Genomic DNA, 72089 nt, shown 5'->3' with positions numbered 1-72089 from the left:
CTGGGCAGGAGGCTCCGTGTCCACGTCCTCCTCCAGGCGGTGACCCTGCACACACCCCTCAGCAGGAGCAGTAAATGACAGCTTGATTTGCTGCCAAATTTTCCAAAGTTGAGTTTCCAAGCTCCAAAGTTTGCTCAAGTTGTCCAAAACCCACCAGATAACTAAGGAAGATGGATTATGATGACTGAATGTTTCACTTGGCCTAAGATGAAATATTTATCGTCAAATCGAATTATATTTTTGATTTAGGAGATCTGATGGGAAATATCTGTTCAAGTCAAATGAACAAACAAACAATAACTTGGTATTTCTTTTCAAAACATCCTTGGATTTAGTGAGAAGCTAGTTTTCATTTAAATAACACAACTTTGTGATGTATGTTTTAGCAAAATACTCGCCAAATAAGAAAAAATACATAGAAAATTCACCTAACTTTCCTCACCAGGCTAGCTCTGGGAAACATATAGTGCTTTGTTCCTGGGAGCTTTTCATCTAAAGCTTTCTTTAAAACAACTTTTTTTGTTGCCACAACCTGAGTAGAACCGTGAGGAAATTTCCAAATTAGTTATACCTTAATTCTTAATTATACATTCAACAGAAGTTAATAAATGCTCATTTCTTATGGTCTGTGCTGATCTAGATCTGCTGAGAATTCTACCCCATTTCCCAGAAACAGGTGAGCCAGGAGCAACACAACCCAAGGATATGTCCTTCCAGCTTCCTGCAGGTGCTCACCCCGTCCTTGGGACCAGCTGCAAAATCTCCTGTGGAATAAAACCTGGGACACCTCAGGCTCTCACCTCAGCCCTGAGCAGGATGCAAACCCAGGGAATGCTGGCCAGAGCTGGGCCCCTGGCACTGCACCCTCCAAGGAGTCATCCATCCTCTTCCACCACCACCTTTGCACTTCATGCACAGAGCTCCTGCTCACCTGGACAGTCCTGCAAGGATTTCCTCTGGCCCCACCAAGTATTAACAACAATCTCTTCTCTTACATAAAAAATTCCTACATAAAAAATTCATCTTCCTCTTCCCATCCATAAAAAATTCATCCTTTTCATTTTTTTTCCCTCATCATTCATATTTCACGCATTCCTTTATCCCATTTCCTGCTTTGCAAAGCTCAGTTAACAATGCCTGGCCCTCCTTCCCTGCAGATGAGCAGAGTTCCAAGGGGTTGACATCAATCTTGGAATCACAGAATCATAGGTTTGGAAAAGACCCTTGAGCCCAGCACTGCCAAATCCATCACTTAGATCATGTCCCTAAGTGCCACCTCTTCCTGTCTTTTCAATGTCTCCAGAGGATTTATACCCCAGGGCATGTTTGTTCCACAGAACAGCTGCAGCACATCTGGCAGAGTTATTTGCCTAGAGGTTAAGATTTGGGTTTTCCCCAGTAGTTTTCAGTGTGAGGTCTGTATCTTGTATCCTCATTTATTTGTGTCTTGCCCCTCTCCTCATTCTGGTCAAGGACATGTCCCTTCCTCTTCTCTCTGGTGACATTCCCTCCTTCTCCCCCTCTTCTCTTCAGTTCCAACAGCCAAAACACCATCCACCAAATCTCTGTTTGCCCCAACTGATCTGTCTTAAAATCTGGGGACTCTCCAGCTGTCTTGGCCAACTCCTGCCAGCAGTTTTAAGCTTACTTGAATAAAACACTCAAATCTAAAGTGAAACACATTCTTTGGACAGACAAAATATTTTCCATCCAGTTTTTCTTTGCCTGTTTCCCTTTCTTTTTCAAAATAATAAAAACTTTCACTTATCAGAGCTTCTGAGGTTTTCTACAGAGCTGTAACAAAGTAAAGCCTGACCCTAAAAGCAGATCAGGAGCAAGCAGTAGGTGAGTAAAGGAACAAACAGGAAGAGCTGGATTTCATTCAGCAAACACCAGCACTCACATCCAACCTCCCCCGAGGGCAGACCTGACCCACCTGAGATCACCAGCAGGAGAAAGAGGATTTGACAGGAAATCTGAAGAGCCCTAACAAGGTCCTTTGGTTTTGTTTTTGAAAGGATCTATTTGAGGGAACAGCATTACCTGAAACTCTCAGGATTTTCCTTCTCCTCATAGCATCATAACAAACACAAGGCAATAAATAACTCCAGTGTTTGCCAAGAGAAGGATGAAATTCAGTCTCCAATGCAATAACATCACTTTCAGCAGAGCAAAAGTTCTCTCTCAAAGTTAAAATCTGATGACCTGGAATACTCTGAGCCATGTTTCCTCCTACTCCAGCACAAATTAGACCAGGTCACTGCCTCTCCAGTGTGTCCTCAGGCTTTCTGCCTCTGGCACAGTTCAGTGGGGACCCCCAAAGTGACCAAAGCAGAATGCCCACAACATCCCCAGGAGCCAGCAGAGCAGAGCTGCTGCCCCAGGGTTCACATGTTTGACATCCCCTGACAGGGTTGACATCCCCTCTCCAAACAGCCATTAAGCACCTTCATGGGCACACAAAATCCAGTGCTGTTCTCCAGCTGTAAACACTGCATTTTCTCACCCCTCTTCCAGCCACATCCCCTGGGCTCTACAGCTTTAGGAGCAATTTAGTCTATGGGTTTTATGCTCAGAACCAGCTTGGTAGAACAAGACAGCATAATTTCTAAAATATTTATGTGGCACCCTAAGGGTCCTGTGGGGAAGGCTTAAGTTGCAGGCAGCCTGGAGAAAACAGTACTATTAAAGGAAGTAAGGAGCAACAGAATAAAACTCAAGGAACTTCAGAAGATCCTACAGATTTTATTCTCTACTCTAAGTTGTTTCCCAGAAAAGGAGAAGTGTTTACATAAGAGAATTTTGGTATCACTTTCCTTATCACATTTCCCTTACCAGTCTGTCATATCCACTATCAACAAGCCTTTGCAATAAAGACAAAGAAACAAGACAATACAAAATCATGTGAGGAGATAAAGCAGCTCTTTCCTGAGTGAGTGTATGATTGCAGTTTGTAACCACAGCTCCAACAAGCCATTGCAGAGAGAGCAACCAGCAGGACATTGTGGTTGAGCTGAGAAATCTCTGCCAAAAATATTAAGTCTAAAGCACACTTTGGCTTTCCTCTGCCTGCTCTGAAAAAAATTTTCCACAGCATTATAAAACATTGGTAACTTTTTTTTTACTGCCTGCAGTACATTAAGTAGAATGAAGTGTTTCACTGGTTTAACTTCTTCTATTTTAAAACCACTAATGCTTTGCATTTTGGTTCTGTCTTGTTTCATTCTGAATCCCGAGCTGCCAGGCTGGATTGTTCATTAGTCAGGCTGGTTGTGGAAATGCACAGTCAGCTCCTTGAAAATAAGAGCTTCAGGGATTTCTCCTGCAACCCTTCTGACAAATTCTCCCTTATTTGCAAACATGACAGGATGGAACTTTTGGAAGAGAAGATATTAGCAAGACATGCTAAGGAGCTATGAGGAAAAAAAAGAAGGTTAATGGACATGGGAAAAACTATTCAGAAATTACATGAACGGGAAAATGTTGTTAATACATTTATTCTATTATTTCTGAGGTCACTCACAATTTTATATAAATGCACCAAGAGGAAGCTGTTGGGTTTCTGCATTCCCACAATCAGTGTGAGTTCACACAGAGCTCTCTGGAAGTTGCCAATCTGGATTACAGGTGTGGTATTATTTAGTCAAAAAGATCACCAGCAACACATGTTCTTCCCTATGCAGAAAATGTGCAGCACACTGAGAATTTCCCTCCTGCCACAGACATTTCAGTGCCTGTTTCTGAATGTCTACTTCAAAACAAGAAAGCAAGAATTTGTAAGAGAATAGGGTGGAAGACAGGACCCTCTAAAGGAGAAGACAGTACCTCAGAAGATGTTTGTGTCCAAGGGAGCCTTCATGCCTCTTCCCTTCTCCCAGTGCCTGTGCAGCCTTTCCAGATCTCTATTCATTCAGCTCCTTTTCCAGAGGAAAGCAGAAGTCAACAGGATCCCAGAGAAAAGGCCACTCTCCTGGCTCCTCCCATCTTTAAATGCAACTCACATTGTAATAAACTGCATTTTCACTTTCGGTTCCGAAATGCAGTTAGCAGCATCACAGAGCAATGCAAACCAGGTAAGTCCACACTGCTGTGAGTGCAGGACTTGCTGGAACTTCTAGGAATTGCTGGAATGTGCAGGAACGGGTGGAATTTGCAGGAATTGCTATAACTGCAGGAACTTAGCTGAATCAAATAATACCAATGCTTTCTCTCCAGGCCACAGTTCACTCTTTCATGCCACTCCCCTTGTACTTTGTCCCTATTTTTATCTCATGATGTACAACCCAGAAAGTCCAGACAAGGAGTTTTTGCTTGTAAATTTTACTCCTCAGAAAAGGAGAGTTTCTGGAAGGATTCACGTGCTTGGTTTATGCTGAGCACTGCAGCACCTGTGCCCTTGTAGTGGAAGATGTGGAGGCTGACCCTTAGGGAAACTCAGTTTCAGGGGTTTATTTAGCAGACATCATACAGAACTGATCAGCCTTCCATTTAATCACTGTGCTGCACACCCACACTGCCCCTGCAGTGAATTTGGGCTTTGCTCTCACAGTTCCAGCTCAGGGCAGCAGCTGTGTGTTAAAAAATGCTCCAAAAGTGGGACATTTTGTCTATCATTCATATCTATCGATCATTTTACTTTCATGTTTCAGGTTCAGGACATTAAACTGGAGCATTTCCTCGAAGAGAAATCCAAACTACCACTACAACATACACAGCCAAAACCAAACAAGCCAACAACAAAACCCACAACAAATCCCTTGGTTTCCCTATTACCTGTGCCCTTGTTACCCTGCCCTGGCCCAGAAGGAACACCAGCATACAGATGAGGTTTCTAAATCTCTAAGAAATGGAATATTGGCAAAGGTAGCTCCTGAGGTGGGTGACCATCACCCAGGAGTGACCCCCACAAGGTGATGTGGTCACTCTTGCACTAACCCCAGGGCTGCAGTATTTTCCCCTGCCCTGGCACCCAGCACAGTCTGGCAGTGACTTCACAGCAGGGTCACGCTCCAAACAAACACAGTGTGCAAATCCCAACCAGCCCCCAGTGCCCCCTGGCACCAAATCCTCACCCGAAAACAACCCCTGCCCCAGAGTCTCCCTGGGTGCCACAGGCTGGGCTGGGCTGGGCTGCTCAGCCAGGACTGCCACAGTGTGTTGTAACATGAGATGTGCATTACCACAAGGAAACGAGCTGCAGTTATGAAATGTAGCAGTTAACCCACAGTTTGGGGGGTTTTGAGGCTCCCAGAAGATTGCTTGGTTTGAGGAATTGCTAAAAGGACTGAAGCCTTCATTAAAACCCAGCCAAGCTAAATAGCAGCTGCTCTAGTGCAAGCTGGCACCACTGAAGAGAGCAATATTCTGGGAATATGACTCAAAACTTTCATTTTTCTTTTGTCTTGATTCATTTTCACAGAAAGGGTTGGTTTCCAAGAGCAGGATTTGGTAATCTGAAACAAGAATTGTTTCAGATTCACCTCTTCCTCAGAGATACAACATTGAGTTCCTCTGGCCATAATGTGATTTTTCCATTTTCACTGTTCCCTCTGAGTGATACCAAGTTCCTCAACCATCTGCTTTCTGCAAGCATAGGGCAGAAATTCAGGGGTGATATATGCTGGCTAATTTAGAATGATCAGGAACAGGCAAAAATCACATGTACCCAAAAACTTTTTGGAGAAGTTTTACATTGTATGGAGTTGCCACTGCATCCTTTGACTATAAACTGTGTGATAAATAGAAAAAAATATTAATAATTCATGTCTTCAGTAAGGAGCTTTGCCTTCTTGTTAATTAAATTGTATTTATATTGCAATAATCCCACAAACTCCACTCCTGAACAAGGCTTCATTTCAACTTCCAAAAGAGAGAACCCCCAACAAGAACTTTATCCTATGGCCAAGGAATTTTATATTTTGATCCATCCTGACAGCACAAAATCCCTTCTAGCTGAATCCAGAATTATCAGCCCAGAATACCAGTGTTAACTTTAACCAGAATTTTACCAGAAACTCAAACATGACAAATGAACCAGAAGATATGAAAGTCTGGAGACACAGCAAGTGTGAATAAAGCACCTCTCTTCCTTCCATAGCTGAGTATTATTTTTGTTTTTCCAAACTCCAATACCAGAGTTTGGAAAATTATTGTATAGAATGCAACCAACAATTGTTTTGCAAGAAATACACATTGACAGCTCCAGGGGCTGTGGCAATGCTCCAAAGTCTCAGCAAAAGCTGGAAATTAGCTTCCTCTAAAAGGCAAGCAGTTACTAGAACTAGAAACGCTTCCAAGAGTGCCAAACCAGAATTGCATCTGCTGTTGTGACCCTCTGACCTCAAAATGCTTTGATGCCTTTTTAGGAGAAGCAGCCCCCTTTGCCAAGCATTTGGGCACCCACTGTGCATGCCCAAAGGAGCTGCTTTTGATTGCTATGGCACAGTCAGTAGCCAGCAGCATCCCAGAGATCAGAATAGACAGAAGCAAAGATCCAAAATCCCCCTGGTTTTGCAGAGACACAACCTGAGTTGTCAGAGCAGGTGACAATAATGCCAAGGTTTTGGGTTTGATCCCAAATGGGCTATTCACCTAAGAGACCCTTCCAGCTCTGACTATTCTGTGATTCTGTGAACCAACAGTGTTTTGGACAAAGCAGTCCCATCACAGTTCAAAACAAGATTCAAAGCCCTCTGTGATAGGAAACTAAAACAACTTATCAGAATAAATTGTTTACTTACTACATAATACCAAAGCCAGCTGTTACATCTGTTCCTTTAATAAAAGAGAAGAAGGATCATCAAAGAGAAAGCTGTAAATTAAATCCAGGCTGGGACCCACATTTTCTTTGATCATCCCTGGAAAAAAAATCCCCGTGATGACCTTAACAAATCTTCGTTACCCTACAGCTAAAGAGGACATAAGGGAATTTCTGTTCTCCTGAAATACCAGGTGTTTGAGCCCATGAGACAAAGCAAACAAGTTATGTGGTATTTGCTTTCCAAATCTCACTTACCTTCAGAACCTCCACTATCACGTTTGCAAGGGATTGCTTTGCTAATCATGTGCATGGAGTAATTTGTGGTTGAAATATAACTAGGGCCATTATGGCAATGAAGGCAGGATCACGAAAGTGATTTTTATAATTCAACTGATCAAATAATTCCCCAGTCAAGTACCTGTTTGCCACCCAATAGTGCTCACACAAGGAAGCTGTTGTCAGGCATGGTTTTCCCAGATGCACCAGTGCAGTTCCCTGAGGGTTCTGCATCACCAGAGCAGCAATTTGGCCTCAGAGAGCCTCTGAGAGAAGCTCCAGCCAACATCAGGACATTTGGCTGCCATTACACTCATGTGCCAGGCTCAGGGCATCAAAAACAGATTGGTTGAGACCCCAGGTAATATTCACCTTCAGAGTTGAATTAACATCCCTCCCCAGTACAGTCTCACATCGACTTCCCCCCACCTTCCCTGAGCTTTACTCCAGGTGCTGCCTCCTTTCCAACATTCCTAAAGGTTTTGGCTCAGGCTTTTCTACTTTCTACCCCATCCTCTCTCCCTTCAGATCAAAAAGCAGCCAAGCACAACCCAAGGACAAGTGGAGGAAACTGCCTTCTGCAAATGGATGCTGGATAATTATAAACTTTCTAGGGTAGCTCTTGAATTTTTTCCTCTTTCTGCCAGGATGGAATTTCTTGTTTGGACTCAGATGTTTATTAGTTGTTATCTATGTCACAGTCTCACAGACCATGAGTTCTACAGCACTTCACTCTAACAAACTAAAAATGGAGCCATATCTATCTCTCTACAAGGCCTTTGAAGGATAAACCGTCCAATTAAGAAATGACACCTCAATTATTTTTACTTTTAACCCAATAACTAATTCCTCATGTCCTGCAATGAGGACTTTTTAATCCAATTACCCAAACCTATGGAGAAGAAGGAGAAGATGAAGGACCAGCCTCCGCCCTAAAACCTTCATCTTTGCTTTATATGTACTACTATATTCTAAAATCTTAAACTCTAAGTTTCCCACCCTGTGGTATCACACACTTCTGTTCAAACTCCACACCCACAATCCCAGTTCTGTCATTCCATTTTGGAAGCCTTCTCCACAGCCTCAGGTCAATGCAGTGTTCCCTTGGGGGTCAGTGCCTGGCAGCACAGAAAGTCTGAAATTCTCTGCAGCATCTCATGGACAGGCAGAGCACACTGCATCCTCCCCCAGCCTCCCCTGCCAGGGATCCCCACTGTGTGGCAGATGTGGTACCCAGGGTTTCTGACTGACAGACAAATGTCTAACCCTTCTCTAAGTTTCCTTTAAGGTAGCAGCTTGATGTTCTTATAAATGTTCTTCAGTGGTGACATAAATTGATAAGTTTTAATGGATCATTTCCCTGGCCTTTCCCCTAACCCTTAAAAAAGCTGTGGTTTAACATCTCCTAAACCCCAGTAGCATACTGAGATATACAGTGGGCTGTAAAACACCTCCTCAGCTGAAAAACTGGTGCTGTATTAAATTTTTCAGCTGCCAGCACTCTGACTTCTTTATAACAACACAATGACATGCCTTGTCATGCATTAACTAATCATCTGCAGTCTTAAGCTGCACCAAGGGCTCCATATTAGGAAAATTTTTTTACAGAAAGGGTGATAAAGTGCCCGGGGAGGTGGTGGAGTCACCATCCCTGGGTGTGTTTAACAAAGCCTGGATTTGGCACTGGGGGCCAGGGTTTGGTTGAGGTGTTGGGGCTGGGTTGGACTTGATGATCTTGAAGGTCTTTTCCAGCCCAGTGATTCTGTAAATTCTGTGTGTGTGATCTTAAGACTTTAAAAAGAGTCCTCTGAGCATCCTGTAAAAGGAGACAAACAGCTTCCTTCAAAATAATCTTAAAGAAATTTGATATTTCCCTGGCCAGCTTGTCCTAAGACACAGGGATGTGTAGAGGGGGCTTAATGCCCTTTGGGATAATCTACTCCTACTTGCAGATTTGCCCTACAGCCAGCAAGTCCACAAGGGTTTATGCACTGGAGCCCAAAGCAGCCATCCTGCAGTGCAGTCAGACAGACTCACGGACAGACACACAGACAGAGAGGCAGCCTACCCATGGGCTCGTTGGAAATCACAAGGACAAGGCCAGAACTGACACCATGCCAGGCAGAGGTGGCACAAGGCTGCTGATAAATGGCACCACTGGGGGGTCTCTGACTCCCTCATGGCCAAGGAGATCCAGAAAAAAAACCCAATTAATTTTGTCTTCCTTATCAAGCACTTCAGTTGTTTTTCTTCTCAGTGTTTGCTTTCTGTTGCAACATAAGCACAAGTTTATCTTTGAGTTTATGGCTGCAGGGGAGATTTACAGCCTGGGTTATTGCCACATTATCTGATTGTGAGGACACAGCTCTCTCCTCATGCCCAGCACCAGGAGCTGTGTCTTGGCCATCCTGACTCGCCCCTTTCCAACACAGCTTGCCCACTCAGTTCTGTGATTTTATTTCCAAACAAATTGTTGTTGGAAATGACAACAATTGTTCCTACTTCTATGAGTCTGCTCGCTCTGACAAGAGGAAAATTCAATCTCTCTACTTTTTCTTAGAGCCTGTGACAGTCAATAGCCTCATTTGAGCACTCCTTGGAAAAGTCTCTACTGAGGAATATTTGCCACCAGCCTCATCCTCCTTCACCTATTTGTTGTATTCTGAGCTGCATAGTCAAGGTTTAGTGCAGAGTATTTGTTCTCTTTGCTTTACCACTGTCCCTTGACTGAGTGTGATAAATGCAGCCATAACAAAGCTGAACCCAGCCAGCTAATACAGGAAAAATCCAAATACAAGTAAGTGTCTTGCTGCCATGACCTGCCCCAGCTCATAAAAACTGCTGATGTAGTGATGTCTCACACAAAAATGGCCTAGAGATAATTTTTCAATCTCTGGGAAAGTTGGGGTTGCATATTTGGGACCATAATCAAAAGCACTTCCAGCTTGAAGTGAGTTACGAGCAGCTGAGTGGGAGAAACAGCAATGAGCAAATCCTTTCAGCTCTCCAGTGTGAGACAGGGTGGGGCAGTTCTGAATGACTGATACCCCAACTTTAGATTTGTTTTTAGAACCCCATCATCTGGCTCCTGTAGGGGACTGGATCTCACTAAAAGATTCACAGGTCTGAGGAAACAGTGCTTCAGTCCTTTCAACCCCAGCACAAAGGGATTCACTCAGCCTCTGCCAGCTGAAAACCACTGCTTTTCTGCACATCCCTGCCCTTCCAGAGGCCAAGCAAACACAGAGCTGCCTGCAGCAGCAGGATGGGGTCTTCCTTTTGCAAGGGGAAATACTCAAGTAGAGCAAAATCAGCTTTAAGCTGTCAAACTCTGCCCATTTGTCTTTCATTAGACAAAGAACGTGACTCAGAAGAGGAACAGCAACAGCTCTGCTGGCTCCCAGGCCACTTATTTTAGTCTTATTCCCTTCAGCCAGTCCAGACCCTGGAAATAACCAGCTACAAGTTCCCTTGGGACCATTTATTGGACACTGAAGGGTTGGTAGACTGGGAAATTTGTATATTTACCTCCGGTTGTGTGTCCTTTTTCTGAGTCTGCAACACCCAAGAGGCCTGCAAGCCTAAAAGCCAAGGTCACCCACCAGCACATCCCAGCTCCCAGTGGGATCTGGAGCATCCTGCTCTTCCTGCATTCCAGTTTATCCTCTGCTAAAGCAAAACCAGCTTTGGGATTCAGAGGGGAAAGCTGCCACCAGGATAGTTGCTAAGTGCTCCAGCCTGCTCCTAGGTCAGTGTGCCTGACAGGCACTTCACTGCCTCCTCAGCCACCTTCTTTCTAGAAGCCAAGCAACTTGTTCACATTCATGTCTCCATCTGTAGGATGCAGATTCTATGGATTTGGGCATTCCTGTCTCAAAAGGGAACCAAAGGAATTGCAGAGCATGTTCACTGATGCAGACACAAGCAGTTGTGTTATTGCCCTAAAGCAAAGAGCACAACTGAAAAATCAAAAGACAATTAATGACTTACCTGATGTTTTCCTTGGTATCTCAGGGCACCTCATATGCCCTCTGAGGAATTTAACCCTCTGAGGGGTTGCCCACAGAATAACAAAATCCAAAAGGCAACAAAAACATGGTAGGAGACATCTTTCCCAGACACGTCTGGTACAATCTAGGGAGCAGATTGATCACTGAGGGGAGGGAGCACTGCTCAAACAGCAAACCAGGAAAAACAGCTCCAAACCCCATTCAGAGTTTTAATCCTGCTGTCCCTGATATTCAGTCTTAGTCCCAGCACTACAGACCCGCCAGCAAGAGCTCAGAGGCCAAAGCCACTCCCCCCAGGAGTTGAGTGTGAAATAAGTTATTAAACCATTTCTCCCAACACAAATCCTTGAGTTTTTCCACCCCTACTCCCTTGCAGGTGTCCTGCTGCAGGCCAGCAAAAAGCCAAGCATGCTGCTCAGCAGCACCAAGCAAACCTGCCAGTGGGAATTAAAGTCTGCAAAATTAAGCAGGAGCAGTAGAAGGCAATCACAACATTACAGACAGGAGAGAAGAAGTTTGCAAGATCTCATGAGACTGAAACAGATTGTTCATATGCTGCAGTCTACAGCCCTGTGCAAAACCAGAGAAGAATACACACAGATGGTCAGGGTAGAGGGAAAAGAAATTAGCAGTGACGTTTCCTCCTTCAGTATACTTCCTTGTATGATTCGGGCTTTGCACGTAACTCTTCTGCCCTTAATTCAGCCATTTATAGCAAGGTGGACTCATGATGTAGATGTTGTTCTCAGAGGAAATTATTTCAGTCCTGGCACGAGAGATCAGGGAATTCACATCTACTTCCTATCTCACACGAGAGCTCTTTGACACAGGGGGCTTTCATCCTGGCCTGAGATGAAGCTTCCAGCTGGAAAAGAAGAACCAGTGTTTCACTTTTCATGTGTGTCTCCCAAAGGTTCAACATACGTGGGGTTTAATGCTATTGACATCTGACACCTTGACACCACTGGGCCTGCCTTGTGCTCCCCTACTGTACAGATTGCACTGGACCAGGAATCTGGAGATTTTGAGCCCTTTTTCCTTCTCCAAAAGGAGAAGGCCTGTGACTTTATTATATTTCCTGCACGCTGATGAGATAGAAGGTGTTAACCTCACTGCAGCCCAAGGCTTTTGGTGGCTGTTGCAGATGGGGATCAGGTGGGGAACAATGCAGAGATTTTGTGAGTTTTCTGCAGTGCAGGTCCCCTACAGACACTCTGCAGAGTGGTTTTACTGCTCGAGGCAAGGCAATAAAACCAAGAGGAAATTCCCTTTGCAGCTCTGTGTTTCCCTCTCTGCTGTGCTCATCCCTGGCCCTCCCACCTGGCCCACGCTGCTGTTGGGGTCTCCATTCCAGCTATGGAGCAATTTCAACTCGTGGTGTACCAGGATCTTGCAGATGGCAACATCATTTCTGCAACATCAGTGGGGTTTTTTTGGTTTGCAAGCAAGGACTTCCTTATCTGAGAAAAGCTTCTCTTTCCCACCCAACACAAAGATGACTTGAAGTTATTTATCCAAATAAATTCTAGTTGTTCTAAACTAACTCTTTCATACCAAAGTCTGACTCTTCCCTTTGGCACAGTTTTATTACATTTTCCAACTCCATTTTTGATGTAACCGGTGCTCTCTGAGGACCATTTCCTCCAACAGTGACTTTCAGTCTTCTCTAGATGTGTTTTTCTCCCATGAGGCACAGCCAGATGCTGGCAGGCCACAGGCCAGTCCCACAGAATACTCATTTATTGATGCACCACAGATATTTCTCTGCTTGTTCCCACTTGCAGGTTATTTTTTGGTGCTGCTCTCTGACAGCTGCTTTCCTGCAAGCCTGGAGAAGCCTGGAGGGCAAAGCATCACTCTCCATTAGTGTGGGATTTGGTTTGGGGTTTTTTAAGGATTAAAATGCTCTCTTTTCACCTAGAAAACAATAAACTGGAGCAAGCTTGGAGCACAGCTCTGTGCCTGGGCATGTGTCCACTGGCATGGCTGGGCCCTGGGTCACAGCTGGCACAGACAGGGCATGAAGCTCCCTGGGGTGGCCTTGGCAGAGCTGCTGGGCACCCCCTGCCTGCCAAATGCATGCCTGGTGCTCTGCCACCTCACAGAGATCATTTATTGGTCACACAGCCTGGGACAGGGGCCCAGGACATGTATATTCCCAGGGGCTGGAAGAGAATAAATCCACATATTTCAACATCTTAGTAAATGAGAACCATCTGCAGCACTACAATTCATTCAGAGTCCAAGCATCACAGCCTGGGGGTCCGTGTTTCTCATCCTTGCAGGAAACAATGCTTCTCCTGAGCCCAGACTGGCACCAGAAGGTGTCATTGTCACCAGTGTGGAGCAGGCTCTCCTGCAGGACCAGCAGAATGCCTGTGGTTGTCTGCAGCTTCTGGGCACCCTCACCCTGCCCACAGGAATAATTTACTCACCAAGTGTGAGACCCCTGTCAGATTTGTCCTGCTGATTGATAACATGAGGTGACAACAGGGAAAGGAAAAGCAAAGCAGGTAAATCCATCTAGCAGAGAAAAACAGGACCCACATTCTGCTGTTTCTGCTTTCTCACTTATTTCTTTTTTTCTAGAACAAAATTAAATAGACAAATGTCTGTTTCCCGCAGAGTAAGATAATATAACTCATAACAAATATCAACTTTAATCAAGAGCCTAGGGTGTCTGTACAAGTCCTGACATTCCCACAGAGCTAGTCTGTAAATTGAATGGTTTAGAGAAAGGAAAAGCAAAACTTCTGTTTTCCTTCCCAGGAACTAAGTGCCCTTCTGTCACAAGTTTCTTTAATGGAAACAGAAGCAGCAACATTTCTAAAGATGAGAAACAAGTTAGCTGAAGGACTCAAATAAAACCTCCGAGCCCTGAGACATCAGAGCTGCTGACCAAGTCCCCAGACATGACCATTTCTGTTCTTTGCAGAGACAGCCCAGAGCCTAAGAATCATAACATTCAAGAACCTGATTCAGGCAGAGCAGGAGCAAAGCTGTGGCTTTGGACTTCAGCCATCACCAGAAACTTGCTTTCAAACCCTCCCACTCCCTTTTCCCCCACCCAAGCCATCAGGGCTGCTCCAGCTCCTTCCCAAAGTCAGGCAGCATCTCCCAAGCCACAAACCATTTATTCCAGCAGCACCAGTATTGCTGTCAGAGAAACACAGAGCATCTTGCTGGAAAACTCAGGAGATTGTGCCAGGCTGGTTCTCCAACATGCAGATCATGGATTTACAATGTGAAATATTTAAGATATTTCAGTGTGAAATATTTAAGATATACATCATACTGGGAACCACATACAGCAGCCACTTCCACCTCAGATCCAAACCAGCTTATTCTCAAAAACTTATTCCCAGGTAGAGCTGTCCTTTCCTCTTTTGCAGCTCTCCATGACCCTTTTCTACCTCAGTCCAGAAGGGCAGAAGACCACTCTCATTCTGCTTGTGCTTTCATTTACACAAATCCAGACACTGAAAATTTTCTCACACTTCCAGCTGTAGGAATGTTTGGAAGCAGGGCTAGGTGAGCTGTAAGACCATTTATAGATGAAAACACCTGGACACAAGATGGTTTTTTATTCCTTTTCCACAAATATGCTTGCAAGGGATCAATTCCTTTTTTCTTTTTTCAAAAGGGTCCAAAATATGAAAAGGATTTTGGTGAAATGGTGTTTGCATGCAAGGTTTGGGAGAAAGCTCCTACTGCTCTCTGTGTAGAGTCCCAGTCCTAGCACAGGATCACATTATAAACAGAACTGTGCAAATCAAAAATTACTTTGGTCAGTCTTTTCTTTCTATATCTAGCAACCCTTAAATCACTACAACTTACTTAAAACAAACCAAAAGCAGTAGAAAGGGATAATTGTTCTCTGAACCTCAAATGAGGAACCAATCCTTCCAGAGCCAGAGACTGTGAGCCCCAGGGAAACCACAATTTCCTCAGGGAGAGAGGCTAAATACTCAGCAGATAAGAAGTGTCAACACAAAAGAAATCACAGAACATGTCCATTAAGGCTTTTTCTGGCTCCAATCATGCACTGCTCAACACAAACATGTACTGCCCTTGCACTTCTGCAGCTTGCATGCTGTGCTGCATTTCCAGTAAGTGCACGTACTAATTTGAGGCATTAATTGGACTAATACCAAGTGTGTCTGCAGTGGCAGCTGTCTGCTACAAACCCACCTGAAGGCTGTCCCCTGAGCTCATCTCCCACCTCCCAGCCTCACCCTTGTCCCTGCAGTGCTTCTGTGCCTCTTTAGTGCCCAGCATCCTCTCGATGCTGCAATGCTCACCGTTTGTAACAAGCAGTGGATGCAATGGCAGCTGCTTATGGGCAGAAGAAGAATGAGAAATCAGCAATGTCTAAACAGCAGAAGGTTAACATATAACAGTTTTCAGAACAATGAGCAAGAAATGTTGACTTCATGGGTTGCATTCATTGTAACCATTGGCATCCCTCTGCTATTGGTGGAAACACCAAGAATTAAAACTTGAAAACAGTGAAAGTCACAGACATCTTTTATGGAAAACCCTTTCTTTAGGATTTTTCCTCCTGAGAAGCTGAGAGGCCTCAAAAACAAAATGTAAACAATGGTTATCTGCTGCCGTGGAATGCAACAAGTAGATCTTTGCTTAACTTCTGTTAGATGTTTGTAATTAATGGTCAATCACAGCCCATCTGGCTCAGACAGAGAGCTGAGCCACAAACCTTTGTTATCATTCTTTCTTATTCTATTCTTAGCCAACCTTCTGATGAAACCTTTTCTTCTATTCTTTTAGTATAGTTTTAATGTAATATATATGATAAAATAATAAATCAAGCCTTCTGAAACATGGAGTCATCCTCATCTCTTCCCTCAGCCTCAGACCCCTGTGAACACTGTCACAAGTGAAAGCTCTTTTCCCTACAGGGTCTCAAATATGTGCTTCGTTTAACACCACTATGTATATCAAATTTAGTTAGAGTACCCTAGCACAGTTTTACGTTTACCAGATTCTTCTTCAGATTTGGGAGAGGTCACTATGGCAAACTTTGTGTTACAGTGAGCTTTCTGTTTTTCAGTGAGCATGTTCCACTGTGATTCGAGCAGCTCTTCAATCTCCTCGCTTGAAGCATCTGGATGTTCAGCAACCACCCATACATGCAGAAATAGGGCTGAAATCCCTATTTCTTCAAAAAGTTACCATTGGAAAGAATGGTAACTTCCATCACTTTGGAAAACTAGATACAAACAATATCTAATATTTCTGCTGTAGACAGAACTAGAATAAAACCTACAGTATGTAGTTTTGCTTTGAAGAATGATGCACAGAACTCCAGGATATCAGAAGGCTAATTAATTACTTTATTATACTATATTATACTATAACTATATTACAAAGAATACTAAAGAAAACTTGTGACTGCCTGCTGAGAGTCAGGGCACAGCTTTTTGTGATTGGCCAAGGAAACAAAACAATCCTTAGCAGAATCCAATTACCAAATTCCTTCAGGTAAATAATCTTCCAACTCATTCCACATGTGCAGAACAACAGGAGCAGCAAGCAGAGATAAGAATTGTTTCCTCTGCTTCTCTCTGTGCTTCTCTCTGTTCAGGGGGCGTGTGAGTACCGCAGCATCCAACACGGAGCACAGAGCAGACCCTGGGCTCTCCCTCCTCCTCCAGGAGGGAACAGAGAGAAGCTGTGTTCCCAAGTCATGCCATAAATGGATTTCCTTCCTCCAGCTGCTGGTTTGCAGCCTTTTCCCCCCTCCCAGCCTTGCATTCCCCTCTGCACTCACTGAGATGTTTCACAGCCCAGAGGGTTACACCAGGCTCTGTGCAGCTTCCCTGTGCCCAAATGCAATCAAACTCCAGCCAGCAACTTGTACCTTCCATCCCTGCAACCTGTGGCATCACCAAAGTAACAAATCCTCCACTTGAAGGTGGAAACAAGATTTGTAGGTAATGTTACTACCCTGTGTAAACAGCATACTCACAGCATACTCCTTCCCTGGGGCAGCCAGCCATCAGCCTGCTCCTCGTAGCAGCCCAGCATCTGCTCCAAAGCCACTGACAGATGTGTTTGTGGGCTGCTGTTGGAAGCATGATTGTCTTAGGAACAGCCCTAAGCTCTTCTTGAAGCTTCCTTCCTGTTCTGCTTTTGGTTGGCCTGAAAAAACGGTAATGCTTAAAAAAATAAACTTATTAAATTGTTCTGGTGAAAATATTCAGGAGCATAAACCTGTCCAGCACAAGAGCTTTACACAAGTCATTCTGTTCTTGTTGCAGAGCAGGGTGGATAAGGCTCAACTTTAAAGTGCCATTAAAATGAAAAACACTTTTGCAGGCAAACAGAGGGGAATGACAAGTTTCACTGATCAGGCCACTGCCCAAACAGGGCACAGATCCCAACAGAAAGATATGGGACAGGTTGTGGTATTTTCAGGGGCCCCTGTGACAAAAAGGAAATGATGAATCTGACTCCATGTTCTTAGAAGGATATTATATTATATTATATTATATTATATTATATTATATTATATTATATTATATTATATTATATTATATTATATTATATTATATTATATTATATTATATTATATTATATTATATTATATTATATTATGCTATACTAAAACTATATTAAAGAATAGAGAAAGGACACTTACAGAAGGCTTAACAAAATAATAATGAAAGACCCATGACTCTTGCCAGAGCACTGACACAGCTGGCTGTGATTGGTCATGAAGTTAAAACCAATGAAACAATGAAACCATGAAACCAATCAAACAATGACCAGTTGGTAAACAATGTCCAACCACATTCCAAAGCAGGAAAACACAGGAGAAGCAAATCAGATAATTATTGTTTTCATTTTTCTCTGAGGCTTCTCAGCTTCCCAGGAGAAGAAAATGTGACAGTGACAAAAGGACACTGAAAGAAACTAATAATATCAAGCAAATATTTGAGGGTTTTTTCCCTAATTATATGTATATATATATATATATATATATATATATATATATATATATATACACACAATATATACATATATATTAAAATATATAATGTTATTGTATATAATATTTATATTTAATAATATATAATATATAATAATATAATATATAATAATGTAATATTATATATGTTTTTATATTTTATACATTCTATATAATATTTCAATATATACACATATTTATATTTATATTTATATTTATATTTATATTTATATTTATATTTATATTTATATTTATATGGGATTTTGCATGCTCTCCTGGAGCACCCCGGGATAAAAAGCTCCTGTGCCAGTCCCAGCACCAGCCACTTGATGGCCATCCTGCTCTGCAGGAGAGGGACACCAGGGACAGAGCAGGATCTCGGGGCTGGGGACCTGCCAGGGGGGTCCCTTGAGCTGTCAGCCAGGAGCAGAGGGGTGCCCTGACACCCCCAAGCAGCTGCCCCACGGTGCTGCCCCCTCACCTGGGTGCTATGAAGGAGAGATTTGAGATCACTTAAAAAAATCACTGGCAACGGTATGAGCTAAAGTCAGATTTAATATTAAGTGACAAAGCATGACAACTCTACGACTTACAGGACAGCTGAGGCACAGCAAGGGAAAACAATCAACAAAAGATACAGAGGAGATGAAGGCCTGGAAAGTTGGAGGCTCCCCAGCCAAGGAAAAGAGGATAAAAGGATGAAAAATGTGTTGCAAAAAGTGGCATGAAGAGTGAGACATCAGTAACCAGGAAAGGATAAAATACAAATTAATTAAGTGAATTATGTGAGTTAGAACCAATGAACATTAATTGTTTGTTTGCTAAAAATGTATAAATCAGTGTAAAAAATCTGTATTTGCATTAATGCAGAGGCCAGAACTTGTCAGCCACCCCTGCTGGCCAAAAATGAAGCAACACCTTACTCTGTAACACCCAAAGACAGGGTTAGAGGGAATCAATCCCGACAGTTTCAGAGGGTTTTGGTAACAGTAGCCCTGGTGAAAAGACCCCAAACCCCACATCCTGCACACGTTCTGCCCCTCTGAACAAACCAGGGCAGGGGCACGCTGCTTCCACCCCCAGCTGCCCCCTGCCCATTCCTTCTGGCTCTCCAAAAACCCTCTGCTGTTTTCCTCAGTGCCTGGGGATGGCATCACCTGCTCGTTGTTCGGGGTGTGTGGTGGGAGCTGGAGGCTTTCCCCAGAGTGTGTGGATGAGGCTTCTCTTGGTGGAAAACAAAGACATGCCACATTTAAAACACAGAGCTTCACTCCTTTCCAGCTTCGAGCCCCTGGCACTCCCCAGGGAGCTCTGGGACCTGCTGAGCATTCCCTCATGATTCCACACCTGCCAGTGGGGCTGCCAGAGACCATTTGGGGCCCCACAGTTGCCCCCCAGCACTCAGTGGGGCATTTTGAAATACATGGAATGGAATTTGGAGTCTGCCAAGGATGCTGTGGGGCTCTGCAGGCACAATTCACTCTGCCAAGGATGCTGTGGGGCTCTGCAGGTACAATTCACTCTGCCAAGGATGTTGTGGGGCTCTGCAGGTACAATTCACTCTGCCAAGGATGCTGTGGGGCTCTGCAGGCACAATTCAGTCTGCCAAGGGTGCTGTGGGGCTCTGCAGGTACAATTCACTCTGCCAAGGATGCTGTGGGGCTCTGCAGGTACAATTCAGTCTGCCAAGGATGCTGTGGGGCTCTGCAGGTACAATTCAAGGTCCACACAAACATTTTGGGCTACCAGGGATGCAATTTGAAATTGCATCTGGGGTCTTGTGCCTGCAATTTGGGGCCAAGTGGGGCATTTGGGGATGGCAGGGGTGTGAGGAGGAAGCATCCCACTGCCTGTGGGACAGGCCAAGAAGGACACAGTCAGCTCAGCACTACACATCTGAAGGATAGCATGGATGTGTTTCTCCAGCTTTATTAATGCACAGACAGCTGCAGCTCTGCTGAGCTCACCGACACCAGCAGCACAGCATGTGCAGAATGACCCACGATCTTCTCTGCACCCTTGGAGCTCTCAGGATCAAGCCTGTGTGGGCTGCCAGGGAGCTGATTGAGATGTCCCTGTCTCTCTCCAAGGGCTGAAGGGCTGTCACCCAAACAGACAGAGCCAAGATGAAGCCGTGTGTCTGCAAAGCCCCCCCGGATTCCCCACATGCCACTCACCAGTGAGGATGTGAGCCTGGAACTCCATGTCCTGGTCCCTCATGTGCCTCGTGGCGCACCCTGAGCACAGAGCTCTGTCACTCCCTGCTCCCAGCGTGCTCCCAGCAGGGTGACCCCCAGCCCTGCCACCCTCCCACTCCACAGGGATGACCCAGGGGCCACCAGAAAAGGAGAGGGCAAGGTGGCCACCAAGCCCAGCTGGTGGCAGGGGGCAGAGGGAGGCTGAGGCTCTGCACAGGGTGGTTGGGGTCCCACAGGGCTGCTGCCAGGGCAGGGCAGGGAGGTGGCCAGGCTGGCCCAAAAGGGGCCAGGGCTGTGACTCACCGATGAACCTGACGGCCGCCAGGCGCACGGAGGACTGAGGGTCCCTCAGGTAGGGCAGGCTCTGGTACATGAACTCTTCAGCCCTGCTCCTCCTCTTCATTATCTGCAGGGAGCACCAGGGATGTCTCCAGGCTTGTCACAGAGCCCCCCAGCTGGCTGGAGCAGTCCCTCCTGCCAGCACCCCATTGCTGAGCCCTCCCAAGGGGAGAGGAGCCTGGAGAGGAGCCTCTGGGGCTCTGTTCTCGAGGAACAAGGTCCTCCAGGTCTTGCCCAGCCCTGCAAGCAGCATTCAGAGCAGCCTCTGCTCCCCTGTGCCCTCATGGGGACAGACACAGGGCAGGGACAGCTCTCACCCAGCCTGGGCCCTGGGGCTTGTCCTTACCAAGCATTCTCCAAGCTCCCACATCCGCTCTTTCTGCAGCAGGTGCTTCAGCTGCTTCCATTTGAGAAGCTCTGCAGCAGCAAAAAGGGCTTCCCTGGAAGCCTGCAGAACAGCATTAGCTCAGAGGTGGCACCAGGGCCAGGGGAAAGAGACCTCTTGGCTTTATTCCTGCAGTGATCCACCCTTAGGAAGCTGGGACTTGTCCTAGCCTGAATGTCTTGGAGTCTCTTGGGGCCAGCCCTGGGTGACTGACTGAGGCTTGGAGCCCTGGCCCCTGACACTTGTGGGAAAGCTGAGAAGCCTCTGGGTTTCTGGAGCATGTGCAGGCCTTGGGTGCTGCCTCAGTGGCCACAGGCTGCTGCCAAGCTGCAGGAGCAGGCAGGACAGGTGATGAAAATGGCTGAGCCACCACCTTGTCCACCCCTGCTTGTGCTGGTTCCACAGAGACCCTTCCCAGGGGCTGCACTGGGGGAGCCCTGCCCAAAGCCAGCAGCCCCTGCCCCAGTGCCCAGAACCCCTGGTGTCACATTCATATTTTCTGGAAAAATCCCTTTGCCCAGGATTTTTCTCCTGGGAAGCTGAGAAGCCTCTGAGAAAAAGGAAAACAATTTTATCTCATTTGCTTGTCCCATGTTTTGCTTATGTGGAATGTCTTTGGAGATTGTTTCTCCAACAGGTGATTGTTTCATTGGATTCTGCTGTGAGCTGTGAGTTGTTTTCACTCTTTGGCCAATTGGTGCTAAGCTGTGTCAGGACTCTGGAAAGAGTCATGAGTTTTCATTATTATCTTTTTAGCCTTTTGTAAGTATCCTTTCTGTATTCTTTAGTATAGTTTAGCATAATATTCTTTAATATAATATAGTATCATAAAATAAGAAATTAGCCTTCTGAGAACATGGAGTCAGATTCATCATTCCTGCCATGGGGCACCCCCCAAATACAATACCCTGGGAGGTGTCAGCCCCCCCATATCACATCAACCTTCAAATCCCTACCTTGGCCACGCTGGGGACCTGGTCACTCACACGGAACAGCAGCGGGATCAGGGCCCTCTGCACCTGCCTCCTCATCTTCTTCTCATCCCTCCTCGCCACGGACCTCAGCAGGTCCCTGAGGAGCCACAGGGAGAGCTCTCGCAGCTGCCCGCTCTCCTGTCAGGAGGGAGGGTGGGGTTCCAGTCATCAGTTTTTCTGGGTCTGGATTGAAGGCACTTGAGTAATTCATGTTCAAACTCAAGTGTTCATTGTTTCTTATCAGTAAAACAGTCTCATTACTGTTCTGCAGCTTTTCATTAGAAGGCACAAAATGGCCAACAATCTCTTGGTACAAGGTCTTTTAAGACTAAACTATCCAATTAAGAACTGACACCTAGTTTATTTCCCCTTTTAACCCAATAACTGATCCCACAGAGCCCCCAGTGCAGACTTTTCTGCCCAATTGCAAAATGCAACCTCAGCAGTGAGGGGTGCTGGCAGCAGAGACTGCTCCAGCCAACTGTGACAAGCCTGGAGACATCCCTGGTGCTCCCTGCAGATAATGAAGAGGAGGAGCAGGGCTGAAGAGTTCATGTATCAGACATTTCAGAAGACTTTTCTGCCCAATTCCAAAATGCCACCCAAACCCATGAAGAAGAAGGAAGAAGAAGCGTGAAGAAGAAACTCAGGACAACACCCTGTGCCCTCCATCTTGCTTCCATCCACTACACACTAAAAATCCCAAAACCTCGATTTTTCACCAAGAGATACAGCTACACTATTCTCTATAATCTTTTTCACACTTTTGTGGATTTCAGTCTATTCTGGAGTTTAGGAAACTCTCCATGAATGAGGGTCAAAGTCAGTGCTCCCCTGGGGGTCAGGGCACCCCAGAGCAGACACAGAAATATTCCCAGTGCCCTGGGTTTCCACAAAGGAGGAAATGTAACCCTTGAAGCAGGGCTCCCTGCCCTTTCCTGTGGTGAGGGCCATGCCACATTGTCACATTCCAGGGCAGTCACAAGCAGCACTGGGCTGCAAAGCCCAGGATCCATTCCTGGAGGGCTGAGCCTGCTCCAAGTGCTGCTTTCATGAGGGGCAGTGCCCATCTCTGGGGCTCAGGCTCCCATGTCAGCCTCACCGAGTCAAAGAGGGGCAGGATCCTCCCCACCAGTGCCACAGCAATGGAGCTGGCCTTTGACTTCTTCAGCTGACCCAGGACATTTCGAAAGACCTCAATGATCTTCAGCTTCTCATCTTCACTGCCAACTTCCAGTATCTTCATCATGCTTGGCAGGAAGGCTTCAATTTTTTTTCCCTTTAAGAAGAAGAGAGTTTCCATTTTGTGAAAAGGTTGTGTCTGGACACCTCCCAGGGCAGCCACCCCAGGCCTCACCATGGCAGGGAGGGTTTTTGGAGCACTCAGCCCAGGCCCCACCATGGCAGGAGGGTTTTTGGAGCACTCAGCCCACATCCTCACTCCCAGCCCAGACCCCACCATGGCAGGGAGGGTTTTTGGAGCACTCAGCCCAGGCCCCACCATGGCAGGAGGGTTTTTGGAGCACTCAGCCCATATCCTGACTCCTAACCCAAGCTCCACCATGGCAGGAGGGTTTTTGGAGCAGTCTTTCCACATCCTGACTCCCACCCCAGGCCAAGCCACTGCCTTGCACTCAACCCCAGGCCCTGGCTGCCCCAATACCACCCTGCTCACCATCTCAATTCTCTCTGACAGCCCAAGGAGGACTTCCAGCATCAGGAAGGCCGTCATCACATCAGGATGCCCCTGATTGCTCCAGATGTTGGGCTCCTCACCCAACTCCTCCAAGTCAACCTGCCCCAAGGATGGCTGGAGGAGCAAACACAGCCATGAGGTGCTGGCAGAGGGCTCACAGAAAGGGGCTGGGGCCTTTTCTGGTAACTCACAGCTCTGTGAGAGGCGCAGGTGCCTTCTCTGGTAGGGTTGCACCACTGGTTCCGGTGCAAGGTAGCAAACTCTCCCAGGAACTTGTCCAGAATGTCAGGCTTGGAGGACAGAGTGTCACACAGCTCCTGCAAAGTGCTGGAAGCCAGGGCCTGCCTCAGCCACGGTCTCATGGCCAGGACCAGCCCGACAGAGCAGATTCTGTGCTGGGGGGCCCTGCAGGAGGCAGGACAGGGCTGAGGGGGAGTTCCCTGTGGGGATGGGAGCACCAAGCTGGCTCTGGAGTGGCTTGGCTGGCTTTGGCGGCTGTGAGAGAGCCAGGAAGGTTTGTGGGATGGACAGCCTGGCTCTGTGGGATATCCTGCAGCATTCCTTGGGCCTGGCAGCCACAGAGTCTCGGGGTCCCTGTCCCCACATGGAGCAAGCCCCTCAGATTGTCAGGGCCAGTACCTGTCTCCTTGAAGAGCCATCTCACACAGGCTGATGACCACGGCTGAGGGGTACCGGTTGGTCATCAGGAGAAACAGTGACTCCACTTTCACACAGCCTGCCTCTGTGGTGATGTATAGCAGGTTCTCAAAAATGCACTTCACTATCTTGGGCACCTGGAAAGGATACAGGTGAGGATGGCACTGCCATGGAGTGCAGCCATGTCCTCAGCTGCCCTTCCTATTCCTCTCTGCCGCCTTTGGATGGCTTCAGGTGCCCAAGTCACCTGGGTTTGTGAGGAAGGGGTGGAGGGAGGAACAAGGCCTGACGGGGCTGAAGATCAGAGGAATCCAGCGCCAGGGCACTTACATCTGTCAGCCAGAAGTCCCTGTCATCCATGACCACATCCAGCATGCTGCTGGGCACATCCTTGTCAAGGATGCTGGCATCTCTCATGGCCTCAATGGCCTCGAGGATGACATCTGTCCTCTCACTGGAGTGGAGGTATCTTCCAAAGGCCTATGGCAGGAAGGAAGGAAGGAAGACATGTGCCACTAAGTGCCCTGATGGTGCTGCTTGGCTGGGCAGAGAGGTTCCTGGCAGCAGAACCCACAGGAAAGCTGGCAGCAGTGCCTGCAGTCCCTGGGTGGGACAGAGTGAGGAGACAGGGCCCTCCACATCAGGGAGGAGGGCTCATGAGAATTAGGGGCTTGCTGGAGATCCTGCTGGGGCTGGAGCTGCTGCCAGGACAGGAGAGTGCAGCCCATGTGTTGTCCCTGCTCAGGGATGGCAGGAACCCTCTTGCCAGGGCAGTGAGGCCCCACCAGCCCACTGATTCTGGGTCCCTTTGCTCACACAAGTGCCCTGCTGATGCCACGGACAAGAGTCCCAGACAGGAGGGGTTTTACCTGGCTGGGTACAGTCTCTAATGCTCAGGTAACACAGTGAGGAGGTGATCCCATCATTACCTGGGTACAGTCTCTAATGCTCAGGTAACACAGTGAGGAGGTGGTCCCATCATTACCTGGGTACAATCTCTAATGCTCAGGTAACACAGTGAGGAGGTGGTCATAGCTTCCCACAAGAATTCATCTGACCCATCCCTTGGCCTTGACTTGTCTAAACAGCAGGGAGAACACAGAAGAGTCAGTGGGAGAGAGCTGCTTTGCCAGCAAGGTCATCAAACCACCCTGAGATCTGCTTGCAAGACAGCAGGACAGAATCAGTCAGGATTTCTGGGGGCCATCAGGAATGGCTTCTTGCTTAGGCAAGAGGCACAAGCCAGGGTGGTGGATTTGCTCTTCTCTAATGGGGAAAACTGGGCTTTAGGACCTGGGAGTCAATGGGGCTTTGGCTGTGGGGGCCACAAGCCAGCAGGGTTCAAGGTCCTGAAAGGAAGGGGAGGAATGAGAGCAGTGACGAACAGATCCTGGACCTGAGGTGAGCACTCAGCTTCTGCAGCAAAGTGATGCCATGGGAAGCAGCTGGGAGGGGCAGAGGAGGTCAGGAAGCAGATCTGTCAAGAGAGGTCTGTGTGCACAGGGATGAAGCCAGAGCTGCTCTTGCTTTTTTACTTACAGAGGAATTCAGCAAGGGAAAAGAGAGCGTGGAAAGCTGGGTAGCTTGTTTGTTTCCCGCAATATCGGAAGAGAATGAGACGTCCCACCAGCCTTCCCATGGCTGGGAATGAGATGTCCCCAGGGCACACAGGTCCAGAACTGTCTCTTCCAAAGTTGACAGAGAGCTGCATGAGGGAGGCATGAGAAGAAAGGCTAAGAGAAGGAGGTTGGTGCTGAACCTGAACCCAAGAGTGTGCCCACGGCTGGATTCCTGGTGAATCTGGGCTTTGCAGGGCTCCATGGCCCCATCTCTTGGAGCAACCAGCTGGGCAGCAGCCCTGGCATGGAGAGTGGCAGGGAGGGGGGCATGGGCTGGCTGCAGGGCGCGTGGTTCCTACCTTCAGAGTGGAATAGTTGGACAGCACATTGCTCAGGACAGCAATCCTCCCCACAGCCCTCTCCCTCACAGCTTCCCTCTCGGATCTGGTGTACTCCAGCAGCATCTGGGGTGAGAGGAGCCACTCTGAGCACCAGAGCAAGCACAGCTCTGCTCCTGGGCCACACTTGTACCATCCCTCACGGCTTCCTCCGGCCTCCCACAAAGCCTGCAGTGTTGAGGTCCCTCACAAGCCTGGACAAAGGCCCCAGGACAACTTTTTTGCCAGGCAGGTGGCACCTTCTGCAGCCACTGTGCTTCAGAGGAGCCTGGTGCCAGCCCCTGCTCCCTCAGGGGAGCTGAACGTCCTCCCCACACCGTGCTCTGCCTGCTCAGCACTGGACTGGGCAGCTCCTCCCTCCCAGGGTGAGGAACAGCCCTGGGACCCCCACTCTGCTTGTGCCACACCTCAAAGATGTCCTGCAGCTCCTTGCTGACACTGGAAGCAGGAAAGCTGAGCACCATTGTCCTCAGCATTGTGTCCATGGCTTTCAGGGTCTGCAGACACAACAGAGAGCAGTGCCTGTCATGCTGCTGTTCTTCCCCCACACCCAGGAGACTGATCTGAGCTCTCAGTGCCTGAGGAGCACACCTGAACTGCCCAGCAGAGACACAGGGATGCACAAACTGCTGGGGACAGAGCAGCCAGGCCCATGGGAAGGGGACAGAGCCACCAGGGTGGGAAACCAACAGCAAGACCTCAGCCTGCCTCAGATCTCTGCTCATGGGGCAGCACAGGGTGAGCAGGGAGCAGCCCAGAGGGACTGGAGGCTCCTGGGGCTCAGCCAGCACTTACCTTGATGTAGAGGGAAGTGCTGTGGTGTGGCATTTCCCTTTCTGAGGGGAGCAAGAGGACACTTGAGAAACATGCAGACAGGAGGCTTTTGGTTTTGCCCTCCAGCACATTCTCCACCAAGCTGCAAGGACAGAGGAGGGTCAGCTGGGCACTGGTGCTGGGAGCAGCCCCCAAGGCCTTGTGCAGGTGGTCTCAGAGCTCTGGGGCAGGGGGCTGACCTTAATTCTTCGATGGTAATCATGGCCAGGTAGCGGATCTTGGAGGACAGACGGTCCCTTGGCTCCTTTTCCAGGAGGTCCTGCAGGGCACAACCAGAAGCACCCAATCCCTGACCCACCCAAGCACTGGCCACACAGGGTGCCAGTGCCAGGGGTGCTTGTGCCCACCCCCAAAACACCAGATGGTTCTACCTTGATGTTCTCTACCACTTCACACGTTTGGCAGAATAAATCCAGGCCCTTGGTCAAGCCCCGTTTCAAGGCAGTTTTGCACACGACATAGGTGCTCTTCAGAAAAGTGAACTTGTGGGTGTCCTGGCAGAGGCACAGACAGGGAGTGGGGGAGGATGGACACAGCCAGTGGGGCTGGAGCCCTGGGAGTGCAGTGCCCTGAGAGAAAGGCAGCTCTGCCCAGCCAGCAGCACTGCACAGCCCAGCAAAGCCCCTGCCAGCACTGCCAGTGTCCAGCTGGCCTCTGTTACCTTGTCAAGGCTGCTGACAAAGGCCAGGATGAAATCCACTGCGTCCTCTGATTCTTTGTATATGGGCAACCAGCTGGCATCTGCCAGAGGGGAAGAGCAGGGGGTGTCACAGACAACTTTTATGAAAAATCCTTTCCTTAAGATTTTTCCTCCTGAGAAGCTGAGAGGCCTCAGGAACTAAATGTAAATAATAACTATCTGCTGCTGTGGAATGCAACAGGTGCATCTGGGATTGGTCTCATGTGGTTGTTTCTAATTAATGGCCAATCACAGCCCAGCTGGCTTGGACTCTCTGTCTGAGCCACAAGCCTTTGTTATTCATTCCTTCTTTTTCTATTCTTAGCCAGCCTTCTGATGAAATCCTTTCTTCTATTCTTTTAGTATAGTTTTAACATAATATATATCATAAAATAATAATTCAGCCTTCTGAGACATGGAGTCAGATCCTCGTCTCTTCCCTCATCCTCAGACCCCTGCGAACACTGTCACAGGGGGGCTTCAGGGGCTCTGGGCACAGGAGAGAGCCAAGGACACCTACCCTGCAGCCAGCCCTGTGCCCACACCCCTGGCACAGCCTTTTTCCAGAGCAGCTGGTGGCTGGAGGTGATGGGCAGAGGAGCTGGGAAGGTTTCAGTGCCCTGGGCTGTGGAGCACACACTGGGATATGGGCAGGGAAGGTCCAGAGTGCCCCTGCTTCTCACTGCCCACACCCTGGAGCCCCTCTGCTCTGCATTTTCCTTGGGAGAGGCTGTGCTGGAGCTGGCATCCAGCCCCACGCCACCCTGGCCTTCAGGTGACATCCTGCCTGTCCTCCAGGACTGCTGCTGCCATCATGGCAGGAAAACATGCTCCTGGTGTGCTGGTGGCCCCCAGCCCTGCCCAGCCCCACGGGACCCCTCACTCACCAAGCTGCAGAGGCTGCATCGTGGTTGTGTCGTAGAAGGACACCACTCGTGAAGAGTTGCTCCCCTGGGAAGAACTGTCCCCCTCCCAGGCCTCCGTGGGGGTGGCAGGAGGGCTCTTCTCCATCCTGTGGGACAGGCAGTACGGGGGATCCTGGGCCAGGTGTTGGGGTGGTGTCTTGGGAAGCCTTGGCAGAACACTTCAGCCCCACAGGGCTGCCAGGGGTGCTGCGGCAAGACATGGGCTGCACTCGGGGGCTCCGTGTCAGGTCCAGGCTCCTGCCTGTCACCCTGCACTGTGGGCGGCAGCCGTGCTCACCACACCTGCTGCAGGGCGCCGTCACAAAGGGCCCCACTGTGACACAGCACCTGCTGCCAGCTCTGGCTCCCAGGGCTTGGTGACATCAGGGCAGCTGTCCCCAGCAATGGGTCCCAGTGGCCCCCCCAGGCAGGGAAGGGCAGGGTGTCCCCTGTGATGGTGTTCACAGGGGTTCTTGGATGAGGGAAGAGATGAGGATCTGACTCCATGTTTCAGAAGGCTTGATTTATTATTTTATTATTTTATGATATATATTACATTAGAACTATACTAAAAGAATAGAAGAAAAGGTTTCATCAGAAGGCTGGCTAAGAATAGAATAGCCAAGAATGATAACAAAAGCTTCTGTCTCGGACAGAGAGTCCGAGCCAGCTGACTGTGATTGGCCATTAATTAGAAACAACCACATGAGACCAATCCCAGATGCACCTGTTGCATTCCATAGCAGCAGATAACCACTGTTTACATTTTGTTCCTGAGGCCTATCAGGAGGAAAAATCTTAAGGAAAGGATTTTTCATAAAAGATGTCTGCAACAGTCCCCCAGGGCACAGGCCTGGCATAGCCCTGGGCACTGGGTGCTGGCAGGGTGCCTCCAGACCCCACTTTACCCTCAGGACATCCCTGGTGCCCTGCAGTGCATCCCAGAGCCCCGTGTTCAGACACTCTGAGTTGCCTTCACAAATCAAAATCCCAGCCAGTGCAGAGGTGACAGCAGCTGAGACCTGCTCAGCCTAGCCTGGGGTGCCACAGGCAGTTGTTTATCAGCAGAATGTGTCCTCTGGAGCAAAGCTGTGGCTTTATAACAACAGATGAATCTGTGGAGACCAGCTCATTTTCGTAACCACTATATAATAGTTGAAAGCCTTGTTTCATCCCAAATTCAGAAAAAGAGATTAAGGATGGGACAGCAAATTAGCAAAAGTACAAATGGCAAAATGCAACACCCCTATGAGGGGCAGGAATACAAAACAAACATTTTAAGGAGATTAAATTTAATAGGAAGGACAGCTGGGAAAAATAAGGTGACATGCTCTGAGGATGGAGTAATGAATCTAAAAGGATAGCAAGGATAACACATCTTCCCAAATTCAGAGGCTGAGGAAAAAGAGAGATTAAGGATGGGGCAGCGAATTAGCAAAAGTACAAATGGCAAAATGCAACACCCCTATGAGGGCAGGAATACAAAACATCCCTTTCCTTTCAGGGTCCTGCAGAGCCCAGCCTCTCTGCAGGAGTGATGGGGAGGAGGCAAGCACCAGGATAAAGCTCTAAGGGTCCTCAGGCTGGAGGCTCCTGGGGCTCAGCCAGCACTTACCTTGATGTAGAGGGAAGTGCTGTGGTGTGGCATTTCCCTTTCTGAGGGGAGCAAGAGGACACTTGAGGACATGCAGACAGGAGGCTTTTGGTTTTGCCCTCCAGCACATTCTCCACCAAGCTGCAAGGACAGAGGAGGGTCAGCTGGGCACTGGTGCTGGGAGCAGCCCCCAAGGCCTCGTGCAGGGGACCCATGAGGGACTTCTGCTGCTCAGAGTGACCCCAAGATGTGTTAGAAAGTCTCCTTTTCCCAGCCCAGCAGTCGAAGAAGGAGTCAGGGCTCTTCAGTTCTTGCTCTCAAGGTTGTTTTTTGTTTCTTATCTATAAAATTCTTTCTCTGGCCTACTGAGGTCCATTCAGCAGGTCAGACAGAGGCACAGTGCCCGCCCTCAGGGTGGTGTTATCTTTTTATACTAAAAACTATGTGTACAATATTTACCATAACTTCCCAATACCTATCACCTATGTTAGACAGTGAGCTTCTACTCTAAACCAATCTAAAAGTGTCACCATCACAGCAGAAGATGGAGGCCAAGAAGAAGAAGGGGAAAGGCTGGACACACCCAGATTCCTCCATCTTGCCTCCTGAACCCCCATTCTAAAAACCCCAAAAATCTATTTTTCACCCTGTGACAAACTAACTGTTATTCTACTTAAACTCTCTTGACTTGTAATTCTTCATAGAAAGGTTGGTAATTTTTCCATGGGTCAAAATCAAAGGCACAGGGTTCTTGGGCTCTGTGCCAGGGTCTCTGAGCACCCTGGGCAGGGTCTCGAGTCCTCCAGGGCAGCCAAAGGAATTTCCTGGGTTCCGACAGGGACCCATAAGGGATGGGCAGATCCCCCCCAGAACATGGGGGGGGGTCCCCTCACCTTGATTTTCTCTACCAGCTTGTATGTGTGGCAGAATAAAGGCAGGCCCTGGGACAAGCCACAGCTCCAGGTGGCTCTCCCCAGGAGGGTTCTCTGGCTGCTCTGGGCTGGGGGGCCCCAAGGCTGCAGGAGCAGCAGTTCATGGGGCAGCTGCAGGGTGGGAGGAAAGGCCCCCCTTGGCCATTACAGCTGCTCTCAGCCCCCTTGGTCAGGGACAGGGACATCTGCCCCTGGAGGGACCTTTTTCATGGAAAAGTACTTACATATTAAAAAAAAAAACTTGGAGGAGAAAAGCACCTTTTGCTCTTAGCCCTTCTCAATCCCATTGCCTGCTCCTGGAGAGGTTTGGATGTTTAATAGTGGTGGCCTCATGTGCATCATCAGCTGCTGCTCCATTCCAAGGCCAGATTGGGCTGTAGGGCTGATTTACTCTGGGCAGCAGAACCTGTGGTACCTCTGAATGAGAACATTAAAATCACAGGCAGTGATTCAGGGGTCAGAAAAGCCACAGCTCCCTTTAGGGTCTCAACCCAGACATGGGGGTTACATAGAGGAGAAAATCTTACTGCTACCATTAATGATAGCAGCTTTACTAAACCCATAAAAGACAATTACTGGTGGAGTTGTAGAATAATGAAGTAGATAAATAATTTACAGGGAGGGGGAGAGGTGCTGTTTAAAACCCAATCAACTGTGGCTGCTCTGAAGCAGCCCCCAGAGCCTGCAGCAGCCTTCAGTTAGGTGAGCATGATTTAATTGGCTTCAAGTGATTTTCTGGACTGCTAATCACCATGATGTAATTAAAAAGCTGGGCAGCATGTTGAGTGCTGTAGCACATTAGAGATGTTAAACTCCTGAGAGTTCCTGTGCTAGGGATGGCTGCTCCCCTTGCCTGGAGTGTGAAACACCCAGGGAGGAGATGTTGGCAGGTGGGTGAAACAGAGGAATGGAACTTGGCAGGTGGCCACCAGTAACTGCTGAGGAGTCAAGGTGAAATATTCACACACATTCTGAAAAATATCCACTGCTCATGAAAATACAGGTCTTGAAAAGCCATTTTGAATTTTAGAAGGGTCAGAAGTTCTTCTTACAAGCATAGGCAGTCTCACTAAAAAGAAGGGGAAGGAAAGGAAAACGGAAGTTTTGTTTGACAGTTTGAGTTTTTTAACTACTCATCAAATAGTTTGTGGTCTCCAGGATCCTCATGGTATAATGAATCTTTTCATGTTTCTCAGGACCAGCTGAGAGCAGCTGAATAAAGCCCAGCCATTCTTTCACCCCTGTGTGTACAGGACAGTGGGGGGAGAAAAAGGGACTAAAAAAAGCCAGCAACTCAGCATGAAGAAGGGATAGAGGTTACAAGCTCTGATGGAGGCGGTAGAACAGCTCTTCCCTGGAAAGGCACCATCAAAGCAGCTTCATCTGCTTAAAGACTTCCTGCAACATGATCCTAAAACCACAACACTTCCTCCCATGGCTTTCTGCTGCTCAGCTCATTTTCCACAAAGCTCCAGCTAACTGGGCTGCAGCCCATCTATGAAGGAATTTCAGCTACATCTCTTTTTTTGTTGTTTGTTTAACTTTCCTTTTCATCCTGGTGTTGATACAGCCAAACCTCAGCGGCAGGGCTGTGTCAGGTTTCTTGCAGAGCCACTGATGTTTGTTTAAACATCTGCAGCAGGTGTATCTAGCATTGCTGTGAGGGGCTGACACAGAGCACTCACCCAGCTAAAGCTGCTCTTCCACTTTGTGCACTGAGTGTCAGAAGACCAACTCAAACATTTCCTCACTCCACAGCAGAGGTTCATGTAATACAATCACTCCTTTGGCAGCGTGAGAGGCAGGGGGGATATTTCCACAGGAAAAAAGCAATTTTAAAATAGGAGCATACTCCCAAATCAATGGGCTCCAGGGAGGAATTGCTACCTCTGCTGACCACCAGAACCATCACCTTTGTGTCTCCATGGGCTCTGCTCTCCAGCAAGGGCAGAGGGACATCTGGCTCATGGGGCTCAACTCCATCTCAGACATCCTGCAAAGGACAGCCCAAAGCCCTCCAGCTCCTCCAGAGTTTGCCTTGTGCCTCTTATGTCCCGTGTCCCCATCCAGGGACCTCAGGGATGCCAGCAGGACAGGCCAGGTGGGTGAGAGAGGCTGCAGCTTAAACCCCAGAACCACTTCCAGATACCAGGGTGCTATAACACAGCCAGCCTGCCTCTGGGAGAGTTTTGAGGGATTGTCTTAAACCAGCAGGCTTTTGGTTCAGGAGGAGCACATCAACACCTGTGAGAGCACAGCCCATGACAGTTTGTGCACTGGGGTGTGTCCTGGATTGCCAAGCAAATTGTAAATATTTGCCATCTGTGTGGCAGCTCTTCTGTTCAGTGGGCAGTTTTCCTTATCTCTTCCACACCCACTCCTCCCTCTGGGGGGACACCTGCTGATAACAGCCATTGAATGTCCCTGCATGGCTGATAAGAACTACAGCATCCCATTGGCAGATGTGAGCCCAGAGGGAGGAGCCAAGCATTCCTACCTGGATATAATCTGAGATTCTGGAACACCAGCACAGCTTCTCCACTGCATTCCCCAGAGGAACAGCAGCTGCCTCTTCTTGCCCTGGATCTTCAGAGGCAGAGACTGCACCTTTCTCCAGGATCCCTGCTCCAGCAGAACCACCCCCGACACTGCAGGAGGGCTGAGCCACAATTCCAATGGTTCTGCTGCCAGCACCCTGACCCACAGGGTGTCAGGCTGGGTTCTGACTCTGGCAGTGTTGGTTTGGTTCACTGCATTGTATATTTTATCTTTTCATTTTCTTCCCTATTAAAGAACTGTTATTCCTGCTTCCATATTTTTGCCTGAGAGCCCCTTAATTTCAAATTTATAGCAATTTGGAGGAGGAGGTTTACATTTTCCATTTCAGGGGAGGTTCCTGACTTCCTTAGCAGACACCTGTCTGTCCAAACCAAGACAGGGTGATATGGACTGAAACCAAATACCCCTCCAGCTCCACAGCTCTCTCCTGCTCCAACAGCTCAGCCAAAAATTTTGCCAAAGCACATTCAGCCCCACATGCTTCAGTCACCAACTGTGATGGTGAAGCATCTCCCACCATGCAACAGTGCTGCTTCCACATTTAAATGTGATAGAAAAATGAAAATGTTTTGGCATCCCCCAGACCTATTATGTCCAAAAGAAACAAGAGTCTCCTTGCTTTCCAGGGAAAACAGGAGGTGAAATGAGAAGCAGCTCTTGGAGGAAACATGAGTTGTGCTGCTCTAACCAGCTTTGGCTTTATCTGCTCTTCCCAAGCCTGAGGAGTCACAGAACTGAAAGTCCCCTTTTTGATGATTAGATTATTGCTGGAAAGAAAACAGTCTGTGTTTGTGCAATTGTTTTGTTGCCTTCTTGTGCTTTCTAAAGACTTTCATGGTAAACACTTCCCAGCAGAGCTGAATGGGATTCAGTATGTGCTGCTTTGGGCTTTGAAAGCTTGAGACATTTCCCTCACTTCCTCTGTTCCCCTCAACATTTTGGCAGCCACAGGTAGAAAACCCAGACTCCTAGCAGGGATGTAACATAAAAGGAATGGTTGTCTCCATGGAGCATCAGCCTGGCTCAGCCAGGGAAGATGCCACTCATTTCTGTGGCAGCACTGCCTTTCTGGGACAGCAGAGCCTTTCCAGAGCTCATGGGGAGCATCTCCACTTTGCAGGAGCTGGGCTCAACTGGGAGGATCCTAGCTGGGAGATTCACAGAGGTTTCTTGGCCTTCCCAGCCTCCCCCAGCATTTATTGCAGCCTGTGCTCCCTCTCATGAGCACAATCAGGACAATGGGTCTGTTGCAGCTCCTGACCCCGTTATGAGAGGAGTGTGTTAAACCCTTCAGTGAGGTCCCTGCAGAGCACAGCTTGGCTCCTGGAGAAGCAGTACAACCTCACTGAAGACATCCCATCAGCATTTGTCAGCTCAGCACAAAGACCACCGGCCTCAAGAAGACTTCTCCCTCAGGAGAGCCTGTTCTTTCCTGTGCCAAGGCAGGACAAGGTAAATGCCACCAGGAGGGAATGCCAAGGACCATCAGATGACCAGTGGTCATCTCTGAGGAAATGAGCCCCAAAAGCTGTAGCTGTCCCATCCCTAGCAGTGTCCAAGGCCAGGTTGGACAGGGCTTGGAGCACTCTGGATAGTGGAAGGTGTCCCTGCCCATAGAACTGGATGGGCTTTAATGTCCCTTCCAACCCAAGCCTTTCTAATATTAATCATGCCATTACCCTGAAATGCAGGGGAACCACCTGTGTTTGCAATTCTTTATAGCAGAGCACCACCATGTCTGTACTGAGTCATGTACAAGGAAAAAGATAAAAATTATTCAGCACATTAGTCACTAGAGATCAAAATCACTTCCTCACGTTACAACTTCGTAAGCAATAATCTGCAAGTGTTCTACAAGATATGAGGTAATTACTACCTCAAAGAAAAAAGATACTCTTTATCAGATCACTTTCAAAACATAGTAATAGAATCACAACTTCAGTCTTTAGCAAGTAAACAGGAGCAAAGGTTGTGAAAACAGCGATCACAATGTAGGCAGAACAATAACTTCACTTCCCAGAACCTGCTCCCATTTTCTGCTAGGTTTTTGTTCAGCCATGCCCAATCACAGGGTAAAAACTCTTCCAGCAGATTTCCCCCTGTTTGGCCCTTCCCAACAAGATCACCTCTCCATGGCCACAGATCCTCTTAGTGCCACCTCTGAGCTCAAGCTGTCCCCAAGCTTTCATAGCTGTCCCCACAGAAAGAGCCATGGCCCAGCTCCATCAATTCACCAGCAGGGACACAAATAAAGTGAGGGACCTAAACACAGGTGACAGCTGTCACAGAGTGCCACAAATCAAAATCCCAGCCAGTGCAGAGGTGACAGCAGCTGAGACCTGCTCAGCCTAGCCTGGGGTGCCACAGGCAGTTGTTTATCAGCAGAATGTGTCCTCTGGAGCAAAGCTGTGGCTTTATAACAACAGATGAATCTGTGGAGACCAGCTCATTTTCTTAACCACTATATAATAGTTGAAAGCCTTGTTTCATCCCAAATTCAGAAATAGAGATTAAGGATGGGACAGCAAATTAGCAAAAGTACAAATGGCAAAATGCAACACCCCTGTGAGGGGCAGGAATACAAAACAAACATTTTAAGGATTTTAAATTTAATAGGAAGGACAGCTGGGAAAAATAGGGTGACATGCTCTGAGGATGGAGTAGTGAATCCAAAGGGATAACAAGGGTAACACATCCTCTCAGGATCCAGCACTTTCTCACTGATTGCCTCACTTCACCAGGCCACCAGGGCTTCTATAAAAGGTAAGAATGCATCTGATCTCTCCTCAAGACTTAAGCAGATGCTCAGGTTGATGACTCAAATGTGAGTCACAGGGGCACAAACCACCAAAGGATTTACACACATACCAACTCAGAGCTGCACCAGCCTTCCTAGAAATACTTGTCATGCAGGAACAGCTTTTCGAGCTCTCTAAATCTTGAGTGGTCCTCAAAAATGTTTCAAGAATTGCAGTTGATGTATGTTGAACATGGACTTTTATCTTCTCCAGCCAAGTATAGTGTTCCCTCCATAATAAATGCAATTTATTTTTACATTAAAACTATTTTAGCACTTGCACTCATAATCATTGCAATCACAGTTCAGGATTGCTGTACTTCAAGTAGAAGACCCAAATGCCTTGCATTTAATTTTGTATTTTTATTCTCCAGCAGACATTTCCTTCAGGCCTACAGAAATACTTCAGTAGTTCCCTGAATGTGAAAATTATGTTCACACCACTCTGATAAAGAGATCACTTCCTTTACAACATCACTGCTGAATAACTCCTTCCTGGCCCATGCACACACTCCTACCCATGTGCTAATTCACTCTGGAATATTAATGCCATGACTCAGTGGGATGTTGAGTCACCAGTGATGCCAGACCTGTCCCCACTGCCCAGCTCATCATAACCCAGCAGGAGGAGCAAACAGAAAATCCAGAGCTGCCATACAAGGAGCAGGGACAGATGTGGCCCTTTAGGGACATCCCTTCAGCCCTCCCTGTGCCCTTGCAGTGCCACAGAAACCAAAGGGAGACAGGACCTGTGTGGAATTTTTGCTTCTTTTCCTTACCAGGGTTGGGATTAAATGCTCAAGATGAATTTCTTGTCTGGACTCAGATGTTTATTAGTTCTTATCTATGTCACAGTCTCACAAACCATGAGTTCTACAGCACTTCTCTCTAACAAACTAAAAATTGAGCCCTATCTCTCTCTCTACAAAGCCTTTTAAGGATAAACTGTCCAGTTAAGAAATGACACCTCAATTATTTTTAATTTTAACCTAATAACCAATCACCAATCGCCCACAATGGGGACTTTTTATACAATTACCCCAGACCACCCAAACCCATGAAGAAGGTGAAGGACCAGTCTCTGCCCTAAACCCTCCATCTTAACTATATTCTAAGCCCTTAAACTCTGAGTTTTCCACCCTGTGGTATCACACACTTCTATTCAAACTCACACCCACAATCCCAGTTCTGTCATTCCATTTTGGAAGCCTTCTCCACAGCCTCAGGTCAATGCAGTGCTCTCTTGGGGGTCAGTGCCTGGCAGCACAGAAAGTCTGAAATTCTCAGTGACCAGGGTTCCAACAGCCCTGGGCCCTGTGCAGGGGAAGGTCTGGTTGCTCTGCAGAGGGCAAGGAAAGGACAGATTTATTTGTAGCCTTAACAGTGTTTCATGAAAACCACTCCATTTCCAGTTATCCACATTGCAGCCAGTGCCTTCTCTTCCTTCCTGCTCTCTTCCCTCCCCCTCAGGGCCACAGGGAAGTTATGGGTGACAAGAATCAATGACTCCTGCCTGGTCAGGATTCCAGCTGTCTCCATCTCACTGGGAATTCACCCACATGCAGAGTGCAGCCCAGAGGGAGCTGCAGACAAGGAGATGACTCAAACCCTGGCAGGGACCCAGTTCCTTCCTGCAGGAACCAGCAGATACAGGAAGAGCCTCAGACAGCATCATCACACAATCTGGACCTTCTTTCCCTTCCTCTTTGGCAGCTCTTGGGAAGACTGGCAGCCCTCCTGCCTCACTGCAACCTCTGCCTTTGTCTCAAAGTTCTTGTCCCTTGTTCACAGTGAGAGCTGCAGAGCTGCTCCTCCTTCCCCCTTGGGCTCCTCTGGGGATTCCCCTCACCTGGGGGAACCTCCAAGTACCCAAAAGGCTCCTGCAGGGCCCCAGTGAGCAGCCAAGGACTTTGCCAGGGAGGAGGAATCAAAGTAGTCCTCACCTTTCTGGGAAAGGGAAATGCAAACCTGGAAAGTTTATTCACTGAGAAGATTGGTTTTCTTCTTGCTGAGAAGGTCATCTGTTGGGAAGGATGAAAGCTTGACAAGGAAGTTTCACAGATATGGATGCTGGGCAGAAAGATTTTTGAATGTAGAATCTGAAGAAGGAATAGAGATGGAAGCAAGTTTTGATCTAGAAGAAAAGAATTGCTGAGCCAGTCTGACTGGATAACCAAGGAGGCAAAGGGTGTGATTGGAAGGGGTTTTTATGGCTTAGAGCAAAGGATAAACCCACCCCAAACAAGAAGGTGTTTTTACCAAGCAGGAAGAGAGCACAGGCAAACAAGGCAGCAAATGGTGCAAGTAGAAAAAAGGTCTCAGAATTTTGCACTGCAAGAAAACTGAAAAACAACTTCTAGCTTAAACTGTAATGTACAAACTTTTAGTGATTGGAGAATGGTAACATGAATATGGTAATTATAGCAGTTATGATAGGCTATAGATAAAAGCTAAGGTATAGATTGGTTCTACTGTATTAAGATGCTCAGCAAAGAAAAGTATAAAATGCATTTGTAAACTAAACCAAAGGGTGTCCAGGCCTGCCTGCAGCTGGAGCTGACAGCTGTGGGCACAGCTGTCACCCACAGCCCTGGACTGCTGTGACATCCTGGATACAATAAACTGCATTTTGAGGAGCAGCCTGGAGTCCTGTATCTCTCATTTCAGCTCTTAGTGTCATCACTCCATTTCTCACAGGATTTTATTTATTGCTACAACTTTCCTACTGAATATCACAATTCAAACTCCTATTTAAGCACTCACCCAGTTCCCCAGTGACTCTGCCAGACAAAGCAGCCACCCCTTGAAGCAACACCCCCAAAATAGAAACCACCACCATGTGGGTCAACCAGAGCTTTTGGGGGGCTGCAGATATGGGAACAGCTATGTCAGGACTGAGGAGTGAACCACCACCCCAGAGTGACCCTTTTCCCAGGGAGATCCATCCCTCATGGAATGCTTGGCTGCCTCCCAGCCACGTATTTGCAGCCTGACACTTTTCAAACCAAGAGCTCCCTGCTTTCCCCAATTAGGTGTTAAACTCTTCTCTCTCTGCACAAGGCTCCAGCTCGACCTGGAGCTTTTGCAAAAGCAATTTAAAGGAGCTGAATCCTTTTCAATAAGGCTTACAGAAGGATTAAGGGAGCTGGAAGCTGAACACAGACCTCCCGAGCCTCATACACAACGTCAGCCTCTTGAGTTCTCTGCAGCAAGAAAAATCATCATAAAAAAGAAAAAATAAAAATAGTAATACCAAGAGTGCCTGCATCCTGAATGCAGAACTAATCCACAAGGATTTTGTATGGATTATTTGCCATTGTCAACTCACTGTCTAACAACAGTTAGAGACATTTTTGTCAATCAAATTAAACCCATTTTAGCAGATGGAAACATTAACAATGTTGCATGGGAAATATTGAATTTGAGGCTTTGTTTCACCACTGCACAGAGCCACATAAATTGCCCTCTGCAAGAGAAAAAAACAGTCCCTCCTGAACAAGTGTTTTCTATATTAAAAAATAAAATAAAAGAAGATAATTCAGTTTTAAAATTTCCCCTCCCTCCCTGATGCTGGGTTAATTGATAGAAGAGACTGCAAGAGAGGCAGGGTCAGAGTAACAGAGCACCACTGAGACCAGGAGCACTGAAACTGAGCTCAAGCAGGGTAGGGCTGCTGGATGGAGCAAACCAAAATTGGCAGAGTCACTAATCCAATCATCTTCATCTCTTAATTTTTTTGTGAACAGTAGTTGTTTGAAGAAATTTGTAATTATGAAGTTTTTAAAATTTTCTTCAAGTTTTTCTTATAGTTGTGTTTAAGGGTTCTGTTAATTTACCTGGGCAGCATCCCAGGGAACAGGCTGTGGTACTTCATCTCACCTGGACAAAGGTTTGTCTATTTAGGAATATCAGAGAATCACAGAAGGGTTTGGATTAGAAGGAAACTTAAAGCTCATCCAGTGAGCCATGGGCAGGGACACCTTCCACTATCCCAGGTGGCTCCAAGCCCCTTCCAACCTGGCCTTGGACACTTCCAGGGATGGGGCAACCACAGCTTCTCTGGGAACCTGTGCCAGGGCCCCACCACCCTCACAGGGAATAATTTTTCATAATATCCCATCTGTAGATAACAATTGTTGTTATAGCACCCAGAGTTGCTGTTGAGGTAAATCCCAACCACCCAAGAGTTGCCTGCCCGTGCCTGAGCCTGAATTCCCACAGAAACTCAGCCAGAGATTCCAGAGCAGCAGGTTCAGCTGGGAGCTGTGATCCAACCAAAACTGTGGCACCCAAACCTCCTGCCTGGAGCACAGCACAGCCCATGCCCCAGCAATGGATGTGCAGGAGGCAGGGACAGCCCTCAAATCCCCCACCTTGCAACCAGGGTCCTACAAAGGACCCTTAGGAGTGTGGAAGAGGTTTTACAGCCACTGCTGGGAGCCAGAGAGAAGTTTGAGAAGAGGATCCGTGTTTGATGAGAGGATCCATGTTCTGTAAGAGGATCCATGTTTGATCAGAGGATCCATGTTTGAGAAGAGGATCCATGTTTGATGAGAAGATCTGTTTTTGAGAAGAGGATCCATGTTTGAGAAGAGGATCCATGTTTGATCAGAGGATCCGTGTTTGATGAGAGGATCCATGTTTGATGAGAGGATCCATGTTTGATGAGAGGATCCATGTTTGATCAGAGGATCCATGTTTGATGAGAGGATCCACGTTTACCCCTGAAAGAATTTTCTACCAAGATTGTTGACATAGAAACCAAGAAAGAAGGAAGGATAAATAAGAGAAACCTGCAGCTGCCTGTTCCAATGAGCACTTTGTTTGTCTTTCCTGACCAATGAGTGAAGTGTAAATTTATGAGCTTTGTAAGAATGTATAAAAAGCATGCATGCTGGAATAAAAACAGTTTGAAGCCTTCTGAAAATGGAATATATTGCTCTGGATTGTCTCCATCTCAACTATGACATAGGAGGACCTACAAAGGACCTACAAAGGACCGACAAAGGACGTACAAAGGACCCTTTGTGGGACCCTTAGGAGGACCTACAAAGGACCCTTAGGATCCTACAAAGCTCAGCAAGCAGCAGCCACTACAAAGCACTAAAAAATATCAAAATAAAGCAAATCCTTCAAAAACTAGAGGAGCAATTTTGATCAATCCTTGGCCAGTCAAAGCCACAGATGGCCAGCAATGCAGCACCCCAAGGGCAGCTGTAGCACAAACAGCCCCATGGGGTCTTTGCCCTTATCCCACAAACCTTTGCCCAGGTGAGATGAAGTACCACAGCCTGTTCCCTGGGATGCTGCCCAGGTAAATTAACAGAACCCATAAACACAACTATAACAAAAACCTAAAGAAAATTTTAAAAAATTCACAATTACAAATTTCCCCAAACAACTAATGTTCATAAAAAATTAAAAAGCACAAAGAGCCTATTTTCCTTATAGAAAAGTCTCTATAAAATTAACCAAAAAGACTTATCTTCCTAAAGAAACTAAAAAAAAACTACTCTAAAAGTAGTAAACTAACTAAAATTTTAAGTTTTGTTTCTTTACATTATCAATTCAAAAAGGTTGTAAGGAGAAAAGAACTATTCTAAAGGTTTTATTCTATTTATTCTTTCTTTTAATTACTATTAATAAATTTTTCTTGATACCCTTTTAAAATTTTAAACCTACTTTACCTTTCTCCCAATCCTACCTCACAACAAGTGAATACACTAATCATTAACCAACACAACCCCACCACACTCATTAATACATTAACCAAAAAATCCCCAAATTAACAAAATCTCAAATGAACAAACCAAAACCACTACACTGGGGGATGGTTCTAGGCTGGCAGCAGAGCATCTTTGCCTCTTGATGCTCACAAGAATTTTAAAAAAGCCTGGTTTGCATTTCTTGAGGTGGCTGCCAACCAGTGGATAACTGCATAGAAATAGGGGGATTAATATCTTGGTGCCTTCAGTCTGCTGCTTCAAATTCAGCACCTTCCAAAGTGAACCTGGCTATAACATGCTCTCAAGGCTTTTTAAAGCAGAGACAGATCTACCAAAGAAGGGGGAAAAAAGAAAAAAAAAAATTAGTGTAAATCCTGACTTTGGAAGAGGTGGCAGAGATGAATAAAGAACTGATTATCCCATAATCCCGACTAGCAGGTCCACCAATATAAAGGATGATTTTTTTCACTGCTGCTGCCTCTCATTCTTCAGAGGAAACATGGAATGGCAGAATTGGGATGCTGGGCAGGTTTACACTGGAAGGAATGAGGAAATTATAGCTGCTCAAGCAAGTACCATTGCTGGACATGAGCTGATAACACAGAAAAGCCTGGGGGCAAAAAACCAAACAGAAAACCCCAGCCCATCAAACAAAGCCCAAAGCCCCCACTCCCACATTCCCCTCCCTACCACACTCCTCTGCCCTGTTGGATTCAGGTTTTGCAGTTTAGGAAGGGAATTACTCAGTCAAATGTGCCAAGATTCAGAGCCAGAGATGAGCTACAGATGAGGAGACATCTCCAAACCCTTCTGGAGCCATGAGAAAGGAGCAATCACAGATGTTCCACCCAGTGCCAGGACTGGCTCTGGGCACTGCTGCTCCTCTTGGGATGGCACTTCCAGGGCAGGGCAGTGACCTGTGGTGTGACACAGGGCAGGGGGACTCATCTGCAGCCCTGTGGTTCCTCCCTGATCCAAAACACTCCTGGGATCTGCAGCAGGAAAATGCAGCAGCTTCTCCAGAAGGTACTCACAGAGTGAAGCATCCCAGCCCAGCTGCTGCCTGCAGAGCTGAGGAGCTCACAGCCCCTGCTCAGTCCAGTGCTGCAGGTGAGCCAGGACACAGCACCTGACACACCTGCAAGGGCCTGGCACACACCTCTGGCCAAGACAAAGCCCCCTGGGTGGGCAAATGTGGGAAATGGATTCGTAGAGGATTCTCAAAGCCTGACAGAAGGCTCACACAGTGTGCATCTGCATGGCAAACCTTGAGATAAATGTTGACTTGGAAATGCCATGGAATAGGACAGGCATTGCTGGGAGAGAAATGGAAATGGAAACAAGTTTCAGAGGATGGCCTTGCAAAAAAGACTGGATAATCTGGAGAAATAGAACTATGCAGGATGCATTGTAGCAGGACCCATGAAGAATAATTTTAGATGATTGGCTTTAAGGCATTGACAGCATGGTGTGGCAAAGGCTGATAGGCCAATAAACTCTTATAGTGTGTTGTAATTAGGAAATAGTTGGCTTCTGATTGTGATGGCGTGAATTATAGCATCTGTATTGTCTCATCCTTCACATGAGACTGAAAGTGGAATAAAAGTGTTTAAAACACCTCTCAGTTGCCCCATGTCTGGGTCAGAAAAGGACTTAATCAGGTCTGCTGCAGTGGGAGCACCAAGGCACACAACTGCTGCTGTAAACCCATGAACCCCAGCACTGGCACAGATCCCCTTGGTCCCTCCAGCCTCCTCTGGGCAGGAATTGATGAGAGGGACCCCAGGGACCCTTAACCCGTCACCTTCTCATCCATTTATCAACTAACACAGTCTGTTTGTTCATATTTCCACATCCCTTGCCTTCTCCTCCCTGCAATGTGTACCAGCAGCTCCCAGCCCTCCTTCCAGGCTCTGCTCCACAGGCAGGATAAACACAGGGAGGCTTCCCAAATCCCCTCAAGGGCGATGACCACGCTCCATCCTCCCTCCACCTGCTCAGATTGCAGATTCTCACTGTAAACAGTTGTCCTGGGTGACTTTATGCTGCTCATATCCCCATCCTGTTTAGCCCAGAAATAAGTTTTGCACCTTTAAGGCTGGTTCTGAGAGCAAAAGGAGGGGAGAGAAGAAGCGTGCAGCTCTTATTCCCAAAATCATTTAAGACACAGCTGCAGCTAAACCCCCTGCCTAATATTCACAAATCTTTGTCTTTTCCAAGTAAAAGAGACATCCTCTATTCAAGAGCTTTTCCAGAAGAGGCAGAACAGGGAATATTTCCAGGTCCTTCACCCTGAGGAGGTTTCAGTGAGCCAGTTCAGGGTTCAGAGATTTCCATTTCCATTCTGCAGTCAGGAGAGATGAGGGCTGGCTTTTCAGTAATCTCCTCTCCTGTCTGTGCATTCAAATGAAGTGTGAAATTGGAAAGGAGGGAGTCTGAGCATCCTCACCTGTGCCTGGCTCCTGAGCCAGCCTTGCAGCCAGCTCAGCAGCAGGAGCAGCTGCCACACATGGTGCTCAACCTCTGCCCAGCTACTCCTTGCTCTACCAGCCCAAATGTCATGAGAAATCAGGGTAAAAACAGCAAAAAATAAACTAAGGCAAAGCCCATCTTCCTCTTCCCTGCTTATTCCCATGAGAACAATAAATTCAAATGCCAGCAGCTGGTACCAGAGCTGACAGGTCTGCAAGGGACCTGTGAGAAAGAGCAATGCAGGGTGGCCTTTTTGGAGAGGACAAATCTGCCTCATGAGAAACCCCATGAGGTGCTGCTGTTGGACTGATGCAAGTCAAAGTGACTCTGTTCTGAAAGGCTGTTGAGAGAGATGGTGTGTCATGGACACATTTTATGGAAAATCCTTTCCTTAGGATTCTTACTCCTGAGAAGCTGAGAGGCCTCAGGAACAAAATGCAAACAATGGTTATCTGCTGCTGTGGAATGCAACAGGTGCAGCTGGGATTGATCTCATGTGGTTGTTTTTAATTAATGGCCAATCACAGCCCAGCTGTCTTGGACTCTCTGGTCAGTCACAAGATTTTATTATCATTCATATATTTTATATATATATATATATATATATATATACATATTATATATATTATATATTATATATTATATTATATATTCATATATTATCATATATACCTTTCTATTCCTTGCAAGCCTTCTGATGAAATTCTTTCTCCTATTATTTTAGTACAGTTTTAAAATATAATTTTCTTTTAATATAATATATATAATAAAATAATAAATCATCTTTCTGAAACATGGAGTCAAGATTCTCATCTCTTCCCTCGTCCTGGGACCCCTGTGAACACCACACATTGATGAAATTTGACTCGTGGGCTGCGTGGGGTGAGGCAAAGAGGATGCACATCCCTCAGTGCCATACCCTGCCTGCCCTCTGGCATTGGCCCCTGCCCTGACACCCTGGAAAAGCCTTTGGGAAGCTCCCAGGGCTGCTCTCCAGGGCACTGGCAGCAGCTGGCCCAACCTGGAGAACCACAGCCCCTCAGATCTCCTGGGCAAGCAGGGCAACACCTCCAGAAGGGAAAGACAAAATGCTTCACCCTCAGAGTGTGAGCACACATGAAAGTCTTGGCTGTTCAAAGCAGTTGCAGTTTCCAAAACATGGGCACAGAGACAGAATCTGGGGGAGTTGAGCAACCCAGAAGCTTAAAACTTTTGTCAGGCGACAATTCTTCATGAATTGCTCTGAGCAACAGCAAGGTCCAACAGCTGTTAATTCCCTAAAGCAGGAAATTATAGGTGGGCAATTTTTAAGTCCCATTTTTTCCCTTCTTTCTCTGCTAGTAGGTGCCTGGAGAGCACAAACCTTTGTCATGTCTCCACATTCCCTTGGATATGGATCAGTGCAGAGATATTTTCCTTATAGGAGCCAGACAAAACCTCACTTTTTGTCACGGTCTCATCTCTGCTTCAGAGAGAAAAATAGCTGGACAGAGCCCAGCCCAACACAGCAGAGTGGGCACAGAGCCCACCCAGCTGCCAGAAAAACATCACCCAACAGATAAACAGCAAACCAGAGACTCAGAGCACCTGGTTCAGGGAGCTGCTCCCAGAAGGGAGGTCCCCACAGGGCCAGTTTGCTTTGCTGGGCAGGTGATGCCTCCAGGAATGGAGTGAGACACTGGGAGCTGGGCAGAGAGAATCCCTGATGGGAAAAGGGATCATGCCTGCAGATCTGAATGCAATCCCAGGGGACTGGACTGCTGCCAGTGCTGCCACAGACAGGCTCTGCCTGCAGACCAGAGCTGTTTTCCAGCATTGCAGGTACCATCAATTGTTGGATCCCTGGTCACTGAGAATTTCAGACTTTCTGTGCTGCCAGGCACTGACCTCCAAGAGAGCACTGCATTGACCTGAGGCTGTGGAGAAGCTTCCAAAATGGAATGACAGAACTGGGATTGTGGGTGTGGAGTTTGAATAGAAGTGTGTGATACCACAGGGTGGGAAATTTGGAGTTTAAAGTTTTAGAATATGGTAATATATATAAAGCAGGGTGGAGGCTGCTCCTTCTTTTTCACCTTCTTTTCCTTCTTCTTCACCTTCTTCTCCATGGGTTTGGGTGGTTTTGTGTAATTGGAGAAAAAATTCCACATCGCAGGCATGGTTGGTTGGTTATTGGGTTAAAAGTAAAAATAATTGAGGTGTCATTTCCTAATTGGACAGTTTATCCTTAAAAGGCCCTGTAGAGAGAGAAATAGGGCTCCATTTTTAGTTTGTTAGAGAGAAGTGCTGTAGAACTCATGGTTTGTGAGACTGTAACATAAATAAGACCTAATAAATATCTGAGTCCAGACAAGAAATACCATCTTGTGCATTTAATCCCAGCCCTGGCAAAAAGAAAAAGAAAAAAGCAGCAAAGTCTCCAAAATCAATCAGCCAGGCTCCAGGTGCAGAGGGAAGAGGAAAGCTGTGTTTGACAGCATTTCTATTTGTCTCTCTACACATAAAAATATGATTAAGGCTATTAAATAAATCAATTTGTTTTTATGGATAGTTTCCCTGGTTAGAGCTAATGCTGAGAAAACCACGAGCCTCACAATTCCCACTGGGAAGCACCAGGCTGAAACTGGTGCTGGGTGAAATAAAGGCTGCACAGGGTAAAAGGAAGAGCATTCATTTTCTTGAAGATGCTGATTTTCTTTAGATTAGGGAAATGCTTGCACACATTCATCAGTCAAAACCAAGCAGAAAAGAGAATAGAAAACTTTGATAAGGAAAATCATCACTTAGCACTTTTAAATTTAAAAAGGAATTTAAACCAGGAGTTTAGACATTTGAAATTACTTTCAATTCCAAACAAGAATGGAAAGCTGGAATGCTGAGGTCTCTTGTGAGCTGGAAAATGAGACATTAGGGAGCCCTGGACGAGGAAGTTTGAAATTAAATGTTTCTTTTCAACAGAATCACAGTATTTTGCTAAATACTAACACCCTTAGGCTTGAGGTGAAGCAATAGGAAAAAAAAAATCTTTTAAAAGTTCTTGTCTCAATGAATATTTACCATGGAAAATATCAGTGGAAGCACATTTTTTAATTACAGAAGTTTCTTTTCTCAAACATTATTCATCTGTGATTTTAAGAGGCTTTGGAGAAGGCTGGGATTTGGGAGGAGGTGTATGAATTACTGATTAACTCCACAGGAGAGCTGTGAGCTGTGAAATCTCAGGGCTGGAAGGCAGCATTTCAGCAGGGCACTTGTGTCATCTTTACATCACCTGGAGGCAGGAATTACAGCAAGAAGACAAGTGGAGATGTGAGGAGTGCTCTGCTGCAGGGATTTCAGTGCAGCCTCAGGAAGGATTTCAGGCTGGGGGAACATGGACAGCACAGGGAGCTGTGAGCTGCTAAGTCAATACCAGTGGGACAAGGGCTTGTCTTTCTGAAGTCAAAGTCTTATTAGCTACATTTTTATCATCATTTTTTGGCCTTTTTTTTTTTTTTAGCTAACTTTACTGGAAAGAGGGGATGGAAAAAAGAAATACCTGAGTACAGGCTGCTGCCAGACAGAAGAATGACAGGCTGACAGCCAAGTGTCCACATGTTTCCCTCATGGACAGAGTGCTACTCCTCTTCTATAAATAATGCAAGAGAACTGGCTGGGAAGAATTAGCCTGTGGCTGTTCTGTTATTCAGTGCACACAGAGCTGAGCCCTGGCTTCATCAGCCTGAGCAATGGGAGAATGGGGTGTGGGATGTCAGCACAGCGGCGTGGCCACAGGAGGTGGCAGCAGGATTTGGGCAAATTATGCTCCCCACAGCTGGGCTGATAACACCAGCATGGAGCAACACTGAGCTGTGGGAGGAAGGGACAGGCCAGCTCCTGATTTACCTGGCTGTTATTGCCAGGGTATCACATTGTCCAGCCCGTCTGCTTTTCCCTCTACGGGAAGCCTGCCCATCCCAGCAGCACAGCACCATGTCTGAGCGGCCCCAGGGTGTCAGATTAAGCCATTTTCTGACACAGAGAAGGAGCAAATGGGAGGTGTTTTAAAAACTTTTGTTCCATTTTCATGAGAAGGGCGAGACAATACAGGTGTTACAATTCACACCATCACAATCAGAAGCAAACTATTTCCTAATTACAATACATTGTAAGCATTCCTTGGCCTATTGGTTTTTGCCACACCATACTACAAATACCTTAAAGCAAATCATCTGAAATTACTCTTTGTGGGTCCTAACACAATGCATCTTTCATAGCTCTCTTTCTCCATATATATCAATATCTATTTCCTAATTACAATACACTCTAAGTGTTTCTTAACCTATCAACTTTTGCCGCACCATACTATAAATACCTTAAAGCCAATCATCTGAAGTTACTCTTTGTGGGTCCTAACTTTCTCCATATATATCAATATCCCATTTCCTAATGTTACACTCTAAGTGTTTCTTAGCCTATCAACTTTTGCCACACCATACTATAAATACCTTAAAGCAAATAATCTAAAGTTACTCTTTGTGGGTCCTAATACAATGCATCTTTCATAGTTCTATGTCTCCATATATATCTATGTATACATCTATATAATATTTCTTAATTACAATACATTATAAGCATTTCTTGGCCTATCAGCTTTTGCCACACCATGCTGCAAATGCCTTAAAGCCAATCACCTAAAATTACTCTTCCTGGGTCCTACTACAATGCATTTTTCATAGCTCTATTCTTCCATATATATCTATATATGCTATATATCATATATATATCTAGTCTTTTTTGCAAGGCCATCCTTTCAAACTTGTTCCTAGCTCCATTTCTCTCCCAGCAATGTCTGTCCTATTCCATGGCATTTCTAAGTCACCATTTCTTATCTCAAAGTTTGCATGCAGATGCACACTGTGTGAACCTTCTGTCAGGCTTTGAGAATTCTCTACAAATCCATTTCCCACACCAGGGCAGTGCTGGGACACGTCTGTTCAATGATGCTTCATCTCTCCACACAAAGAGCATCAAACCCAACCACTGCTCACCCCAAGGGGCTGCTCCAAGGGGTCTTTTCCTTTCCATCTCCCCCCTGCTGCAGTTCCCCTCTCATTTCTGTGCATGAAGCCCCCAGGTCCCTCCCTGCTCAGTGCTGTAATGGCAGTCTGGGGACCAGAAGCAGCATAATCACATCAGCACAGGCCTGCACCCAAATGAAGCAGTTGAAGGGATTAGCAGGGCTAATTGGCACCACACAGAGCTGCTGTCCCTGCCCTGCCTCGAGGAATGGAGCCTGGCACAGGCAGACACAGCTCAGAGCTCACAGCTGCTGCTCCTCACACCCTGGAGCCACGCCAAGGGCAGAGGCGCATCCCACGGAAACTTCTGGAAGAAACAGCACAGAATTTGCCTCCCTGCCACCCCCCTGCAGGAGCAGCCCAGGACAGACACTGACTGGCCCAGCTGGTTCACACAAGGGTCTCTTCTCCCCCCCTCAAGGTGGCTCTGGGTAACCCCAACACCGGGCTCCAGGGTCCCCATGCACTGAACCTGCCTGTCCAAATCATCCTTTGCTGTGTGAGCAGAACATCTCAAGGTTTCACCAAGGTCTGGGTGGGCTTTAGTGACCTTCAAAGATGCATTTGAGCAACTTGAGTAACATTTAGGGAAGCCAGTAGCCACTTGAGCAGGTCTCTGACTGCAGCAACCCAAAGAAGAGCCCACCAGATTTTCTGCTTCCCCTGTCATTCCTTAGTGCAGAACTTCACAAACAGCTCCCCAAGCTCCCTCAGGTTAAACACCCCAATTTGCATGAACACACCCTGTGGGGACTTATTTTCCAGGCTCATGTGTGCAAAATTGACAGAAAATGCCTCTAGGGCTGTGTAAAAACACTGACACACTCAGATTCACAACAAGATCTCTGATCAGAGGGAGCTGTGGACGCAGCCTGGAGCAGTGAGAGCCTGGGCACAGCCAGCCCTTGCGCGGAAGAATTTGTTCTGTACCATAGAAAGATGATTTTTGTTATTATTTTTCTTCCTGTTCATTGTTCCTTTTCTTTCTAAATCCCTCCAGGAAACACCAGGAGTTGTGTATTAAGGGCTGCAGATGTCAAAGAATGCTCTCTGGTGCATTTAACAGCTTCTTTATCACTTCTGAAAGGACCTGGGGTCAGCAGTCCAGACTTGGTATCTTCAAATGGTTTTTTAAAAGCAACATTTTCAGTCCAAGTATTCTTAACTCAGTGTAAGCACTGTATGTGCTAGATTTCTTTTTATCCAGTGAGTTAAAAGCCAGAAAAATCAATGAAATAAAATAAATACACCTGACTGTGATCTCCCCTGCTGTATGAGCTTATTTCAAGGATGCCAGAACTGTATTCACCCAAAAGCTGTGAAGGAGCCCAGGGATGAAACAGCTTCAGCTTTAACTCTGTGGTGTTGCTTCTTGCCTCAAACTCTGGGTAGTGAAGAACAAAAAAGAGGTGAATGTGAGGCCAGTTTGCCAAAGGAGGATTCAGTGATGAGTAGAGGGACTATGGAGGAGTAAAGAGAGTGAACAGGCACTTGAGTGAGCAGAGTGGGGGAAAGCCAGCTCTGGGTCTTGAAAGAGAAGCTCTGCCTCAGGAATAGATTGGAGCTCTCTCAAGGTATAGAAATACAGAAATATGATTCCAGCAGTTTGTTTGGATTGTCAGAAAGCACTCAAGGTCCTTCATCAGCTAATCTTCCATGAGCCCAGAGCACAGGTCATCAGACAAATATATAATTGATTAAAAGTTAAGAAAATATGGGGGTAACTGGCCAATTTTCAGAGGAGACAAAGCTGTGGTGTCCAACCATCCAGCACCTTCCTAAGTGAGCAGGGGAAAAAGAAATAAAGGGGAAAATGACAAAGTTTGCTGATGCTGCAGAGAGATTCTGGAGAGTCCAACAGAAACATTAAACCTGTTTTGCTTCTTGCTCCTGATAATATCTGTGTCTCCCAGCTAGGGCTGCACTGCCAGAGGAAATGCTGCTCTGTGCTCACACAGACCATGCCAAGCCCTTGCCATGTAATTAATGTGCTCACATTGGCATCAAACAGCCAAGTGGGTCCCTGCACTGTGCCCTGGGCATGGCATTGGGGCTGCCAAGGCACGGCTGTGGTGGTGTTTGAGGGAAGAGATGAGAATCTTGACTCCATCTTCCAGAAAGCTGATATATTATATTATATTATATTATATTATATTATATTATATTATATTATATTATATTATATTATATTATATTATATTATATTATATTATATTATATTATATTATATTATATTATATTATATTATATTATATTATATTATATTATATTATATTATATTATATTATATTATACATACATACCATATCATAATGATATACTAAAACTACACTAAAGCAAGAGAAAGGAGACATCAGAAGGCTAGAAAAGAATGAATAATAAAAAACCTGTGACAGACTCAGAGCCTCAACACAGCTGGACCATGGTTGGCATCAAGTAAAAACAATCCACATGAGACCAATCAAAGATGCACCTGTTGGTAAAACATCTCCAGATCACATTCCACAGCCATCAGATGATTATTGCTCACATTTATTTTCTGAGGCTTCTCAGCTTCTGAGGAGAAAAATCCCAGCGAAAGGATTCTCATAAAATGTGTCAGTGACACGGCCATGCCAGGAGCAGCTCGTGGGAAGGTCTGGCAATGAAGGTGTGAAGGGAAAATGCTTCAAACTGCTGGGCAGAGGTGGCACAGGTAGCAAAGGCAAAAATGTGCCCATCCCTTCTGCCCCAGTGAAGTTCTGTCAGCTCCCACTGCTTTCTGTGAACAGCTGAGGCATTTCTGTGGGCTGTGCTGAGAGGGGAAGGCACAGCCAGATGTTGCACTGGCACAGAGTCCTGGAGCATCCCTTGGATAATGGCCCAAGGGGACAGGAACTCAGCCAAGGTGACCCAGAGCCTCTTTGCAAAGAGCTGTGGGATATCTAATTGCAGTCATTAGCGAACTGAGTCACACACTGATAATGCAGGCCTGGCAAAAGGAGCTCCAAGCCACCAAAATCCTGGAATGTTTTGCCTGCACTTAACACTGGAGGTGTTTAGAGGCTCTCAAGAACCACCCTCCCCTGCAGCAGGTGCCCAGCCTCTCTCATTTTTCTATATCAAAACTTGCTTCCAGCTCTATTTCATTCTCAGATTCTACATTCAAAAATCTTTCTCTTGCAGTGATGCAAACTCCAAATAAACTGAGTTGCAGCAGAGCAGTCTAACAGGGGCACAGGGGCATTGCCTGGGCTGCAGATGGGCTTGGCTGCACCCCCTCCTCACGCCAGGGCTGGGGTCAGCCCTCAGCAACCCCAAGCCCATCCTCAGCCCCCTCATCTGCTCTGGGCTTCCCACTGAGTTGGGCAGCACCTGGAAACAAAAGAGCCTCCATCAGGTAAAGTGTTACTTTAGTCCAAAGCAAGGCAAAAAAAAGCATTTTGAGACACTCAAGCACGCTCCCAGCTGTGGAACCAGGCACCTGCTCAGTCTCCCCACTGCTTTGGACCAGGGAATTAAGGCATTTATTCTACATTAGAGCCATTTCCAGAGGAATTTCCCTGTGACACAAAATGCCAGCAGCCACTTCCCTGGGAAGGGGGGGTTTTCAAAATGCAGGAGCAATCAGTGGTGGGAAGGGACAGTGGGCAGGGGAGGGCTGCACCCTGAGAGAAGGGAAATGAAAGAAGGAGCCACAGGAGAGTGTGGCACAGGTGGAGAGCCACATCCACTGCTCACCCCAGCCAACACCCTCCAGCCTGTTCCTGCATCAAAAGTTCCAACAGAGGAGCCAACGCTGCAGAGCCCCCTCCCCTGTGCCCTGCAGGCTCCTCTGCTGTCCCCAGACCTTGTGCTGGTGGCACAGATGTCCCTGCAGAGAGGGGCTGGCACGGAGGAGGCAGCTGCTCCCTGTTCTTCATCCCAGGAAGCAACATTTTGGGCAAAAATGCTTGATTTTAAAACTGGCACATGGTTTTGAGTCTTTTAACTAGCACCTGTCATTATTGGCAGTGCTTTTAGCTGCAAGCCTTTCTTTTTTTCAAGGGCCCCTGCACAGAGCTGTTCCCACCTGCCTCAGCAGGGGCTCACAGCAGTGCATGGGGCACAGGAGATTCATGAGCAAATCCCTGAGGAGAGAGACTCAGCTGCTGGATTTTGAGGTGAGGAAATGTTGGATTAGGCCCTTTTCTGACTTAGAGATGGGATAACTGAGAGGTGTTTTAAAAACTTTTATTCTGTTTTCAGTGTCATGTGAAAGGTGAGACAATACAGGTGTTATAATTCACACCATCACAATTAGAAGCCAACTATTTCCTAATTACAATACATTATAAGTATTTCTTATTAGCTTTTCCCACACTATACTATAAATACCTTAAAACTAATCATCTCAAATTCCCCCTCATAAGTCCTACTACAAGACATTTTTCATAGTTCTATTTCTCCAAAGTATTTTGTTTTATTTACAAAACCATCCTTTAAAACTTATTTCTAGCTCCATTTCTCTCTCAACAATGTCTGTCTTATTCCATAACATTTCTAAGCCAACATTTCTTATCTCAAAGTTTGCATACAAACACACACTCTGTGAACCTTCTATGAAACTTTAAAGAATTTTCTACAAATCCATTTCCCACAAGGAGAGAGTTTATCTCCCTCAAATCACCCAGGCAGGGGGTGACCTGCAGCTCTCTGAGCACAGACTGGTACCCAGTGCCACCAGCATGGCAGGGACACCTCCATCAAATGAACCTTGAGAAGACATGGCTGAGGTGTTGGGAAGGATGAAAGTTTGGCAAGAAAGTTTCACATCTATGCATGCTTGGCAGAAAGATTTTTGAATGTAGAATCTGAGAATGACATAGAGATGGAAGCAAGTTTTGATATAGAAAAATAAAAGATGTGTAAATTGACAATTGTTGAGCCAGCCTTGCTGGACAACTAAGAAAGCAAAGGTTGTGTTGAGTTGGAAAGAGACTTCATGACTTAGGGCAAAGGATAAGCTGACCAGAAAAAAAAAAAGGTGTTTTTACCAAGCAGAAAGATAATGCAGGCAAAGAAGACATGTCGATGTGGCAAGTAGAAAAAAGGTCTCAGAATTTTGCACTGTAAGAAAACTGAAAAACAACTTCTAGCTTAAACTGCAATGTACTAACTTTTAGTGATTGGAGAATAGTAACGTGAATGTGGTAATTATAGTAGTTATGATAGGCTATAGGTAAAAGTTAAGGGATAGATTGGTTATCTGTATTAAGATGCTCAGCAAAGAAAAGTCTATAATGCACTGTAACCAAACCCAAAGGGTGTCCAGGCCTGCCTGCAGCTGGAGCTGACAGCTGTGGGCACAGCTCTGTCACCCACAGCCCTGGACTGCTGTGACACCTTGGATACAATAAACTGCATTTTGGAGAGCAGCTGGAGCCCCACATCTCTCATTCAGGCTCTTCCACTGAGGGAGCCTGGGGGCCTCATTTCTGTCTGTCAGTGCCTGCAGGGAGGGCTCAGAGCAGGGACCAGGCTCTGCCGGGCTGGGCACAGCAATGGCACCAGAGGAATGGGCAGAAACCCCACTTGGACATGAGGAAGAATTTCTCTGCAGTGACCAAGCTGTGGATCAGAGACCAATGTCCCCACCAGTGGGGACAGACAGTGGAAAGAGTGGAGACAACAACTGGGAACCAGCTGGGAACTTGAGGATCACATTTGCATGTGTCCAAGACCATGAGTGTTGGAACAGAGGGATTTTAATGCAACTTTCCGTGGAACAAGAGACGACCAGGGGACTGCCAGGTCTCACCAATGCTCTTCCTCAGGAGCTGCTGCCATTCCTGGCCACCAGCAGAGCTTCAGGAGGACTTGAGCTCAGTATGACATTGCAAATTCTTGCTCTCCTCTGGGCTGACTCCAAAGTCAGGGCAGATTCTCAAGAGCTAATTGGAATTTCTGTGTGACCAGGAGAACACTGGCAGTTCTGTACTGGATTGCCCAGAGAGGGTGTGAGGTCTCCCTCACTGGAGAAATTCCAGAACCTGGACACAGCCCTGTGCCCTGCTGGAGCAGGGATGAGCCATGGTGCTCCCTTCCAGCCTGACCCAACCTGTGCGACTGAGATGGCCCCACACACCACACCCTGAGCCACAGGGACAAACCCTGGCCAGGGGACAGGCAGCTGGGTCAGCTGGGGCTGCCCTGGCCTGGGGCATCCACTCTGTGCAGCCCAGACAGCTGGGATGGCTTTTGGGGGGGGGCACAGCCCTGCCCCTGTTCAGTGCCCCCAAACTGCCCCTGGATGCTGCTGGTGCCCTGCAAGGCTCAGGGGAGCTCAGTGCAGAGCACAGAGGGGCTGCAGCCCCAGAGGGGCTCACACAGCATCAGGAGGACTCTGGATCAGTTTGGTGATGCTGCCACAAGGGGGAAAAAAAGGACTTTATTGCCTCCTTTACTGTCTCCTCTGGGAAGTGCAGACAGGCATTGGAAGTCAGCACTGAGCCACCAGCACTGAGAGTCTAAGTTACCCATCAGAGTAAGCAAGGGCATAAATTATGTGGGATTTCTTGTAGAAAAGCATCTTTTTAAGGAGCATTTGAATCAGCATCTGCTGCTCCAGAGAGGTGACCCACAGCAGCAGCAGCTGTCACCATCCCCAGCTCCATCCCCTGTGTGCAGGATGGCAAATGCCACCAGCGAGTCCACAGTGGCACGAACTCAGTGTGGTGACATTTGCTGCTCTTTATGCACTGCCAGACAACTTTTCACACTTTATCTCTTGTCTCCTGTGAGAGGGCTTTGGAGAGCTCCAGCAGAAATCTTTGCTGCCAGGCTGGGGATGTGTGCTGCCCTCCATGCTGAGAAAACACCTGGGATCAGCAGCAGCTGGAAATTATGGAGCCTGACTTTTCCCTAGCAGACTTCTGACCCCAGAGCACTTTCCTAAATTTTCTAATTCCCAGCTATGAGGGCTGAGGAATACAGAATGGTGTCCCAGGAGGGCACAGGGCAGCTGTTCAGCTGTAGAGAGGAGGAGAGGCTGAGGACATGGAACCAAACTGCAAAGGAATGGTGTGGTCAGCACCAGGCAGAGCAGAGCACAGAGGTGCTGCACAGGATATTTGGGATAGAAAATAATGGCAAAGAGGCTTTTGTCTCTAGTGTAGCGACAGCTTCTGGCCCATGGAAGGTGTGTCTCAGTGTGTCTGTACTCCCCATGGCTTTCCTGATGGTGATTTGATGGATTTCCTGGAGAATTCTGCTGTGATTTTCGTTGTCGTTGATGTTGAATGCTTTGCAATAAAGAGAATTCAGTAACACAATTAAATTCACATAGCACTGGCATAAATCCTCACATCAAAGGAGAGAGAGTCTCTTTTGCCTGTATTTTATAGAATAATTATATTTATTGCCTGTGCAGTAACTTCAGAAGGCTCCTGTGCAGAACTCCAGCCTTGTAGCAGTGGATGCTGTCTGAATAACTAAACAGAGCTGTTTCATATTTTGGAGAACTCCTGTCTTCATCCAGGGTTGCCTGTACAGCTCCTACTCCTGTTGCACAAGATCACAGGGGCTGCCACCCCTGTCTGTAGCTCTGACAGCATCACACAAATGTTAAAACCCCTGAATCTCAGAGCACTGGGAGACAGTGAGCAGAGTGATTGTCTTGGTTTGGACAGACAGGTGTCTGCTAAGGAAGGGAGGAGCCTCCCCTAAAATGGAAAATGTAAACCCCCTCCTTCCAAATTGCTATAAATTTTACATTAAGGGACTCTCAGGCAAAAATATGGGAGCAGGAATAACAGTTCTTTATTAGGGAAGAAAATAAAAAGATAAAATAATCAATGCAGTGAACCAAAACAACAGTGCCAGAGTCAGAACCCAGCCTGACACCCTGTGGGTCAGGGTGCTGGCAGCAGAACCATTGGAATTGTGGCTCAGCCCTCCTGCAGTGTCAGGGGTGGCTCTGCTGGAGCAGGGATCCTGGAGAAAGGTGCAGTCTCTGCCTCTGAAGATCCAGGGCAAGAGGCAGCTGCTGTTCCTCTGGGGAATCCAGTGCAGAAGCTGTGCTGGTGTTCCAGAATCTCCGATTATATCCAGGCAGGAATGCTTGGCTCCTCCCTCTGGGCTCACATCTGCCAATGGGATGCTGTAGTTCTTATCAGCCATGCAGGGACATTCCATAGCTGTTATCAGCAGGTGTCTGCCCTGAGAGAGGATTGGGTGTGGAAGAGATAAGGAAAACGACCCACTGAACAGAAGAGCTGCCACACAGATGGCAAATAGTTAGAATTTGCTTGGCAATCCAGGACAGTGATCCCTGCTTTAAAGATGAGTCAATAAGGGGAAGAGAAGCAGCAAACCTGTTGGAACCAAAATGCAAGGAACTCTCAGAACTTTGGGCCTGTAGGCCAAAGCTTAGAATTAAACACAGGATTTGGTCTGAGACCTTGGAAAACCTTCCAAACTTAGGTCCTAGGAGCAAGAATGTAGATTTGTAATTTAAAGCAGAGACAGGTAAAGCTAAGTAAAGGAAAGTTTAGAGTTTTAGAGTTTAGAATATAGAAAAAATAAAAGCAGTTACAGAGGCAAACAAGGAGTTTAGAATGCAGTGCTGTAGGTGTGTCATAACATGACTGGCTAAGAAATCTTATGCTGCAGCATGAGTTCATAAGATGAAATATTTAAGGATTGAGTCAAAAACATAAATATCCTTATTAGCAGTGTTTTATTGGTTAATAACTCTTTAAAAGGTCTTGTAACTGAGGGTCTTGCCACCTTCTGAACCATGCTGTGAAGATGTGAACTCACCCTTCCTGCCTATGTAGAAGATAAGAAAAATAAACCCCATCACCCCATCATCAAAAACAATTCTGAGATTCTGTCTCAAATTCCTTCCAAAATTCTCCACAAGTGAATTACCACACAAAACTATGACCACCAACAGCCCTTTTGAGCCAGGGCTGTGAAGCTGACACTGCCCACACTGCTCCCAGCCACTTCTCCTCTAATGACAGCAGCAGGACACAGACATATGGGAGCCCAGCTTCCCCCAGTGGCAGCCCCGTGGGCACAGAGATTTCCTGATAACTGAAATCACAGGTTTCATGTTTTCTGAAGGTTTAAGTGCCACAAAAGGAAGTATCAAGTTGGCATCCACAGGCCTGGAAAACTGATGGATTACCCAGATGGATTACCCTTCCTCCATCCCACTACTCCTTCCTTGCCCTGGGATGAGTTAACACCAAGTGGCCCTTTGGGGACAGAGGACTGACAGGAGTGTGGCAGTTCCAGTGTAAGTGCCTGGACAGACACCTGGACACACCTACCAAGTGCTGGAGGTGCTGAGCAGAGGCACCCACGTCCCCATCAGCATCCCTGCACTCCCCAGCCCTTTGGGCCACATGCAGGCTGTAGGAAAGGGGCTCAAGGACAGCAGCAGGTTGTCCCTGCTCTGCCTGGGAGGAGGACACTGCCACATCAATGACCTTCTCACTCCCAGTGGGAGCAAATAAAGCACTTTGCCAATGGCTTCACTCTCTGTGCTCAGCCAGGGACTGTTCCTGCTCCCTGGAGTCACACAGGTAATGGGAAATCACAGAATCACAGAATTCAGAATTCACAGAATTCACAGAATCACAGAATCACTGGGTTGGAAGAGACCTCAAGATCATAGAGTCCAACCCAGCCCCAACCCCTCAACCAAACCCTGGCACCCAGTGCCACATCCAGGCTTTGTTAAACACACCCAGGGATGGGGACTCCACCACCTCCCTGGGCAGCCATTCCAGAACTTTATCACCCTTTCTGTAAAACACTTTTCCCTGCTATCCAACCTGTATTTCCCTTGGTGCAGCTCGAGGCTGTGTGCTCTGGTTGTGTCAGTGCTGCTGGAGAAAGAGCCCAGCCCCAGCTGAGCACAGGCACCTTTCAGGAGCTGTGAGAGTGATGAGGGCAGCCCTGAGTCTCCTTTGCTCCAGGCTGAGCACCCCCAGCTCCCTCAGGGGTTCCTTACAGGGTTTGTGTTCCAGCCCCTCTCCAGCCTTGTTGCCCTCATCTGGATGTGCTCAAGTGTCTCAATGTCCTTCCCAAACTGAGGGGCCAGAGCTGGACACAGGGTTAAAAGGCAAAACATGCATTGTGTGGATGGGCACATGGTGGGGAAAATCCTCTGCTCCCAGCCCTGTGTTTATTTTCTCTATTCAGTCTTCTGTTGTAATTTTTGATAAGGCTTTATTAAACCTTTTTTAAAATGTTTGAAATTATCATTTCTCACAAGTAGCACTGGGGAAAGGGAACCACCCAACCCCCGAACAACTTCAGCAATATTTTGTTACTGCCAGCCTGAAATGTCTCAGATGCTGTGGTGTGTGACCCCACTGCACAGATTCATCTCTTAACACGCCATCCAACCCAAATAAACTTCAGCTTTGCTTTGGAATCGATCTCCAAACCAAGGAGCTCTGCTGCTCCTCTGGGCAGCCCACCCACCCTCCCGCAGGAATGTGACCCTCCCGCAGGATTTTAACCCTCCCTGGCCCTCTCTCCTTCCCCAGCCGTGCTGGCTTTGCTCGAGCAGCTTCAGGAGTCCAGGAATTAATTCAGGACTAATTCAGGAATAATTCAGGAATTAATTCAGGAATTCAGGAATTCTCCATCTCCGTGTGCTGTACAGGGGGTGCTTTGCCTTCCACCGCTCCTGGGATGGAACAACTCGAACCCCTGCGATGCCCAGAGCTGAGCAAGCCATGCTTATCAAACCCTGCTGCTTTAAACAGGCTGCAGCAAAGCCACGCTATGCCTCACGTCACCAGGGAGCAAAAATAGCCGGCACGAGTGGAGGGAGGGGAATGGGAGTATTAAGAGCGCCCAGATTTCAAACATACTTGGCTGGCAGCACGCTCCCTTCCTGCCCCTGCCGCTCCAGATGCGACAGAGCACTGGGATCTCTCACTCTCTGCCCGTGAAGAAGGATTCTCTTCTTTCTGTTTTTTTCCTCTTTTTCTTTCTTTAAGTTTCAGCTTTGATACTACTAGAGAGATTATTTTATTATTATTTTCTTTCTTATAGGAAACTTCATCCGCCGGATTTAAAAGCAAGGTTTGAGCAGGAGAAATTCGTTTCTGTTTACAGCTGTACATATGCATGGTACTCCTGTGGGATGATATCGTAGAGGGAAAGGCAAGATTGGCTGGGAAAATCGCCTGGACCGTAAGATGCTTGAATGGCTGCTTGGAATAACAAGCTCTGTGTTGTGTGTGCATGTGTGTGAGTGCGTGTTTGTGTACCAGAGCAGCAGTGAAGGCAACTTTAAAATGATAAAAGGGCTCCCCATTTGGCTTAATTTTCCTCTTCTTGCTCTGTCTGGATATGGGCGAAGTGTCTGAATGGAATTGGTGCTGTAGGGATTTTATGAATGGAGCAGAAGGCAGGTTCAGCAGAAGAGGAGCAGAGCAGGGAGATGCAGTGGGCTCGGCTCTCTCCAGCAGGAGCTGTCACTCCAGGGAACTGCACAGACAGGCACCAGCATGGCACAAATCTGCCACAAATCCCTGGGACACCAAATGAGGCAGCTGCAAGGAGGCAGCCCCTGAGCCATGGAAATATGCTCCTGAAAATGAGCTCTCACCAGCACACCGAGCCCAGAGCTGTGTGTGGGACCAGCTCTGGGCTCAGCTGGAGCATCCCATGCAGAGCTTTTAATTTCTGTGCCCTCTTGCTGGTTGTGAGGCTGAGGAGCAGCCACAGCTCCTGGAGCAGCTGTGTTTCCTTCATGGGAGTCAGTGTCACTGCCAGCACGGGCACCAACATCGATAAAAGGGACAAAGGGGCAGTGGGACAGACTGGCTACACCTGCCCTACAGCAGGAGGGCACTGCACAGCCCAGCAGGAGCAGGACCAGGCAGATTTGGGGTTGCAGGGTCCAAAAATGGATCTTGATGCTGGTGAAGCTGTGGGGACCAGCCCAGAGCAGCAGGGTCCTGAAGGAGCACTGCAGAACCATGCTCATCTCTCACCTGTACTCGAGGGACTGGGTGGGAGATGGGCTCTGTGTGTTTCTCTGGTTTTTTCGTACTTTTATCCCAACTGCTAAGTGAGGGAAAATCTCCCTCTGCACTGGATTGTCCTCTCTTATCCAGAGTTTTTTATGACATCTGTGCAGGTGGTAATGGGGAGAAGGTGAGGGCAAGTCGTGAAGAGGATGAAAATTGTCCATCCTCAAGGGTCACAGAGGTCACTGACAGGGTGACACAAGGGCAGCAGGGGAGGGCCTGAGAGTGTGATCCTCCTGCCAGGGAGACAGTGGGAGGAAGGAGGCAAAGGAGTCAGAGCTGGTGAGGAGGGAAAGGGACACCTGACTCAAAGGGACACCTGACTTATTGGGAAACGCTGCAAATTCCCAGGATTAAACAAATCCAGACTGCTCAGTGGAACAAGGCAGAGTCTTTGCCTGCTGAGCCCTACAAGGACAAGGCAGTCCAGCAGCCTTCCCCCTCAGCGTTTTCCAAAGAAAAAGAGACAGTCTGAGTGCTGTAGAACACATAATGCAAATGCACTTCTGTATGCAAGGACCTTTAGGATGGCACAGGCTTTTGGTATGCCTTAAAATCTGAGCATTTTAGCTACTTTTTCAGCATTTCTCTGAGGAAGGTTTGCTCTCCTTTTGCCTGCACCCAGAATGAATTCAGAGCAGCCCAGTCCTGATTTGTGCAGCGCTGAGTCTGAGCTCACAGAGCACTCCCACGTACAGAGTTGCCTCACATGTTGTCTCACACCTCGCTGCTCAAGGCTGCTCAGGCAGGTTCACACCAGGCTCTGGCTGAAGCAGATCTGTTTTACAGACACATGGACCTCTCACATGGGCAGAGAGAGTGAAAAACCCTGTGTTTACAGATGCAGAAATCCCACAGGGAAACTGCACTTTGCTTTATGAAGTGCCTTTTTCTCCAGCACTCGAATGCTGTTTGAAACTGCAGGACAGAGGAGGAGCTTCTCATTCAAGGGAAGCTGCTCTGTGAAAACACTGCAGGAATGCTGGACAGGACTGTGAATGCATCACTAACACAGAACAGACAATTTGGCTGCAAATGATAAATCTAAAGTTTGTTTTCCCTTTTTCAGGCCTTCTGCTCCTTCAGAGTTAAGAATGTGGCAAAGAAGTTTAAACAATCATGCTGATGGTTCTAAATCATTGTTATAAATTTAGGAAGGATGGTTTTTTCCTCCAGCCCTGAACTAAGGACTGAAGTAAGTTGCTCCAGTGATCCACACAACCTTTTTTTGTCTCTTTTCCATGGCCACACCTCACAGCTGGGTGAGGTGAGAGCACGAGCCCTACAAGAGTGGCCTCAGTGCCAAAGACCTTTGGTACATTCAGGCAGTGCAGATACGTGCTGAGGGACAGGTAAATTCTAAATAAACTTTTGTGTTGCTCTGGCAGATTTCTAACATGTTGTTTTTGCTGTCTTTCCTCTAGTGGAGAATGCAGATGGTCCTTGGATGAGACACTGCTGGGAAATGGTTCCGCGGCTCCGCACAGCCGCGTTTCTCAGAGCAGAGAGAACCCCCTCAGACCCCTGTGACATGAACAAAGCCTCTGGCATTTAAACCCAGGAGGATGTCCCTGACTGACGAGCTGGAGAGCCACTTCTCCACCACCCCCTCCGTGGTGACAGACGCAGGTGAGGACGGCGTGTTCAGAATCAGGCCCAACGTCTCGGCCAACGGCACCGGGGACGGCGCATGGGCGGCGGGCTCCACGGAGGACATGGTGGCCATCTGCACCATCGGGGCTATCCTGTCCCTCATGTGCGTGGTTGGGGTGACAGGCAACGTCTACACCCTGCTGGTGATGTGCCACTACCTGCGATCCTCCGCCTCCATGTACATCTACATCATCAACCTGGCACTGGCCGACCTGCTCTACCTCCTCACCATCCCCTTCATCGTCGGCACCTACTTCATCCAGAAGTGGCACTTTGGGGACGTTGGCTGCCGCATCCTGTTCAGCCTGGACTTCCTCACCATGCACGCCAGCATCTTCACCCTCACAGTGATGAGCACGGAGCGCTACCTGGCCGTGCTGAAGCCCCTGGACACGGTGAAGAGGTCCAAGAGCTACCGCAAGGCCATTGCTGTGGTGATCTGGCTGGTGTCACTGCTGCTCACCCTGCCCATGCTCATCATGATCCAGCTGGTGCAAAGGGACAACAAAAGCATCTGCCTGCCCACCTGGAGCAAGCTGTCCTACAAAGTCTATCTCACCATCCTTTTTGGCACCAGCATCGTGGGCCCAGGGGTGATCATTGGCTACCTTTACATCCGCCTGGCCAGGATTTACTGGGTGTCCCAGACTGCTTCCTTCAAGCAGACCAAGAGGCTGCCCAACCAGAAGGTGCTCTACCTAATCTTCACCATAGTGCTGGTCTTCTGGGCTTGCTTCTTGCCTTTCTGGATATGGCAGCTCCTCTTCCAGTATTATGAATCCTTCCCTTTATCTCCCAAGGTGATGAAGAACATTAATTACCTGACAACCTGCCTGACCTACAGCAACAGCTGCATCAACCCCTTCCTCTACACCCTGCTCACCAAAAACTACAGGGAGTACCTGAAGAACAGGCAGAGGTCCCTCAGCAGCAGCAGTGGGTACTTCCAGAGGAGGAATCGTTTCCAGAGGATTTCAGGGAGATCCCTGTCCACCAGCAGCCAGCACTGCACAGAGACTTACGTCCTTGCTCACGCTCCTTTGGGAAACAGCAGTGCCTGAAGGTAAAATATATCTCCAAGAACAATCAATACTGACTTCAATGTTGCTTTGATTTAAAGTGCACGTTGTGCAGGCCGAGCCTTGGCAGTGCACACATTTAGTCCAGAGGCTGTGCCGTGTGTCTGTTCTCATTTCTCCAGTGCCACTGATTTGATGCTAGCAGCACTCAGCTGAACATCTATCTAAATAGCCTTTCACTTTTTATCTTTATATTTTATAGTGTATGTCTCCTCAAGTAGCCATCAATAATGAAAGCCCATAACAGGGCCATGATTTTTAATAGTATCAGCTGTCTCACAACGTTAAAATTATGTTACCCCATGAATGGCTGTAGTTTGCTCTTTTTTTTTCCTTTAGCAGTAGTGCTCAATTTGTAGTTGTATGAGGACTGAAGACAATGAAATAAAGAAAAAGCAGCTGATGTTTTGAAATTCCATGCAGTTTTGCATTTGGGGTAGGAATGACAAGGTGGATGAGGCATATCCAGGGTTGCTTGTCCTGGTTTGGGTGATGCTCACACTTATTCTGCACTCCTGTCTGTGCACTGGGCTGGATTCTCCAGTCACACAGGTGTGTGCAGTGCAGTTACACCACGGTCCTTGTCACCAGCACAGCCTTCCCATGGCAATGCCACAGGCAGGGAACGTTCAGCATCTCCTGCTGCACTGACCCCAAACACCCATGAGGAGCAGCATCCCCTGTCCTGGGAGAGCATTTCCACCCTCTGCCCTCCTCCAAGGAGGAATTGGGAACCTCTGATGTGGCTGTCACCAGGGCATCTGCTGGCAAACTGCAACATCCAGCCTGAAGCACCAGACCTCCACCTCCAAGTCTGGGAGGAAAGGACAGAGGGAGAGGAGGGGGTTGAGGAGATGTGATTTTCCCCAGGCAAAGCAATGTTCCCTGAAGTGCTTAATACTCCCAGTTATAAAAGTGCTGGTTCTTGGTTAGGGAGATAAGTTGTTCCCTTCACTGGAAGCGATTTTGCCTTTCTGCTACAAAAACACAGTCCTGCTTACACCAATATTACAGTGCCTGTCCTGGCTATCCCCAGTGATGAGGTATCATTAGAATAAATATATAATCTGTGACGTCTGGAACTTCCCCAGTGAGTCTAAAATACCTTCTCTGGGATGCTGCCAACATCCCTACAGGAGTCCTCTGCTTGCAGCAGCCCTGCTTCCTCATTAGCAGGGATATGAGGATGCAATGCCAACACAGCCAAGCTACAGAATTAGAACCAAATGAATTCTGAGCAGCAAACTCAGAACTGCAGTGTGAAATCCCTCTGGCAGTGAGCTCTGTTTGCTTAGACTGAATTCAGAATTTAAACATCTATTCCCCTTCAAGGTGTTGAAATGGTCACTGCTCATGGGCACAGGGCAAGATCTGCATGCAGCCTCCCTGGGGAATACACTTGGATAAGTCATTGTCTCTTCCATGCATGGGCTTGAAGTTTGTTATGAATGAGGGAAGGTTCACACATGAGAGAGGGCTCTGGTGCATGCAGTTCTGCTGCTGAACTGCTGCAGGAACTGCAAGGGCCTTGATTCATTCCCAGCCCTCTCCAGACACCCCATAGCAGTGCTCCTGGGGTCAGGGTGCTTTGCCTGCAGCCTGCTTGCTGTGCAGTGAGCCAGCAGCTCCCACTTCAGGATCAGCCCCTCCCTGATCCCAGAGATTCACAGAATTCACTGAATGACTAGGTTTTGAAGAGACCTTCAACACCACTGAGTCCAACCCAGCCCCAACACCTGAACTAAACCCTGGCACCCAGTGCCACATCCAGGCTTTGTTAAACACACCCAGGGATGGGGACTCCACCACCTCCCGGGCAGCCATTCCAGAACTTTATCTCCCTTTCTGTAAAACACTTTTCCCTGCTATCCAACCCGTATTTCCCTTGGTGCAGCTTGGGACTCTGTCTCTTGAGGGGCAGGAATTCCATGGATTTGGCCATTTCCTGTGCTGGCAGTACTTGTTGGCTGAAAGCTGGGAGACACATTAGTGAGAGCCCATTAGAGAGAGTGAAGCATCTTCAACCCTCTGTGAGGGAGTGGGAGCCTATGGATGGGGTGAAGAAGTTTGTTATGGAATCACACAGATTGGAAGGGACCTTCAGGATCCAGTCCAGCCATTACCATTACCCATGACCATTAACCACCACCACATTAACCATAACCATTAACCATTCCCATTAACTACCACCACATTAACCATTCCCATTAACCACCACCACATGAAACATTCCAATTAACCACCACATTAACCATTAACCATTACCATAAACCACCACCACATTAACCATTCCCATTGACCACCAACACATAAAACATTCCAATTAACCACCACATTAACCATTAACCATTACCATTAACCATTCCCATTAACCACCACTACCACATTAACCATTCCCATTAACCACCACATTAACCGTTCCCATTAACCACCACCACCACATTAACCATTGCCATTAACCACCACATTAACCATTCCCATTAACCACCACCACCACCACATTAACCATTAACAATTATCCATTACCATTAACCACCACCACCACATTAACCATTAACCATTACCCATTCCCATTAACCACCAACACATGAAACATTCCAATTAACCACCACCACATTAACCATTTCCATTAACCACCACCACCACATTAACCATCACCATTACCAGCACCACCTCATTCACCACGTGTCCCCCAGTGCCACATGCACTGCACACATTTTGGACACTTCCAAGGATCCAAGGATGGTGATTCCCCACCTCCTTGGGCAGCCTGTTCCAATGCCTGACCTCCCCTACATGGAAGAATTTTTTCAAATATCCAATTTAATTTCCTGAACCTGTTTTCCACTTATATAGTCAGGGGTTTAACATGAGTCAGAATGTAAAGTTCAGCCTCCTTTTTTTTTTCTTTCAAATGGCAGTTTTAGCTTCTCCTTGCCCAGGAAGAGCCAGACAACCTCAGGATGAGCAGTTCCCATGGTTGTGATGGAAATCTACTGCAGCCTGAGCCTTTGAAAGCACTGTCCATCTTGCCTAAAATCAGACAGTCAAAGTGACAGAGGGTTTGCAAATCTCAGCTCATCCAGGCCTCACTCACCCATGCAGACAGTGCAGAAGCTACTGAAAGATACTGGAGCAGATCTGCCTTCCATTATTCAGCCTGACTCCTTCACCCTCAGCAGCTCTGCTCTGATTCTCTTCTCCAAACCCTCCCCAAGCAATCCATCTCACAGAAAAGCTTTGCAAAAGGCCCTTCAGTGCTCTGGCAGTGCAGGGAGCACCCTGAAAGCGCCCTGAGCAGCATGTTGAAGGCACAAGGCCATGCCAGAGATCAGGGAAGGGAGCTGGGGTTCCCTGTTTCCCTGGAAGGACACACAGCCTCAGCCCTTCTCCTCTGAAGCTTGTGCTGCCTCAGCAGGGGCTGGGGATGTGTTTGTCAAATCAGCACAACAAAGCCAAGAGAAAAGGCACCCCCAGGTCAGGGGCTGGCTCTGGGTGATGCTCCTGTCAGTGCTGGGTCATCTCTGAAGAATGAGATGTTTCATTCATTTCCCTTCCCACCCCAGGCTGGAGTTGGGTTTTGCTCCTTCAAGCACTCGCCTCCTTCAGCACCCAGCTCAGGCAGCAATGAGGGAAGAGCATTCCAAGCCTGCAGCTACAAGCAAGGCTCTGAGCACTTCCCAAGCAGCTGAGTCCCAGCCCTGCATGCCAAACTAACTCTACAAAGCACCAGCCACGCTCAGACAAGACCAGGGAGCTGCTCTCTGCCTGAAAGCAAAGAGCAGCTCAGCCCCCAGAGTCTGCTGAATATTAACAGGGAGCAGCAGCAGCAGAGAGACCCAAAGAAGGAACTGCCTCCTCCAAGACATAGATTAATTGTGTGCTTAGTGATAGCTGCAAAAGTATTGTGCCCTACTTACTCCTCCTTGCACAAACCTATCATCAGTCAAAACCCAAGAGCAGCCCTTTGCATTAATTAAATCTGAAATTGGTGTGTAAGAGGAGTGTCTATACCTGTGGCTCTGTGTGGTGTTCACAGGGGTCCCAGGACAAGGGAAGAGATGAGAATGTTGACTCCATGTTTCAGAAGCTGATTTATTATTTTATTATATAAATTCTGCTAAAAGAAAATTATTTACTAAAACTATTCTAAAAGAATGGAAGAAAGGATTTCATCAGAAGGCTTGAAAGGAATAGAAAGGAATGAGAAAATCTTGTGATTGCTCACAGCCTCGACACAGGTGGCTGTCATTGGTCATCAAGTAAAAACAATTCCACATGCTGGGTAAACAACTCTCCAAATCACATTCCAAAGCAGCAAAACATGAAGAAGCTGAAGCTTCTCAGCTTCTCAGGAGAAAAGATCCTGGCAAAAGGATTTTTCATAAAATATGTCTGTGACTGCTGTGAGCTTGCACAGCTCAGACCTGGCTCTATTTGTTCATTTTCCCCTGTGGGGTAAGGCCAGGAGCTCTGTCATGGTCCCAAATCCTTAAGTCCCCCCCATCTCTGAGGTGTTTGATGCCCCACAGGCTGGAATCACCAGCTGAACTCCAGACAGCAGAAGCCAAAACACCAAATTTTTTGCCCATTTAAGCCAGGAAGCATTAACAATGTCTCAAAACTCATAGAAAGTGTAGCTGTAAATACTCCAAAGTTTTCCAGAAGGGCCAGATCAGTGCTCCTAGAGCTAGGAAAGGCCAGGGACCCACTCTGGTGGCTGAAACAGGCAGCAAAGTACAGCTGGGGCCAGGCAGTGTTCTCAGCTTTGGTCTTTGCCAGCAAAAGATGATGTCTATGTTTACCCCAAATTATTTGCAAATCCACCCAGAAATTTAAGAATCCTTCTGGAAATTCTTTTACTTCTTCTTTTTCCAAATTCTGAATTGTCTCACTTCAGCCTTTAGGAGGCAAAACAGCACAATTCCTCACTTCAGCATGAAGCTTTACCCATCAGTTTGCTTGCACTTAATTATAAAAAAGCCTTTTTCCATTTTGTTCAGACCACAGGACTTTTGCAAGAGTCCAAGCAGGAAAGCAGAGAGCAGCTGTGCAAACCCTGCCTGGACAGGGCGGCACCCACCAAGCTGCCATCCCTGCCCAATCCCCCCTGCCACAGCAACCACAGGCACCAAGCTCCCTCCTCTCCTGCTGCTGGAGCCTGGGCTGAGCTCAGTTTGAGCCCCCTCCTTGTTCCTGCAGCCCGGTGAGTGCAGGGCCCCCCTGTCCTGCTGTCACTGTCCCCCCTCCCTGCTGGCACACTCCAGAGCTCTTCAGCCTCCAAGCAGCCACAAAAACCTCAGCACAGGCTCCCAGACAGGATCTGGGCAATATTATGCACATTTTGGTTCACTTGCAGCTCAAGATGGGCCAGGCTGGCTGGGTGAGGAGTGGGATTTCTGGAGCACTGTGGCTCTTGGTCAGCAGCTCAGTGATTACCTGTCACTGACATATTTTATGAAAAATCCTTTCCTTAGGATCTTTTCTCCTGAGAAGCTGAGAGGCCTCAGAACAAAATGTAAACAATAGTTATCTGCTGCTGTGGAATGCAACAGGTGCATCTGGGATTGGTCATGGTTGTTTCTAATTAATGGCCAATCACAGTCCAGCTGGCTCAGACTCTCTGGTCAGTCACAAGATTTTCTTATCATTCCATTCCTTTCTATTCCTTTCAAGCCTTCTGATGAAATCCTTTCTTCTATTCTTTTAGTACAGTTTTACTATATCGTTTTTAAATATAATATATATCATAAAATAATAAATCAGCTTTCTGAACACAGAGTCAAGATTCTCATCCCTTCCCTCGTCCTGGGACCCCTGTGAACACCACCACATTTGGTGACCCCAAGTGAAGAAAAATTCCACATTTGGTGAGCCCCCAGAGGAACATTGCCACAATTACCCCACAGGGCCAGGGGGTGAGGGCTGTGTGACAATGTCCAGATTGTCAGGTTGTTGGATTAGGCCCTTTTCTGACTTTGAGATGGGCAACTGAGAGGTGTTTTAAAAACTTTTATTCCATTTTTAGTTTTATGTCAAGAGTAAGACAATACAGATGTTATAACTCATGCCATCACAATCAGAAGCCAACTATGTCTTAATTTCAATACATTATAAGTGTTTCTTAACCTATCAGTGTTAACCACACCATGGTATAAATACTTTAAAACCAATCATCTAAAATTACTCCTCATAAGTCCTACTACAATAAATCTTTCACAGTTCTATTTCTCCAAAGTATCTAGTCTTATTTACAAGACCATCTTTTAAAACTTATTTCTAATTCCACTTCTCTCTCTACAATGTCTATCCTACTCGAAAACATTTCTAAATCAACATTCCTTATCTCAAAATTTACACACAAATACATACTATATAAACCTTTTATCAAGCTTTAAAAATTCTCTACAGACTCATTTCCCACATCAGGTGATTCCTTTCATTTCTCTGGGGTGTGTGCTCAGAAACTTCTCCATGCAGTGTTTGCTCCAGGACGTTAAAAGGAGAGGCTGAGCAGAGCTTGGAGGGCAAATCCAGCCCTTGGCAGAGCTGCCTAGAAAAAAACCCCATTCCTCCTGCCAGTGCTGCCCCAAGGGATGTGCTGTGGCTGCCACACCAGGATGTCTCCACTGAAATGATCTCAGCAGCACACTCAGACTGCCTGGTCCGGGCATTTTTCTTTCTCAAAATGCACAATTAAATCCTGAGCCCTCCACACAGCCACTGCTCCTTCTCCAGGTCAAACTCCAGCTGCATCTCCAGTGCAACAGTGAAGAATTCATTGAAAGAAAAATACCAGACCTTGTCTTGTGCTTGGCAGCTTTGCTTTAAAGTGATATTAGGGCACACTGAATATTGTCCCGTGCAGCCCTGCACCCAGGCCAGCTCTTCAGGGGGATTTTTGCCATCTGTTTACTGCACAAGCTGCCATATCCTGGAAAAAAGTGTCAGTTCTAAATCATTCTGACCATTTCTGCACCTCCAAAATCAGCATCTTATCTGCAAGTCCTGCTTAGAGCTGATTTTCAGCTGAGGATGCTGACCCAGGCACATCAGAAGTGTGGTGGAATCAAGAGCAAGAGCAGAGGATGAATTATGCTGCCAGAATATAGTGGAGTATCTGAAAGTGGACTGGAAATGGCAAGGCAGAGGAAAAGCAGGTGATTTTTTGCTGACTCCCAGGTTTTCAGTGTAGTAAAAATGAAAATTCACTACAAACAGTGCAGAGAAAGAAAATCTCTGAGTGAAAGCTGAGCAGCAGATAAATCCAAAGCAGCAGATAAATCCAAATTTCATTCTGGCTTCCCAGGAATGAACACCCCACCAAGGCACTCAAAGACCAGGGAATCCACCTGTCAAAAAGTCAGAGTTTTCTCTGCACACTGAAGGCTTGCTGCTAAATCCACTTTTCCCAAACATTTATCACCTGTGAAGCCATCTGTCTGTGAGGAGAGCACATGTTTTTGCCAAAAGGGAAAGTGTAAATATCACAATTTGTGTTTCAAAGACCAAACCACTCAAGCATGCATAATT

At 47.2% G+C, this 72089-nt stretch overlaps 1 protein-coding gene across 2 annotated transcripts; it reads left to right on the top strand.

Annotated features, from left to right (window-relative positions):
- The first annotated feature begins 60671 nt into the window (after window positions 1-60671).
- UTS2R (urotensin 2 receptor) lies at window positions 60672-64959 on the top strand. Of its 2 annotated transcripts, XM_036394323.2 has the most exons (3): window positions 60672-60871; window positions 62894-63019; window positions 63249-64959. In XM_036394323.2, the coding sequence occupies exon 3, from the start codon at window positions 63390-63392 to the stop codon at window positions 64536-64538; it is 1149 nt and encodes a 382-aa protein (XP_036250216.1). In that variant the 5' UTR covers window positions 60672-60871; window positions 62894-63019; window positions 63249-63389; the 3' UTR covers window positions 64539-64959. The 2 variants fall into 2 exon arrangements, with proteins under 2 accessions (XP_036250216.1, XP_036250218.1); XM_036394325.2 differs by lacking the exon at window positions 62894-63019.
- Window positions 64960-72089: the final 7130 nt, after the last annotated feature.

Source organism: Molothrus ater, chromosome 19 (assembly GCF_012460135.2).
Source record: "Molothrus ater isolate BHLD 08-10-18 breed brown headed cowbird chromosome 19, BPBGC_Mater_1.1, whole genome shotgun sequence".
NCBI classification, from domain to species: Eukaryota; Metazoa; Chordata; class Aves; order Passeriformes; family Icteridae; genus Molothrus; species Molothrus ater.
This window is presented reverse-complemented; position numbering and strand designations above follow the sequence as displayed.

What these genes read in the sequence shown, in the direction of transcription:
- UTS2R (XM_036394325.2), top strand. Translation starts at nt 63,390, where the DNA reads ATGTCCCTGACTGACGAGCTGGAGAGCCACTTCTCCACCACCCCCTCC.